At 38.7% G+C, this 72,089-nt stretch overlaps 1 protein-coding gene across 1 annotated transcript; it reads left to right on the top strand.

The window, feature by feature from the left end:
• The first annotated feature begins 25,472 nt into the window (after positions 1-25,472).
• Positions 25,473-38,898, top strand: LOC141723860 (F-box protein At5g07610-like). The gene is made up of 2 exons (XM_074525791.1): positions 25,473-27,051; positions 38,500-38,898. Exon 1 carries the CDS (start codon positions 25,750-25,752, stop codon positions 26,998-27,000), a length of 1,251 nt encoding a protein of 416 aa, XP_074381892.1. The 5' UTR covers positions 25,473-25,749; the 3' UTR covers positions 27,001-27,051; positions 38,500-38,898.
• Positions 38,899-72,089: the final 33,191 nt, after the last annotated feature.

The raw sequence follows: 72,089 nt of genomic DNA on the forward strand, positions 1-72,089 counted from the left end.
GATGTATGCCATATGGTACGAAAGACTGTGTAGCGCCCTCCAAACCTGGGTTAGAAGTTTGGGGTCCACACACACACACCTTATTAATAACCTGCTTATAATAATGATAAAGATAATAATAATATGCAGTGACCCTACTTAACAACTACCATGGACCGCAACAGGTTAAAGTATGCACACAAGCCAAACACACCTACTTATATTACAAACGTTCAAATCCCAACTATTCCAAACTCAGAACTGAGTATTAAACATTATTACAAACTTTTATAAACTCAAATTATCCCAAAAGAAGCCTACTATCTTAGCTCGATCAACCTGAACCCCTAGCTCTCGCGCTGGACTGGGGATCCTCGGTACCAACCGGTTCCTTTTTAACTGGAAAGAACATAAACAACATCGCACAAATGAGCTAACTAGCTCAGCAAGTCACAATGATAAAACTGAGAATAATGATCATCAGGTAAATATGGTTATGATATCAAGTGAACAATGGATTATGATTTAGAATTGGATATTATATTTTTATTTTAAAAACCAAGGTTAGGCTGCTGATCAGTCAAGCACTAACCCCGAGCAAAGCACACAAAACTGCTCTAACAACTGGATCCAAGGCACACATTGGCCTAACTTGACCATTATATGGTCTGACCACGAATCTAGTCCACAATTTTATAAAAATAATCCAATTCTACCAGAATAACAGAATAAGCAGTATTAAACAATAAATAGGATCATTAACAACATTGGACGTTCAATAATGAAAATGGTCTCAATCTGTATAAGGATCAATATGGCATTTCCAAAGCTTGGCTGTTAGGTAGTAAGAGAATTGGATAACAAAGGAATCAACATTTCAGGGTTCCAAGGATTTGGTCTTTCAAGCATAAGATACAATGGTTTGAATATGTAAGCAATTTGGTTCAGTGTTTAATATTTAGTTTGTATGTATTTATGGAGTAGTATCGTATATTTGAGGTTCATATTTGGGTATACAACAATCAATGGTCTAGAAAGAATCAGGTTTACGGCTCAAGATCAATAACTGGAATCAAGGTTTAGGGTTCAGTGCTTCAAAGTACTTGCAATATAAAATAGGAATATCAATTACTACAATATCTCAAGAAAGTTCAGAACACTTGCCTGGTACTAGTTTACTACACTGCACTTGCTCTCAATCACCACTGTCTTACTCCTTGACTATCTGTTTCCCTTTCCTACGCCTTGCCTCTTCTGCTCACATATCATAAACATCTATCAATATTTAACTCATACGATTCTATTCGACACATACTTCTATCTACCCTTCGTTTTACCCAAATCCGATTAACGGATTGAAATTTATGCAATAAACAAGTAAACAGCGAATATATAGACCGACAGTCAACCAACAGGTCACATATAACACATAGCACGTCATATAATCAATAATATATCATTTATAAATAAATCTCGGGTCATAAACAAGCTTTCTGGTATTTAAAATGATTTTTAAAACATTTTTCGGAATTAAAACGAGTCGTTGGATCAATTTTGAAGTAGTAAATAGGGTTCGGTTGGCCAATTCTGGCTTTAAAACAATTTCATAATAATTATCGAGCCTTGAAAACAATTTAAAATAATATTTTAAAGCTCAAAACTATTTTTCGAAATTTTTAAATCATTTTTAAATAATTAAATCTAATTAAATAATTAATTAAAATTAATTAATAATTAATTAAATTAATTAATCAATTAATTTTCGAATTAATTGACTAATTAATCAATTAAAAATTAACTGAAATTAATTAACTAATTAATTCAGATTTATTTTCGAATTAAAAATAATTTTTGGAATTAAAATAATAATTTTTGGAATTTTCAGAAATTAAAATCAAATTTTTATAATTAAAATAAATAGGAAATATGATTTTTGAATATTTTTAAAACAGGAATCCAAAATTTGCAAGTTCTGGAAACCTCAGGGACCTAACTGTTTCGTTTTCAAAACCTCAGGGACTGAAATGCAATTTTGCAAAGTTCACCGTCGAACTTCGCCGGAAAATACCCTGTCTCGCCGGAGGAGGCGATCCAGGTACAGTCACACCACCACAAGCTCCAGAATTAAATTACATATCACCAGGAATCTATACATGTAATCAAAATACATCAATAACCCCAGACTTGGCCGGAAATTGGCCAAGAACATTGTCGGTTTCCGGCGAACATCGCAAATCTTCAAAACACAACTCCCTTCGATTCAGACATCCTCTGTTAACGAGCTATATATCAATCGATTGCAAATTTCATAAGGAACATAATTTACTATAAATCAACAGCTAATAACCCCTAAATCAAAAACCCCCAAATTTCAATTGAAAACATTCATACGGGTTATAAACCGTAATTTCAAAATTCGAAAATCAAACTCAATTTTGAACATGTTATTGAACTCCAAATCAGTCATATAATATATCAAAATCATCAGGAAAACAAGCTCTACAATATGCAAGCATCAAATCATACAAACAATCATTCGAACAAAAATTCATATTTTTAATAAAATTAATTCAAAAATAAATAAAAATATAGAAAATAAACCTTGATTTCTGCAGGTGTATGGATCACAGAATCTGGTAGAGCTCTTCAAAACCTTCAGATTGGTTTCTCGAGCTTTCCAAACTGAATTCAATAACACCTCCAAAAGCTTGTTTGATTCTCGAAAGATTATATGAATATAAGGTTTTTCTCTGGAAAATTATATAATTATCTGTCTGCAAATGATTTTGATACGAAATAAAATACGGAAAAAGGCTATTTATAATTACGGAAAATTAGTATCCCGTTGGATCATTCCGGATATAAAACGGTACGCTTATTTATAAAGACTGATCCAAACGGTATAGGTTTTCGGGATAATTATCCAAATCAGTACAATTTGTACTGCGGTCTTGGTCTCAGCGCCTGGTTACACGTACTATGAGGTGATAATTGGGATAGTTTAATAAAAAGCTCCCGTTTATCGAAAATATGAGTTTTATTGATTTACCGAAATGAATATTGTATCAAAAATGTTGCGCCGGGACCCGCGCATGACAAACCATACACCGGATCGAAAAAGCCGAAATATGGAATATGCTCGGAATATTACAATTAGGTTAGGAAGGAGTTCTTGGAAGAGTTTCGGGTTCCAAAAACGTAACAACGGATGACGTCGGCTGGTTCCCGTTTTTATAAAATAGATTTTAAATACCAGAAAAAAGATTTTATAAATTTCATATGATCCGTATAAATTCATAAATCAACATAAAAATAATTAGGAAGATATGACAATTATCTATATTTTATTTTGGACATAAAAATTAAGATACTCAATTAATAATATTTTTAAACATCCAAACATATTTAACACTTAACAATTAATTCACAGAATAGATACTCAACACATATATTAATTATTTATTAGCAAAAATACTTACACGATATATCCCGGATATTACAGACTGGCCATCTTAAGTACCAATGTGGTTGTCTCATTCATATTCAAATCCTTATTTCTTTCTTTTGAACTTTAATTTTTGTTGAATTGTGAATCCTTCTAGTTGTTTCGTTGTACTGTCGATCTTTGCAAGAGTTTTTCAAACAAAAATCAATGTATTATGATTCAAGCGGGCAAACTTCCATCTACCTCTCACGCATGAAAAGAAAATAAGGGTATATGTCGAGAATTGCAAATCACTAGCCAAGTCAGGGATGCACTAGGAGTCGAGGGAATCTACTCCAATAAGGAATACGTCTCCAAGAACGAGAGTTTGCGAGTTGTCTGTAAAATATGTTATTCAGAATACGGACGTGATGATATGGATGAGTATGGTGAATACCTTATGCGTTAAAGTATTGAGAGATGTGGAAGCAACTTGATTTTTTATTTCCCCCAAGGAATTATTGATAAGATGATTTACCCCGTTGAATTGATAAGATTATGACTAAAGGACTAACAAATTTAAGAATGTGTATTTGTTAAATAAGTAAGTACCAATGGTGGAATTGAGATTTCTGGCAATAAGTTGTGAATAATTGATATCATTTATGATAAGAGGATTTGACATTATGCTAAGGAATGGATCAACTATTTCAGCGTGATGTCCAGATAGATCGTCGTGATGAAAAGATAATTCTGAGAACACCAAATGAGAAGGGGATGAGGTTCAGAAGATGAAAGAAGGTAAAGAATTTGTTAACGATGATTACGATGATCAAGATGTGAGCATTATGGTGATTATGAGATAAATAAAAGTCAGAAGCAAACAAAATTTGAAGATTTTATAGCAACTAAGGAGTTTCAAGATATGTTTCCAGATGAGTTATTAACATTTCCTCCAGATAGAGAAATGAAGCTTGCGAGTGACTTAGCACCTGAGACGAAGCCAGTGACCAAGGCCTTACACAAAACGGTACCAGTTAAAATGAGGAAGTTAGCAAAGCAGATGCAAGAGATGCTAGAAGAAGAAGCGATTAAACCCAGTGTCTCCCATGATGTGCACCGGTACTAATTGTTAATAAGAAAATGGAAGTATGAGATTATGCGTCGACTAAAGAAAGCTCAACAAGTTTACTATCAAGAGCAAGTATATGTTACCTCGAACCAATGATTTGTTTGATCAAACGAAAGAAGCAAAGTACTTTTATAAGATTGATTTAAGACTTGGTATTTCACCAATTGAAGATTAAACCTATGGACATATCAAAGATAATTTTCAGAACTAAGTATTGTGTTATAAAATTTTCGTATTGCCATTTGGATTAACCAATATACCAGTGATATGTGAACTTGATGGACAGAATCTTTAAGGAATATCTGGATAAGCTGTAGTTGTATTACTTAAATTCAACGGAGGACCATGCAAAGCATTTAATGACAATTGGGAAGTCGGAGAATAAAGAGGTTGTATGTAAAGTTTACAAGACGAAAGCTTTAATAGCAGGAAGCATAATTCTTAACATAATTAGTCAGTGAGGAAGAGGCAAAAGGAGATCTAACAGGAATTAAAGTTACTAAAAATGAAGGAAGACCAAAAACACCAACAAAAGTAAGAAGTGTTACCATGGGCTGGTTATTATCGAAAATCTATGCAAGATTTCTTGAAAGTCGCAATACCTTTGACGAAGCTAACCAGGAAAAGCAAGAAGTTATAGAAAATGGAGAAGGGTAAAGAAAGTTTTGCGAAGTTAAAGTAAAGAATGGTTACAGCACCTGCTTTATCACTTTGAAAGTATCAAAGAAATTTGGTAGTTATACTGATACTTCTCATAAGGGAACAGGATGTGTGTTGATGCAACACAATAAAATTATTCTATATGCATCCAAACAACCGAAACCTCATGAGCAGAAGTATCCTACTCATAATTTGGGACTAGTGGTAATAATATTCGCTTTGAAGGATTAGGGGAAACATCATATGTATGGAGAAAGGTGTAAGATCTATATGGACCATAAGTATTTAAAATATGTATCCACGAGGAAAAGCAAAGGTAGAGGAAAGCGATAAGCAAAAAGGAGAGAACGAACATAGAAACTATATCAGAAGAATTATCTCTGGAATTTCAGAAGTTGGAATTGAACGTCAGAGTTTATAATCCAAAAGGAGCAAGGATGGATAGTATGACCTTTCAGTCGAAGTTGTTAAGGGAAAGATAAGGAGATGTTAAGAGGAGATAGTGGATCACGATAATTAGCAAGAGGAAATTTATGCACTCGGAAGAACGATCATAATATTCTTCAGTTTTCTTCCAGCACTTGGATGCTACAAGTAAAAGGATCAAGAAATGAGATCCCACGGGGAATTTACAATATAAAGTATTTAATTTATTGAAGAAATGCCAAGATATACGGAATTTTAAAGAAAAATAGTGATTACTAGGTATAAGAAGGAAATTTCAAGATGGATTAGGAAGTGTGGACATATCAAAGGATTAAGGCGAAATATTGGAGGCCTACTCGATAAGGCAGACCCAAGAAGTGGTTTTACAAGAAGCGAATCGTGAAGTGTACAAGTGATGTTAAGGGAGAAAAAGGAATGAAAGTATAAGAGTATGCACTGATTATCGGGAGTTTAACAAAATAACGAATAAGAAGAAGTGAGACCCTATAAAGAATTGACTACTTACGAGACCTAATTCAAGAAATATGTTATATCTCGGGGATTAACTTAAGATTCGACCTGAGAACATATCAGAGATTATGATTAAAGTGAGTTAAAAGCATTGCAAGCTCTGGTGATATTATGTGAAATAACAAGTATATCAGGTGATTATAAGGAACTAAGGATCATGGTGTATAAGGAGTACTTAGATAAGAAAACTGTATTTATTGATAACATCCTCAGCTACTCAAGGAATAAGAAAGTCTGCGTGGAATGCCCAAGGTTTTTTTTTCTCCAAAGATCAGAAGGAAAGCAACTATACATTGAGTCTTCAAGAATGAAATTTTGACTAAGGTTAATAAAAGATTCTGAATTAATCCATTAACAACTACCAAAGCAAAGCCATATGGTAATAGATGCCTTATGTCGACAAAAAGGATTAGATGTAATTAAGACCACCGAGGAGTTAATAAATGAATTGGAAAGAGTGGAATCTGAAGTTCAAATACTTAAAAGTGATAATACGTGAATATATGAGATTTCTTTTCAGCTTCAACTGATGAAAAAGAGTAAGAGATGTTTAAATGTTTGGAAACCAAGTTGAAAACGAGCACCGCCTATCATCCTTAAATGAAGAGTCAAAGTACGGAAGTGATTCAGGAAATGTAAGATATGTTGAGAGGTTGAGTTTTAAGGACACACTGGAATGATCATTTATCATCGATGTCAGCTTTGGAATGCCACTTTACCAAGCTTCCTGTGAACACAAGTGTAGGTCCTTATTTTTATTGAGATAAATTGGGAGAAAGAAAGTTGTCAAATTCTAAGTTAAATCGGCACACCAAGAGCGTAGTGATATTGATTGAAGCAGCTCGGAGTAGACAAAGAAAGAAGGCGAAATTGTATCGAGAGAGAATGTGAGTATAGAAATAGGACCAATAGTGTTAGTACAAGTTTCATCTTGAAAGAGACTGGATAAGTCTAAGTAGAAGGGACAGGTTAAGTCCTAAAATTAGTGAACCATTCGAGGTAATTAATAAATATAGAAAAAGTTGTTCATGAGTTGATGTTATAGTCACAACAGTGTGTACATGTAATATGTTTGTCCTGTTATGGTTAAAGCAATAAGTATCTGATTTGAATTAAGTGATTGATTAGGAGCCAATGGGCTCTTGTCCAAGTTTGTTCTGCATATAGTGATCGATCCAAATTCTTAGTCGTTAAAGGCGAGTCCTTGGGAAATAAATGTATATCTATGGTGAATATATTTGAAAGCCTCGAGTAGAAGAGTCTACTTAGAAATTAGGTCAGATATGCTTGAAAAATATCATCACTCGTTTAGTTAGACCAAATTCTGAGGACAGATTCTTTTTAAGGGGGTAGGATATAACGACTCGTGTATTTTTGAATTATTTAAAAATGTGATTATGGAAATTATTAAATGAATAAAATATGAGTATTAGTTTTGACCGCTATGTGTTGTTTAATTAATGTGTGATTTATGGTGTACCGGGTTGTCCGCGTGACTAATTATGGAGTCGTACTGAATTATTTTCAATTTCAAAAGTGGATTTAGTGCAAATTTAATTGCATAAATATTTAGTTTAAAATTATTTTTATGGTTCGGTAATTACAATAGTTATTTTTGGGATTTTATAAAATTTAGAAATCAATATTTTATCAATTATTTATCTTTAAATGATTTTCTGATTGCTTTTATTTGTAAAATCCATATTTAATTCAAGAATTCTTCAAAAATTATGAAACTCATATTTATTGAAGTTTGGAATATTCCGAGAATTTTAAAATTATTTTGGGAATTTTTGGGATTAATTTTACCCGCGCGTTGATTCGTTTATTTGAGAAAAGCGGGTATAAATTACCTTTCGGAAATTATTTTAAAATTGTGAAATTTATGTTTTTACGAACTTCGGGATATTTACGATATTTTAAGACTATTTTGGTGATTTTCCGAGTTTGTTTTAACCGTGACTCAGTTCGTTTAATTACGAGTTTCGGGTCGGAATTAGAATTGCATGACACGTGTTTAACTCCTGTTATTCGATTGAAACGTGGCAGGAGTACAATTTTTACTCATTTCTTTTCTTTTCCTTTCTCATTTGAGGAGGCAGCATCTCTTTAGTCTCTCTATTCTCTGCTCCCTCTCGATTCAATCTCTCCAATCCCTCCCTTCTCTCTGTATCTCTCCCTCTCTCGTTTCTTTCTACTGTTCTTCCCTTTTCTTTTCCCCGGTGCTTTTTCTCCGGCTCCCTCTTCCTGTAACTATTCTGCCTGCTTTATTTAGGTTACCAATTCAATTCATTCTTTTTATTCTATATATATATATGTGATTGTATATATATGTGTGTGTGTGTGTTGAGTGTATCTATGTGTTGTGTGTGCAGTGTGTTGTATGTGTGCGTGTGTGCAAATCGGGTGTATGTGTTGGCGGCGCGTTTCGTGCGTGTGGCTTTATTGTTGGTGACGGTTATTGCTGTTGTGGTTCGTTATTGCTAGAAATTCATTTTACTATTTTATTATTTTAAAGGTTATAACTGATTAACATTCATGATATAAAAAAAATGAATTTCGTGCGGAAATTTTTAGTACTCGGTGGAGTTTTGTGTAATGGAAACCCGAAAATTAATCGGGAACCCGTAAAATTTTACCGCCGTTGACGATGAACTTCGGTGAGTCGACAGTGGACCGTGATGATTATGTTCTGAGTCCTAATTTAATAAATAAATGTAAAATGCGAATAATAATTGATAATAGTATTGAATTGGTGTTTGGAAAATTATGGATGTTGGTTGTTGAGATTGTGGATTGTTGTGGTGAATTGACGTCGATTGTATTCGACAGGTAGTCCGATAAACGAAGGAGACGCTGCCCAATTTTCGGGAAATTGAACTACGAAAATACGGGAACGTATCTGATGATTATCGGGACGACGAGTGACTATATATATACATGTGTGTTTTATACGAAATTTGATTGTATGATGTGGTGAACTGTTTTGCCAAAAGTAATAACCCTAATTTTATAAAATGACGAGTATATGCATTTTTCCGAAAATGAACACCGAACCGATTTTTGAGAACGTGAACCCTAATTGTTGTGTGTGTTGTTATAATGCGAATAATTACGAGTCGGGATTTGATATCATGTGGGTAGAGTGCTAGCGAGGATATGTCAAGCATACCTAGACGTCTAACGTAGGGTATTTCGACCCTGTAGGTTATAGTCGGGAACCTCAAAGTGAACGTGGACTAAAGATGACCTAGTAGTCAGTCGACGAGCTCAGTAGAGTTTCAACAGAAAAAATTGAGTATCAAAATTGAATCCAATGTGATCTAGTGGTTGGTTGTTAAAGCCTGAGCGGCAGAGTCGGCTCATAGTTGATCAGTAATAGTTGTAAAGCCGTGTAAGGCAAGTACTTCTAAACATTTTTCGAAATACAATGCAATTATTTTTAAATTCTCTCGTGACATATTGTTAAGTATTCAAAATAGTTCTGTTTTATATTAAAAGTACCTTAAATCATGCAACCTTGAACCCGAATCACATCATTTGATCTTTGAACCATAGGCCTTATTCTTTGTAAACCATCCTTGATTGATTTTCAAATACCAAACCACACAAATATGATACTACTTCCCAAATGTATAACTACCAAATACCAAACACTGGAACAAAATTGTTTGAAAACACAGAAAATTTTATACTCCAACCATTCTTTATAATATTAGAGAACTATACCTTGAAAAATCATTATTTATCTAATACCTGATCCTTTACAAACTGAAAACCGTTTCTTATACATACCCTGATATACCCTTGTGATATCCATGAGTTTCCTTATGTTTTTATTCAAGTGTTTAATCGTCTTTGATTATGACCTTGTTTTATTGAATTATATTGTTTATCATATTGAACTGCTTTAGAATAGGATAGTTTTTTTAGATATGGACCAGATTCATGGTCAGACCATATCAATGGTCAAGTTAGGCCAATGTGTGCCTTGGATCCAGTAATTAGAGCAGTGCTGTGTGCTTTGCTCGGGGTTAGTGCGTGACTGATCAGCAGCCTAACCTTGGTTTTAAAACTTAAAATGAATATCCAATTCTATTAATTGTTTAGCAATAAACTTGATTCCTCTGAATCATCTCGTTTGATCATTGATTAACCTCAATTATTGACATTGTGACTTGCTGAGCTAGGTAGCTCACTCTTGCGAATTTTTTTTATGTATTCTATAGTTAAGAAGGATACGGTTGATAGCGAGGTTTCCCAGTTCAATGTACGAGCTAGGATTCTAGATTGAGTTGGATCGAGCTAGCAGGAGCTTATTGCGGTAGTGAGATAGTAAGATTGTAAGAATAATTTTATTATCAGTTGTAAGTTAAATTAGTTGGGATTTGGTTAGTTGTAATAAAAGTTAAGGTTATGGCTTGTTTTCATACTTTAACCTGTTGCGATCCGTGGTTGTGTAAAGCAGGGTCATTGCAAATAGTATCTCATATATAGGTTTATATATTATGTATGTGTTATGGACCCCAAACTTCTGACCCGGGTTTGGAGGGTGCCACAGGTTGGTATCAGAGCTACAGGTTATAAGTCACTGAAACAAGCCTAGATTGTCGGGATTGGGTAGAGGGTTAGGAGTAGGAATAGGAAATAGAAAGATAAGTCGTCGTGAGGATGAGTGCGACTATATAGTAGGTCTCCGGCACAGTTCATGTTGCAATTTGCGACGTGATTTTCAGACAACGGCAATGGTAGATCTTGATTTCCCTGTATCATCTGATCGTTTGGAGCTTTCCGTTCGAGGGTCGTTATCTTCTCCCAGATTTGAATTGCACCTTGTTCTTCCGTCAGTATTAATGGTATTACCTTCTGTTATAACAGTTACACCTCTTCAAGCTATTCTATGCTATTCTACCACCTTTTGATACGAGATTACCTATTTAAGAACCTTCATCTGTTTATTCTTATTTTACTGGACATTCGGTTGTGAGTGTATCTCTTTAGGTTACCCTACATCCCGTTCTATACCCTCAGTTTAAAACTTGTCCTATAAAGCAATAGTACCAACGAGGATGGATTCGAGGGTTACTGTAAATGGTGAGTACTTGAGATATAAATAAAGGTGAGAAGAAGTTTAGAAAGAAGATTCAAGTGTTCCGGAGGATAGCTGTTATCAGGATAACAGAAGCCATTAGTAATTAGGCCACCCGTGGCTAGCTTGTGGAATGGATTAGATAAGTATTAAAAAGAGAGTTAGAGGAGATTATGGATCCGGAGATTTCTTAAAGTTAGATAATGGTATTATGATGATGTGATATATATTTTAACAAGGTGATGTGACATTAGCCGACTTGTTGACTATTGGATAGTCTGTTCCACTTAACGATTGTATAATTGATAACGGGAGTATCACCGGTATGGAAGCTTTGAAATGAAGCTGCGAATAAGATAATACACAACGACAACTGAAGTTTTCATCGATTAAGGAAGGTAATAGACCCAATAAAGGAGAGAAGGTAGATTGAAGTGAATGGACCTTTATGTGATCATTTCCTTAATTTGGTACCTTGTGATAGGTAGGAAGGGCAACAACCAACTCATATAGTAAGGACAACCAGATTTGTAATTTTCAAAATTTTTAAACAAGTTTTCGAAAAAGATTTTCCCTTATAAAATTTCTAAAAGCCTTTTTGAACAAAATAAGTTTTAAACATTGGTTGTCAAGTTACTACTTGAGTTTCTTGTTTGCTAAAAAGACCCGGATTACCTGGAAGGATACTTGTTTCAGACTTAGTATTGTTAATTCAGAGGACAAAGTAACCCGCGATTAGGAAGGAGTTGATTATTCTTAACAGTAAGGTGCAAATATTGTTTGACAAGATTAACAACAGAATCCGCATACGGAGTAATTATTCATCCAGTTGCAGAGACCATTAAAGTTTAAAGAATTCCTAGATTTAAAAGGAGTCGGGGCATGATCGAAGAAGATTGGGAAGATTTCCATACTTTTTTTCTAAAAGAAGAATATTATTAACAAAAGGATCGTTATGTTGAATGATTCGTGGTTATTCTAAATTGAAAAGAGGAAACTCGAGGTTATCTGGTAAAAACACCATTATGATCGAATTGTTAAAGTATTATACGTGTAGGTGCGATGTTAAAGACGCAATACTTAACAAGTAAGAATCTACCATAATGCTTAAATTGCAGAGGCATTTCAGCGTGCTTTTTAAAGTTATTATATGACACAATTGGGATATCATTGAACAAGCTTGAAAGATGAATACAAGTGAAATGTGGATGGTGACTAATGGTATCATTCTTGTCCTCCATACTACAGCGTAGATTCCTTTTTAATTCCTAAAAATGTATGAACTTCTTTTCTTAATAAACTCCTTATGATGATATCAAAAAGGAAGATATTGCATTCCTTTCAAATTCAATTGTTCCCTTCAAGTTTTGCTTTCTGATTGGGACAAACAATGTTATGGTGAGACACTTTGTCAGAATGACGAAGAGTCGGGTGGGACGCCACCTAATCATGTGTTGTATGCCATATGGTACGAAAGACTGGCCATCTTAAGTACCAATGTGGTTGTCTCATTCATATTCAAATCCTTATTTCTTTCTTTTCAACTTTAATTTTTCTTGAATTGTGAATCATTCTAGTTGTTTCGTTGTACTGTCGATCTTTGAAAGAGTTTTTCAAAAAAAAATCAATGTATTATGAATCAAGCGGGCAAACTTCCATCTACCTCTCACGCATGAAAAGAAAACAAGGGTATATGGCGAGAATTGCAAATCACTAGCCCAGTCAGGGATGCACTAGGAGTCGAGGGAATCTACTTCAATAAGGGGTACGTCTCCAAGAATGAGAGTTTGCGAGTTGTCTATAAAATATGTTATTCAGAATACGGACGTGATGATATGGATGAGTATGGTGAATACCTTATGCGTTAAAGTATTGAGAGATGTGAAAGCAACTTAATTGTTTATTTCCCCCATGGAATTATTGATAAGATGATTTACCCCGTTGAATTGATAAGATTATGACTAAAGGACTAGCAAATTTAAGAATGTATATTTGTTAAATAAGTAAGTACCAATGGTGGAATTGAGATTTCTGGCAATAAGTTGTGAATAGTCGATATCATTTAAGATAAGAGGATTTGACATTATTCTAAGGAATGGATCAACTATTTACGCGTGATTGCCAGATAGATCGTCGTGATGAAAAGATAATTCTGAGAACACCAAATGAGAAGGGGATGAGGTTCAGAAGATGAAAGAAGGTAAAGAATTTGTTAACGATGATTACGATGATCAAGATGTGAGCATTATGGTGATTATGAGATAAATAAAGTCAGAAGCAAACAAAATTTGAAGATTTTATAGCAATTAAGGAGTTTCAAGATATGTTTCCAGATGAGTTATTAACATTTCCTCCAGATAGAGAAATGAAGCTTGCGAGTGACTTAGCACCTGAGACGAAGCCAGTGACCAAGGCCTTTTACAAAATGGCACCAGTTAAAATGGGGAAGTTAGCAAAGCAGATGCAAGAGATGCTAGAAGAAGAAGCGATTAAACCCAGTGTCTCCCATGAGGTGCACCGGTACTAATTGTTAATAAGAAAATGGAAGTATGAGATTATGCGTCGACTAAAGAAAGCTCAACAAGTTTACTATCAAGAGCAAGTATCTGTTACCTCGAACCAATGACTTGTTTGATCAAACGAAAGAAGCAAAGTACTTTTATAAGATTGATTTAAGACTTGGTATTTCACCAATTGAAGAATAAACCTATGGACATATCAAAGATAATATTCAGAACTAAGTATTGTGTTATAAAATTTTCGTATTGCCATTTGGATTAACCAAAAACCAGTGATATTTGAACTTGATGGACAGAATCTTTAAGGAATATCTGGATAAGCTGTAGTTGTATTACTTAAATTCAACGGAGGACCATGTGAAGCATTTAATGACAATTGGGAAGTCGGAGAAGAAAGAGGTTGTATGTAAAGTTTACAAGACGAAAGCTTTAATAGAAGGAAGCATAATTCTTAGCATAAATAGTCAGTGAGGAAGAGGCAAAAGGAGATCTAACAGGAATTAAAGTTACTATAAATGAAGGAAGACCAAAAGCACCAATAAAAGTAAGAAGTGTTACCATGGGCTGGTTATTATCGAAAATATATGCAAGATTTCTTGAAAGTCGCAATACCTTTGACGAAGGTAACTAGGAAAAGCAAGAAGTTATATAAAATGGAGAAAGGTGAAGAAAGTTTTGCGGAGTTAAAGTAAAGAATGGTTACAACACCTGCTTTATCACTTTGAAAGTATCAAGGAAATTTGGTAGTTATAGTGATACTTCTCATAAGGGAATAGGATGTGTGTTGATGCAGCACAATAAAATTATTGTATATGCATCCAAACAACCGAAACCTCATGAGCAGAAGTATCCTACTCATAATTTGGGACTAGTAGTAATAATATTCGCTTTGAAAGATTAGGGGAAACATGATATGTATGGAGAAAGATGTAAGATTTATATGGACCATAAGTATTTGAAATATGTATCCACGAGGAAAAGCAAAGGTAGAGGCAAGCGATAAGCAAAAAGGAGAGAACGAACATAGGAACTATACCAGAAGAATTATCTATGGAATTTTAGAAGTTGTAATTGAAAGTCAGAGTTTATAATCCAAAAGGAGCAAGGATGGATAGTATGACCTTTCAATCGAAGTTGTTAAGGGAAAGATAAGGAGATGTTAAGAGGAGATAGTGGATCACGATAATTAGCAAGAGGAAATTTGTGCACTCGGAAGAACGATCATGTTATTCTCCAGTTTTCTTCCAGCACTTGGATGCTACAAGTAAAAGGATCAAGAAATGAGATCCCACGGGGAATTTACAGTATAAAGTATTTAATTTATTGAAGAAATGCCAAGATATACGGAAATTTAAAGAAAAATAGTGATAACCATGTATAAGAAGGAAATTTCAAGATGGATTAGGAAGTATGGACATATCAAAGGATTAAGGCGAAATATTTGAGGCCTAGTAGATAAGGCAGACCCAAGAAGTGGTTTTACAAGAAGCGAATCGTGAAGTGTACCAGTGATGTTAAGGGAGAAAAAGGAATGAGAGTATAAGAGTATGTACTGATTATTGGGAGTTTAACAAAACAACGAATAAGAAGAAGTGAGACCCTATAAAGAATTGACTGCTTACGAGACCTAATTCAAGAAATATGTTATATCTCGGGGATTAACTTAAGATCCGACCTGAGAACATATCAGAGATTACGATTAAAGTGAGTAAAGAGCATTGCAAGCTCTGGTGATATTATGTGAAATAACAAGTGTATCAGGTGATTATAAGGAATTAAGGATAATGGTGTATAAGGAGTAATTAGATAAGCAAACTGTATTTATTGATAACATCCTCAGCTACTCAAGGAATAAGAAAGTCTGCGTGGAATGCCCAAGGTTTTTTTTCTCCAAAGATCAGAAGGAAAGCAACTATACGTTGAGTCTTCAAGAATAAAATTTTGACTACGGTTAACAAAAGCTTCTGAATTAATCCATTAACAACTACCAAAGCAAAGCCATATGGTAACAGATGCCTTATGTCGACAGAAAGGATTGGATGTAATTAAGACCAACGAGGAGTTAATAAACGAATTGGAAAGAGTGGAATCTGAAGTTCAAATACTTAAACGAAGAGTCAAAGTACGGAAGTGATTCAGGAAATGTAAGATATGTTGAGAGGTTGAGTTTTAAGGACACACTGGAATGATCATTTATCATCGATGTCAGCTTTGGAATGCCACTTTACCAAGCTTCCTGTGAACGCAAGTGTAGGTCCCCATTTTTATTGAGATAAAGTGGGAGAAAGAAAGTTGTTAAATTCTAAGTTAAATCGGCACACCAAGAGCGTAGTGATATTGATTGAAGCAGCTCGGAGTAGACAAAGAAAGAAGGTGAAATTGTATCGAGAGAGAATATGAGTATAGAAATAGGACCAATAGTGTTAGTACAAGTTTCATCTTGAAAGAGACTGGATAAGTCTAAGTAGAAGGGACAGGTTAAGTCCTAAAATTAGTGAACCATTCGAGGTAATTGATAAATATATAAAAAGTTGTTCATGAGTTGATGTTACCGTCACAACAGTGTGTACATGTAATATGTTTGGCCTATTATGGTTGAAGCGATAAGTATCTGATTTGAATTAAGTGATTGATTAGGAGTCAATGAGCTCTTGTCCAAGTTTAATCTACATATAGTGTTCGATCCAAATTCTTGATCGTTAAAGGCGAGCCCTTGGGAAATAAATGTATATCTATGGTAAATATATTTGAAAGCCTCGAATAGAAGAGTCTACTTGGAAATTAGGGTCAGATATGCTTGACAAATATCCTCACTCGTTTATTTAGACCAGATTCTGAGGACATAATCTTTTTAAGGGGGGATGGATATAATGACTCGTGTATTTTTGAATAATTTAAAAATATGATTATGGAAATTATTAAATAATTAAAATATGTGTATTGGTTTTGACAGCTATGTGTTGTTTAATTATTGTGTGATTTATGGTGTACTGGGTTGTCCGCGTGACTAATAATGGATGCGTACTGAATTATTTTCAATTTCAAAAGTGGATTTAGTGCAAATTTAATTGCATAAATATTTGGAATATCTTTAAAATTATTTTTATGGTTCTGTAATTACAATAGTTATTTTTGGGATTTTATAAAATTTAGAAATTAATATTTTATTAATTATTTATCATTAAATGATTTTCTGATTGCTTTTATTTGTAAAATCCATATTTAATTCAAGAATTCTTCAAAAATTATGAAACTCATATTTTTATAAGTTTGGAATATTCCGAGAATTTTAAAATTATTTTGGGAATTTTTGGGATTAATTTTACCCGCGCGTTGATTCGTTTATTTGAGAAAAGCGGGTATAAATTACCTTTCGGAAATTATTTTAAAATTGCAAAATCTATGTTTTTAAGAACTTCGGGATATTTACGATATTTTAAGACTATTTTGGTGATTTTCTGAGTTTGTTTTAACCGCGACTCAGTTCGTTTAATTACGAGTTTCGGGTCAGAATTAGAATTGCATGACACGTGTTTAACTCCTGTTATTCGATTGAAACGTGGCAGGAGTACAATTTTTACTCATTTCTTTTCCTTTCTCATTTGAGGCGGTAGCATCTCTTTAGTCTATCTATTCTCTGCTCCCTCTTGATTCAATCTTTCTGATCCCTCCTTTCTCTCTGTATCTCTCCCTCTCTCATTTCTTTCTCATGTTCTTCCATTTTTTTTTCCGCGGTGCTTTTTCTCCGGCTCCCTGTTCCGGTAACTATTCCGGCTGCTTTATTTCGGTTACCAGTTCAATTCAGTCTTGTTGTTCTATATATATATATATATGTGTGTGTGATTATATATATACGTGTGTGTGTGTGTGTTGAGTGTATCTGTGTGTTGTGTATGCAGTGTGTTGTATGTGTGCGTGTGTGCAAATCGGGTGTATGTGTTGGCGGCGCGTTTCGCGCGTGTGGCTTTGTTGTTGGGGACTGTTATTGCTGCTGTGGTTCAGTTATTGCTAAAAATTCATTTTACTATTTTGTTATTTTACAGGTTATAACTGATTCACATTCATGATATAAAAAAAATGAATTTTGTGCGGAAATTTTTAGTAATCGGTGGAGTTTTGCGTTGGAAACCCGAAAATTAATCGGGAACCCGCAAAATTTTACCGTCGTTGACGATGAACTTCAGTGAGTCGACGGTGGATCGTGATGATTATATTCTGAGTCCTAATTTAATAAATAAATGTAAAATGCGAATAATAATTGATAATAGTATTGAATTGGTGTTTGGGAAATTATGGATGTTGGTTGTTGTGATTGTGGATTGTTGTGGTGAATTGATGTCGATTGTATTCGACGGGTAGTCCGATAAACGAAGGAGACGCTGCCCGATTTTCGGGAAATTGAACTACGAAAATACGGGAACGTATCCGATGATTATCGGGACGTCGAGTGACTACATATATATACATGTGTGTTTTATACGAAATTTGATTGTATGATGTGGTGAACTGTTTTGCCAAAAGTAATAACCCTAATTTTGTAAAATGACGAGTATATGCATTTTTCCGAAAATGAACACCGAACCAATTTTTGAGAACGTGAACCCTAATTGTTGCGTGTGTTATTGTAATGCGAATAATTACGAGTCGGGATTTGATATCATGTGGGTAGATTGCTAGAGAGGATATGTCAAGCATACATAGACGTCTAACGTAGGGTATTTCGATCCTATAGGTTATAGTCGGGAACCTGAAAGTGAACGATGGACTAAAGATGACCTAGTAGTCAGTCGACGAGCTCAGTAGAGTTTCAACAAAAAACTTGAGTATCAAAGTCGAATCCAATGTGATCTAGTGGTTGGACGTTAAAGCCTGAGCGGCAGAGTCGGCTCAGAGTTGATCAGTAGTAGTTGTAAAGCCCTGTAAAGCAAGTACTTCTAAACCTTTTTCGAAATACAATGCAAATATTTTTAAATTCTCTCGTGACATATTGTTAAGTATTCAAAATAGTTCTGTTTTATATTAAAAGTACCTTGAATCATGCAACCTTGAACCCGAATCACATCATTTGATCTTTGAACCATAGGCCTTATTCTTTATAAACCATCCTTGGTTGATTTTCAAATACCAAACCACACAAATATGATACTACTTCCCAAATGCATAACTACCAAATACCAAACACTGGAACAAAATTGTTTGAAAATACAAAAACTTTTATACTCCAACCATTATTTATAATATCAGAGAACTATACCTTGAAAAATCATTATTTGTCTAATACCTGATCCTTTACAAACTGAAAACCGTATCTTATACATACCCTGATATACCCTTGTGATATCCATGAGTTTCCTTACGTTTTTATTCAAGTGTTTAATCGTCATTGATTATGACCTTGTTTTATTGAATTATATTGTTTATCATATTGAACTGCTTTAGAATTGGATAGTTTTTTTTAAATATGGACCAGATTCGTGGTCAGACCATATCAATGGTCAAGTTAGGCCAATGTGTGCCTTGGATCCAGTAATTAGAGCAGTGTTATGTGCTTTGCTCGGGGTTAGTGCGTGACTGATCAGCAGCCTAACCTTGGTTTTAAAACTTAAAATGAATATCCAATTCTATTGATTGTTTAGCAATAAACTTGATTCCTCTGAATCATCTCATTTGATCATTGATTAACCTCAATTATTGACATTGTGACTTGCTGAGCTAGTTAGCTCACTCTTGCGAATTTTTTTATGTATTCTACAGTTAAGAAGAATACGGTTAATAGCGAGGTTTCCCAGTTCAATGTACGAGCTAGGATTCCAGATTGAGTTGGATCGAGCTAGCAGGAGCTTATTGCGGTAGTGAGATAGTAAGATTGTAAGAATAATTTTATTATCAGTTGTAAGTTAAATTAGTTGGGATTTGGTACGTTGTAATAAAAGTTAAGGTTGTGGCTTGTTTTCATACTTTAACCTGTTGCGATCCGTGGTTGTGTAAAGCAGGGTCATTGTAAATAGTATCTCATAAACAGGTTTATATATTATGTATGTATTGTGGACCCCACACTTTTGACCCGGGTTTGGAGGGTGCCACAAAACTTCAAGCTGTGAAGACTACAACTGAGATTTCTGAAAAACCACCTGTGATTACTGAAACTCAGGATCAGCAAATACAAAATGAACCTCCACAGAAAAGAAAATTCAGATACAAACTACATTCCAAAAGGAAATTGGACTTCAGTGATGAGGAAATGGAAGACTACATTCCCAAACAGTCTATAACTTCAACTCAAACATCCAAGCCCTCAGTGGTACATGAGGAATTCAAGGTATATCCATCAAAGGATTTTCATGGTGAACCTATAATTCCTAAGGATGACCCAATATACTGGAAAAGTTTTCCAGTTCCTGAGTTTAATTTACCTATCTTCAACAAGCCAAAGAAAACAAAGATAAGAGCAACCAAGAAGGTCAAGCCCATGACTCTCAGAACCAAGACCCTAACCAAATTTTTACCTACAGTTAACAATGGAGATCTTTTATATCTGTGACATCAAGGAGTTTTCAGATATAAACCTCTATTTGAATGAATTGGAAGAAGTAAGAGTGATTGATGCTTATAGACATCTTCCTGAAAGACTGGTGTTTAAGTACAAGGGAGGGAAAGAAATCACATGGCCACTTTATAGGATTCTTCAAGAAAGCCAATATGTACTGATAAAGGTCTTCTCATCCTTCAAGAAAAACTTTAATTTCAATGTAATCGCAAGAAAATTGGTCCTAAAGAAGGTAGAAGATCTAAGGAGTGATAAAGCCAAAAATGTACTTCCAAGAACTCTAACAATTCCCTTCACGGGAAGAAGAGTGCATTTGAGGCCTTATTGGCTGATGGAATTTATGGACAACAAGGGTGTTATAAGATTCTTCAGACTAGATGATCAATTGAGTATCTCTAGCAATGAGACTCTTTTGGAAATGAAAGAAAAACTGGATCTATCTGAAGCTGATGAACTTGAATTTCACAGACAACTTCAAAATCAAATAGAAGAGAATGACAGGAAGCTTGGGAAGAAATCTAGACAATCAAGGAAGTAGAAATCATCTGCTCAGACTAGAGGAGCACCTTGATAATGGTTGTGAGAACTCTTTGTACACTTTGCTTTGTTCACTTTTCAATAAAATTATAGCACTTGTCAGTTTTATCTACTATCTTGTAATCAGTATATTTAGGGTGTTTTGTTATCATCAAGTTTCTCTTAATTAATGGCTAAAATTTCAGTAGACATAAATTGGGGGAGATTTTTAGAAATATGTTGTGAACTTGATGATAAGTTAAACAAAACACCTTAGTAGATTTGATTTAGTGAATTTGTAGCTCTCGACGGATGATCTAATATAGTCCTGACAGATAAACTTTATAGTCCCGACGGATGACAATTTGGCATCCATCGAGAAATGTAGTTATGTAACAAATAATTAATGTAGCACATTTCTGCAAACAACATGTTTTAGTCTAGTAGATTGTGTAGGGTTCTCTAAGTCATGTTGACTACTAGATTGATATGCAGAATAGATTGACTAATTGTAAATATGAGATGTCTTGTAATTCTGTATAAGCGAAATAGAGTTAAGTGACAGATAGATTCCCGACGGATGATCTACAAGGCTCCCGACAAATGCTCAACTTACTCCCGACGGATGATCATATTCAAAATAGTTGTTGAAAGTGACAACACAGTCACATGCGTCGGGTATTTGCAAAAGGAATGTGGCAGTCTGTTAAGCAGGATTTTGAGAACAAAAGAAGCATTACCATTTTCATACTAATGTGAAGATATTCAAAGATGCTGGAATAGAGTAATGAAGAAGCATGGAGTTAGACTAGATATAGTTTTGTTTTATTATCTTGTCTTACTGTCATGTAACTTGGTGATATATAAATCAAGTGTAGCAAGTAGAACATTTAACTAAGCAAACTTATTTTTCAAAGAAAATATCAAGCTGTATTCTGTAATAATTTCTCTGTAGTTTTGTTTGTTCAACTTGTAAAGCAGCTGTGAGCTATTCAAAGTTTTACAGAGTTCTCAATCTGATATATATATATATATATATACATATCTGGTGGATACTTTCAAATCTACCGGGAAGTTTTAAAGTCTGTGTTTTATTACTTAGTGTTTTAATTTCTATTACTCTTTCATTCCACACTATTGCAAATCAAACAATGTTATATATATTAAGTTAGAACAATTTTTAAATCTCAAAAACTAGTCAGAATTACATTCAACCCCCCTTCTGTAATTCTTGTTGTATTGTTAGGGAATAACAAATATTTTATGTATAAATTGAAAATAGTTGAGGAAGGTAGTAGATATTATCATTTTTTAAAAATTTTAAAATGTAACAAATTTGAAGGAACATCCCCAAAAAAAGTGTAAAGGAATAGTTAGGACGAATGTTTAGAGTTAATGGTTTCATATTTAACATTTTTTAAGTCTATTTTAAATGTAAATTATAAATTTTAATATGTTGTTCATAGAAAATTAGAAATTGATTATGAATTTTTAGTACTATTTTAATTTTAATTATTAAATTTAATTTTTTTAACTCATATGTTATTTGTTGTAGTCAAACTTCAAATCGTTGGTTTTAAGTTTAAATGTATTAGATTTACAAGTTTTCGTCAATTTAATTTAAAAGATATAGCGAACGTGATTGAAAATGATAACCAAAAATTAATGTTTACCAAATTGCATTATATCCGCTTTTTAAAATTTACTATTTTATTTTTTACATGCAACTGATAACTTTTAGTGCATGTTTGGGAATTTGTTAGTAACTTGCATGCATGGGCTTTAACGCCCTTTCTCAATTTTGTTAGACTGTTTGGCAAAAGAAATTCAACTGCCATTTTACATGAAATATGGTGAAATGGTGACAGCTGGGCAGCTGGTACATTCCAAATTCCATTCTGTTAATTTTTGTTATACAATAATTTACTCTTTTTCCTTTAACAGTTAACAACTATAACTATGATAACTTCCTCTCTTTTACATTTTTATATTCTTTTTTATACGTCTGCATTATTTCCAATTGATTTTTGAAAATATATTATTTCGATTAATTTTGATTATCCAATTAATTTTTAATTAGTTTCGGTTCTCGAATTCCACAATCATGATTAAAATATATAAATCCGATATTAAAATAAATTAAAAAAATACTTTTTTTAAGTTATGATAAACACTCTCCAACTTATAAGTAATTACGATTCATTCCTAAACTATTATTTTAGAAAATTTATAACATACAATATTTAATTCATATAATTTGTAATTTACATTTTAATTAGTTTTTTCAAAGATAATATAACTTATAAGCTATGATTTACCAATACATTATCAACTTATAAGTAATTTATACGTAAAATAATCCAAACACCTAAATAATTTATAAGTTACTAGATTCATATCACTTATATAACACTTTTCAACTTTAAATTATAAGTTACATTTTTAAGAAATTCCAAACGGGCCCTTGGTATTTTTAATTTTTTATCATTTATATTTTGACATAAAATTATTCATTTTAAAGAACACATATTGTAGAAAATATGTTTCACTAGAATAAAATATAATAATATAGCTTGATAAAGTTCGAATCCTTTTCTTTTATTTGTAAATCCAAAACTAATAATATTAATATTAAAATAATACGTGTTTGATGAGAATCGAATCTTTTTTTTGTATTTTTAAAATTAAAAATTATAATATTTAATTGTGCTATATTTTTGAATGTTTTAGTACAAGCAAACAACTATTCATCTATTTATTCTTTCAAAAAATATTCATCTATTTATCTTATAATCTAAGGTTGATAACTAAATCTACAAATTACAAATGATTAATGCTAGAATAAATTTAGTGCAGATAAACATTAAACTACATCTGTAACAAAAAAAACTATGAAGTTTATTAAACTAAACATGTAACAAAAAATCAAGGGGCTTCCACTGGTTTTTTCTCTCCTCTCCTCTTCTCCTAGGGTTTGTTTATTTTCAAGTAAATCAAGGGGCTTCCACTGGTTTTTTCCGGTGGAAAGCCCCAACCCTTCATTCTCTTTTATCCTTATTAATTTTCCTTCAATAAAACCCATTTTTTTGGGTGTTTGCGTGTCTCTCCTTTTGGAGTGTGTGTTTTGTCTCTCCTTTTGGAGTGTTTTGTTATGTTTTTGTTTAATTATGATTGGGTTTATTTCGTGTTGAATCGGTTGAGAACGAGTTTATTGATATTCTTGGTGGTCTGCAAAGCCTGCGTCGAATCTGGAGCGGTGTTAATTATTGCAAGAGCTCACCTTTCACAACCAAAGATTGTTCATCTTTCACGTGTTTACACTTTCGGCATGTCTATAGCTGGTATCCGGCATGTAGATAGCTGGGGTGTTTTCGGCATGTCTATAGCCGGTGTCCGGCAAGTAGATAGCTGTGGTGTCGTTTTTCCAATCTCAGTGATTGGTGTTTTTGAACATTGGGCTAACAATGGTTTTTATGTGATATGGTCAATTGCGATGTTGCTATTTTCAGAGATGTTGGCACAATTTGGATTGCTCGGGATGTCTTTTATTTCGTTTTTAATTTCAAGAATTTTTAAATTCTATGTGTTAAACGATCAGGAAACAAATCATCTAATTATTTTTAGTATGATATTTGTTTTACCACCTGGTTGTATCGACAGTTGGGGGTTTGTCCCGACTGTATTATATTGAAGTTAATGAAAGTTTTCTGCATTTGTCAAAAAAAAAAAAAAAACATGTAACAAAAAATTTTGAGAGTCTGACTCCCATATCTAAAATTCTAACCTTTGCTTTTATTGTTTTAAGTTATTCATCTTCCTTCCCTATCCGTATCCGGTACTCTCTTATATTTAACAGTTTTTATAAAATTGAGCTTTAATTTTTTTTGTACAAGATTTTATTTAATATCTTGTTATCAAGTTGGTTAGTCATAAAATTTGTATCGAATCTGAAAAGGCATAAAATATCGCAAAAACTCATATTTATAATAAAAAATTATTAATAGTTTTGAGCAATGGTCTAGAGATGAAATTTATGTGAAGATTAATTGTGATGCAATTAGTTTCACAACATATGTAGATTTGATTGCTCGAGATGTCATTATAAAATTGTTTAGTTTAAATTTTTTAGATAATATTATATATGTTAAATAATCTGAAAATAAAAAAGATTTTTGTTTAACATTTTTTTTGTTTCACAATAGAATTGTAGTTGACTGTTTGAAGATTTGTTCCTGATTTTCATCTTGCACGTAACAAACACTTAATACATATAAAAGATGAGTTTTGTTCTTTTAATTACATAAAATCGCTAAAATCAAATTTATTATATCTATAGTTTTATGAAATTGCTGAATATTCATTAATCTAACACGTAATTGGAATATGATTATAATTACAAATTTATAAATGATTAATATCAAGTATATTTTCTGTCAAAAAAAAAATATCAAGTATATTTTGGGCCCATAATTAGTTTGAATTAATGTTGGACAAGAAACAGTGTTGGACTTGGACCCATAAATTCGGTTCTGGGCTTATAGTCATAGAGACTGTAGGTATCCGATTCCGACTACATATTTGATTTGAATACTGTCATACTTATACAGCAGTGTCCTATAAAATTAAACCAAATCCCCTTTTCTTAATTGACTCCCATCTCTCCTTCCCTCTCTCTAATTTTGGTGTTTTCAAGGAGTCAAGCGTACTTTTCGAAGATGAGAAATTGTTAAATTATTTAGGGGATTGAGCTGTTCTATTTTGAAACTCAATCAAACTGGATCTATCCTTCTTAATTTGAGGAGGTATCTGCAAACTTCGTATTACTCTATTTTAGATTTTGATTAATATATTTTTATTACGATTGGATAGGGGTTAAGTTATCCTGGGTTCGATACTGAAATTGTAAGGCTATAGTCGAAAAACAGTATGGATATGACGTGGCTTAGAAGATGTGCATCTAGGACTGAACTTAGATTCTCCTCTCAAGAAATTGTTCTAGACCAGGAACATCTATTAACATTAATCCTGTTACGGCTACCTTACATACAACTCGCTTCCTTGAAGTCTGTTTCGAAAAAATGGCATTCTCTCGTCACCACTCCTCACTTCGCTAGCCTCGTCCGTAATTCAGTCCCTCCTCTTCGTGCCTCTGGTCTCTTCCTACAACGTCCCGTTTGTCTTAGGTCTCCTCGTGATGAAGTCTATTTCATTTCTCTAGACAATCCAAACACCCCCTCCCCGTTCACAACCCTCACTTTTGCTCATGACCCTTTTGATCCTCAAAAAATCCGTATTTTACAATCCTGCAATGGCCTTTTATTGTGTTCTACTGCCCTCTATAGACCTAAGGAATTGCGTAAGTATTATGTATATAACCCCTCTATCAATCATCTAGACACCCTTCCTGAGCATCCTCCTGGCAGTGGGCATTGGGTTCGTTATGTCGGCTTATGTTTTGATCCTTCCCAGTCAAGTCACTACAAGATTATTGCTTTTGATACTACATATAGCTCTCCATCACATTATGTTGGTAACTTTTATATTTACTCCTCTAAAACCGGGACTTGGAAGGCCTCTTTACAGTGTTTTACTCCACCACCTCCAGGAGCAAACATCAGTGGCGGAGTGTATTTGAATGGATGTATTCATTGGTTAAGTAAATTGAACTACAAATCAGAACCACATTCTACTGTTTCTGATTGTTTATGCTTTAATGTGGACGACGAAAGGTTAGAAACATTTCCAAGGCCTCCTACTAGTGTGAGGTCAGCTTCAAGGAGGAGTTTATATTTCGGGGAATCTGAAGGCCATTTGCATTTTATCGAGGCTTGTCCATATGCCACTTCACTTATCTTCTATGAGATGAAGAGTGATTACTCGGGGTGGTTTGTCAAGTACCAAATTGATCTTGATCCAATCTCCAAAGTTTTCCCTGAGATGACCAAACAAAAGTTTATATTTCATGATAGAAACGATTATGCAGTTGCTGTGCTTTCACTTATTAGAAGAGAGAATTTCCGGGAGGATCCATTCTTGACACTGGAAGTACCTGGTAAGGTTATACGTTACAATCTCGTGACCAGGAGCGTCAAAATGATATGGGACTTTAGTCTGGAAAATGTTGATGAGTGGTCCTTTGGAAATTTGCAAGTGTGGCAATACATTGAATCTGTGTAGTTTCAACGTAGCTGTTGGTCAAGGTGCTAGAATTGCAGCATGATTGATTTGGTAATGTTCTATTTATAGATGCAAGTAGTAACTTTCACTGTTTCACTATTTGTGCAGAATTTATTTATTTTAAAATTTTTCTGGTCTGTGTTTTTGCCTATCTCTACCAACCTAGTGGCATGCAAGTTAATTTGTTTTCTCATATTGTTGATGTTATAAAATTTCCTTCATTTGGTTTCACTATCTCTTTTTTGTTAGTATGACTTCAAATGTTCATTGAGCTATAATAATTTTCTTATAATATGTTATTGTTTGTTAATTTATTATGTTTTACATAATTTACATGTGTAAGGTGTATATATTTTAGAATAGGATTACACATGGTGCCCTTTTGACGGCGCCTTCGCTTTTGCTCCGATCTTTTTTGATTTCTTGTATGTTTAGTCAAGAATACAAGTCAGTATAAAAAATTAGAAATTAGTTGCAAGTCAATGGAAAAGGATGAAATAAAGATAATGGTGGATTATATCTTCTTGTAAAAACAATAGAAGAACATATTAAGTAGCGTGAGAAAATATGCAACGAAGTTGTTTGTTGAAGTGTCTTTGGTGATGCAAGCTTTTGTTGTTGTGGGTTACCCTCGCATTTCACTATTACATGGCATTTTGGGACAATGTTGGACCAGTTTGGGATGAGTAAAGCTAGCAATGGCAGGTTGTAGTTGAACTAGATCAGATCACTAGAATAAGAGAAAAGTGTACATACATATATGAATACCGACAAAAGGCAATCCCGTTTAAAATTGTACCTTTAGCTAAACCAAATTTGGAATATCGTTAACATCTCTAATATGTTAATTTTAATATTTATAATGTTTAGTTGAATATTACGCGTGTGTGTGATGAGCGCGCTTGCGTGTGAAAAAACCCAAGTGTAAGATGTATAAAAATGGAACCTTTGACAATGGCTTGCTTGAACCTACAAACTAATGATTATTTGTCTTTCTGTTCTGAATCATTGTTAGAGTATCTCCATAAGCCTTCATATCTTGGCTCTTAATTTGAAATTTGAGGAGGGAGTCAATTTTCTTTGCTTTAAGAGACTCTAGCTCTTATATTCACTAAAAGTCCCATCTCTCTCAATTTTAAGAGCTACTACCAACTCCTAAGCAGTGTTATCGAAAGCATTAAGCGCACCGAGGCGCAAAACTCTCTGGAGCCTAGGCGCAAAGCGCAAAAACGAGGCGCGCGCTTCTTTGAAGCTAGGCGCATGTTTTACAAATTTTTTTATTTATTATTTAGGATATATGTATATAGGTTTATAACATAATTTATACTTCAAAATATATTAAATCACACTTTAAGCCAAAAATAACTTAATTTATCCTTTATAATATATTAAATAATACTTTTAGAGGGAAAATTAAAATTCAAAATGATGCAAATTCTGACAGATTCGGAAAAGTTTATTCAAGAAGGAATAAGGGGAATTCAGAAAAATATATATATTTTTTCTAATCTGTTAAAGATTTTGGAAAAAGATTAGATTACCTTATAATAATTGGGAAATATCATACATATCCCATAAATTATGCAAACCAAATATTTTCCTTGTTTTAGTTCCTACAAGTTAGGGGCTTTTTTCTTGGAGGCTACTCCAGATGCCTATATATTAATATTCTAGCATTGTAATTGGGAGGAGGGGATTAATATTAAAAATACTATTCTATGCTTGAGTGTGAGACTTAAGTTTTCTGGGTGTGATGCCTGGAACCTAGGTGTGAGGCCTAGTTATCCTTTTCATTCTTTCTTATTTATTAATTAAGAATTATGTTCATCCCTATTTTGCTATCTACTATAACACTTTACTAAGATCCTGCATCAGAAGTGGCATCAGAGCCTGGTAGCGCTATGACTACTCGCACAGGAAAAACTTTTCGAGGTAGACTTAATTATTTTGAACGTGATGAATTGTTGTTGCAAATGATGGAACATCTTACTACTTTAAGTGCACGATTAGAGGATGTTGAAGCAAAAATCAGCACTGCTACAGATCCGCCTATTTACCATGAATTGGATGGGGAGACATCAGGAAACAAGGATTCAGAAGGCAAAGAAGCTGTTACCGGAGAAACTGAAACGCAAGGAGGCTTCAATAATGAGAAAGAACCAAGAAAAGAAGAGGGCAAAACAAAGCAACAATCACTTGCTTTTAATTGGCCCAAAAATTTCACAAATAGGAGTCATTACGAACCTCGCGACACAGCTGGAGACATTACAAAGAAAGTAAAAATTGATGTTCCAGATTTCGACGGACGATTTGATGCAACAAATTTTGTTGATTGGGTTTCTGCAATTGAAGAGTATTTTGATTGTCAAATGAACGAAGAGTTAGACTTAAAGATGAAGTTAGTCAATCTTGCGAAGGTGTGGTGGAATGGCGTTGAAGCAGATTTTAGAAGGATGAAGCAGACTCCTATAACAACTTGGCAAGAGATGAAGGCAAAACTTCGTGAAAAGTATATGCCATCCAACTATCAGGACCGACTATGCGAACAACTTGTTAGTTTAAGGCAAGGCACAATGACAATAGCAGAGTACATGCAGAAATTTGATGAACTTAAGACTCGATGTCAAATTCTGGAAGATGCTCGTCACAGTTTGGCACGGTTCAAGTCTGTTCTTAGATTTGAAATAAGAAAAGAGATGCTAAGGTATGCTCCTTATAGTGTAGAAAATGCGTTTCAAATTGCATTGGATCTGGAAGAATATTTGAATTTATCAAATAGTAAGAAAGTCGGTATTCAGGTGAAGGATACCACAAGAAAATTTCTCAACAACCCGCCAACAACTAAAACTTTTCCGAACCAGAATCGAGGAGGAGTGAAAGCAAAGAATGTTGATAACAGTGATCGTTGCTTTCGTTGCGAGGGAAAGGGGCATAAAGCATATCAGTGTCCTTCTAGAAATAATCTCCATATTGCGGTGGAACCTGAAGAACAAGGTGATGATGATGATGTCAAATATTCTCAACAGTTTATTGCTGATGACTTGGTCGATTCAGAGGAAGATACTTCTCTGTCCATGGTTGTTTGACGTATTCTTGCAGCACCGAGAGTGAAAGAACCTGATTGGAGAAGAACCACAATCTTCCAAACTCTCGTAAACTGTGGAAGGGACCTACTGAAGCTGGTTATTGATGGTGGCAGCTACATGAATGTAATTTCTTCTTCCGCAGTGGAACGACTCAAGCTTCCATTGGAGCCTCACCCCCAGCCGTATCATGTTGCTTGGATTGACAATACCTCTATACCGGTAACTAATCGTTGTTTAGTCCCCATTAGTTACGGCAATTATAAAGATTGTATTCATTGTGATGTTGTCCCTATGAATGTCACTCACATCTTATTTGGTCGACCTTGGTTATTTGATTGTGATGTTTATCATTGTGGGAAAGAAAACACGTATCACTTTGTGGAAGGGTAGGGATATTACACTTCAACCTAAAAGTCATGATGAGTTGAAGAAGATGAAGGTCAGCAACTTAAATGTTGGACAGAAACATATGGACAAGAAGGCTGCCAACCCTAAACTTAAATCACAAAAGTCTGATCAGCAGCCAAAAGATGAGAGGAAAGTACTCCAATTGCTTACAAAGAAAAGGTTTTTGCATGAAAGTATGGAATGTGGGGCTATTTATGCGGTGGTGGCAAGAAAAGTGGACCAAGATATAAAAAACGCATCTAAAACTGTGCCAAAAGAACTCAAAGAACTGTTGGAAGATTTTTCAGATATTTCTCCCGATGATCTTCCTAGTATTTTACCTCCAATGCGGACTTAGCAACATGCCATTGACCTTGTACCGGGAGCTCAACTTCCTAACTTGCCTGCTTACAGGTTGAATCCTAAAGAGCATGATGAATTAAACAGACAAGTGAATGATCTTTTGGCAAAAGGATTCATAAGAGAAAGTTTAAGCCCCTGTGTTGTTCCGGCTCTTCTAACACCAAAGAAAGATGGAAGTTGGCGTATGTGTGTAGATAGTCGAGCAATCAACAAAATAACAGTCAAGTACCGTTTCCCGATTCCTCGCCTTGACGATTTGCTAGACATGATGGCTGGTGCTACCATATTTTCAAAGGTTGATATAAAAAGTGGTTACCATCAAATTCGAGTTCGGCCTGGGGATGAGTGGAAGACCGCATTCAAAACTAAGGATGGGCTCTATGAGTGGTTGGTTATGCCTTTTGGTTTGTGCAACGCACCTAGCACATTTATGAGGGCAATGACGCAAACTTTACAACCTTTTATTGGTAATTTTTTGGTAGTATATTTTGATGATATATTGATATATAGCAAGAACAAAGATCATCTTTCTCATCCAAGGCAAGTGCTAAGAGTTCTGCGAGAAGAGAAGCTTTACATCAACAAGAAAAAATGTTCACCTCTAGTGTTATATTTTTGGGTTTTGTGGTATCTGCCCAAGGTGTTAAAGCTGACCCGGAGAAGATTGCAGCAATTCTGAACTGGCCAGCTCCTCAAACATTACACGAGGTTCGTAGTTTTCATGGTCTGGCTACTTTTTATCGACGTTTTATTAAGAGTTTCAGCACTATAATGGCCCCCATAACAGATTGCATGAAGAAGGGACAATTTAATTGGACACCGGCAGCTTCTATGGCTTTTAAAAATATTAAGAAGTGCATGACTCAAGCTCCCGTATTGCGACTACCAGATTTCTCCAAGGTGTTGGAGATTGCTTGCGATGCCTCACATGTGGGAATTGGAGGGGTTTTAAGCCGAGAAGGCCACCCAATAGCATTTTTCAGTCGGAAGCTTAATGATGCAAAGTTAAAGTACACTACCTATGAGAAAGAATTTTATGCAGTGGTACAAGCACTTCGGCATTGGCGTCATTATCTCATTCATAAAGAGTTTGTTCTTTACTATGACCACGAAGCCCTGAAGCACATTAATAGTCAGAAGAAAGTGAACCATAAGCATGGAAAATGGGTTGAGTTTCCACAAGAGTATGCTTTTGTCATTAAACACAAGACAGGGGTGGAGAATAAGGCCGCTGATGCGCTTAGCCGAGTAATATATGTGTTGAACACAATATCAATGCAGGTAGTGGGTTTTGAAAAGTTGAAAGATGAATACTTGACATGCAAAGACTTTCGGGATGTTTATAATGATATGACAATGGGACGACATCAGGTACATACTAGTTTTTCTGTACATGATGGGTATTTGTTTAAGGGGAATCGTCTTTGCATACCTAGTACTTCTATTCGTGATCAGATCATCTGGGAGTTACATGGCCGCGGGCATTTCGGAAGGGACAAGACTATCTCCATGGTTGAGAGATTTTATTGGCCAGGTCTTAAGCACGATGTAGCCATTGTAGTTGCGCAATGTCGAACATGTCAGATGGCTAAAGGAACAAGGAAGAATACAGGATTGTATATGCCTCTTCCCATTCCCAATGGACCGTGGCAAGACTTAAGTATGGATTTTGTACTTGGTTTGCCTAAAACAGTACGAGGGCATAACTCGGTCTTTGTAGTTGTAGACCGTTTCTCAAAAATGGCGCACTTCATTCCTTGTTCAAAAACATTAGATGCGGTCCATGATGCAAGATTATTCTTCAAAGAAATCGTTCGACTCCATGGATTGCCTAAAACAATAGTGTCTGATCGGGATGTCAAATTCACCAGCTATTTCTGGCGGACTTTGTGGCGAATGATGAGCACTCGGTTAAAATTTTCTTCAGCATACCATCCACAAACTGATGGACAAACCAAAGTCATCAATAGAAGCCTTGGCAATCTCTTACGCTGTATAGTTGGAGATAAATTGACAACTTGGGACCAAATATTGCCAACGGCCGAGTTTGAGTAAAATAGCTCAGTTAATCGAACTACTGGTCGCAGTCCTTTTGAGATTGTGTTAGGCATGCAGCCTAATAAGCCAGTTGGTTTGGTTCCGCTGCCGATATCAAGTCGTCCTAGTGCAGATGCGGAGGCCTTTGCTGAACATATTCAGCAGATTTATGCTGATGTGCGTCAAAAGATTGCAACGAGTAACAGTAATTATAAAATTCAAGTAGATTTGCATCGCAGACATACTGAATTTGAAGTGGGAGATCAAGTTATGGTGCGTAATACGCCTGAGCGTTTTCTAAATAGCAAATATAAGAAGTTTCAGTACACGTGTGTCGGGCCATATAAAATCATTCAAAAGATTAATGCAAATGCCTATGTTGTGGATCTGCCAAGTGATATGGGAATTAGCAAGACCTTTGATGTTGAAGATCTTAGTCTTTATCATGGAGGCATCATCAATTTAGCAGTTGATTCAGTTTCTCCCGCTCGTTTACCACCAACTTCAACTGGTCAAGACAAAATTGAAGATGTTGTAGACACTACCATTGTTAAAACTCGTGATGGTCGCTATCAAAAATATCTCGTCAAATGGAAGGATAAACCATGGTCTGATTGTACATGGATTGTTGATGAAGACTTTCAGCGCTTGGATCATAACCTTTATGAACAGTACCATGCATTTAACTCGTCGGAGTCGAGTTTTTCCAAGCCAGGAAGAAATGATGCAAATTCTGACAGATTCAGAAAAGTTTATTCAAGAAGAAATAAGGGGAATTTAGAAAAATAAATATCTTTTTTTAATCTGTTAAAGATTTTGGAAAAAGATTAGATTACCTTATAATAATTGGGAAATATCATACATATCCCATAAATTATGCAAACCAAATATTTTCCTTGTTTTAGTTCCTACAAGTTAGGGGCTTTTTTCTTGGAGGCTACTCTAGATGCCTATATGTTAATATTCTAGCATTGTAATTGGGAGGAGGGGATTAATATTAAAAATACTATTCTATGCTCGAGTGTGAGACTTAAGTTTTCTGGGTGTGATGCCTGGAACTTAGGTGTGAGGCCTAGTTATCCTTTTCATTCTTTCTAATTTATAATTAAGAATTCTGTTCATCCCTATTTTGCTATCTACTATAACATTTTACTAAGATCCTGCATCACAAAATTTATGTTTTATAGGTTCCAGGCTTCCAGCTCCCAACAGGTAGATATTTTATCAATCATCTTCACCAAAGTCATCTTCATCGAAGTCTTCATCTTCAAAATCCTGATATGACTCTTCTTCATGTATTAAAGTGTTCTCTTCAAATTCAAACTCCTGTTCTTCTTCTTCGTCCTCGTCTATTAAACGTCGAGGCCTCTTACCTCTGCTTTTTTTTGAACTTGAAGGATTGGGGTTATTTTGAACCCTATTAGACTTTGAGGCTGATTTTGATTGGGACCTGGAGTTATATGCAGGCTCTCTAGAACCTGAAGCCTTTTCAACTGTTGACCAATTTAGTCCATCATCATCGGAGAAGACCTGCTCATCATCTTCATCTGATTCCTCGTTCAGGTTTCCAACCAACCACTCATTGCTTTCATCAACATCAAGGAGTGATATAGGGTCAATTTTATCTCTTAATTCAAAGTGTCGTCTCAATGCTTTGTTGTATTTGACATATACTAAATCGTTTAGTTTTTGTTGTTGGAGTCTGTTCCTCTTTTTACTATGAAGCTGCAAAATGAAATATAAATGAAAACTAGTAAGCACATAAACATCTGTTAAGCTAAGAGCCTAAGAAACATTTAAAATATGTAATAACTTAGTAATTATCTACTTACGTATGAAAACTGGTAAGCGCATAAACATCTGCTGCCTCTTTTGAATATTTGCTTTGGTTCCACACTTCAGAGACGAACATACTTTTCAAATTCTTTTTTTGCTTGTGAATTCTTTTCAAAGTGATAAAAGCAGTTGCAAAACGAGTCTTGGCAGGTCTCAATAACTCTCTCTGTTTGGTGAATGTCCTTAGCATGTTAACGATTGCAGAATGGTTATAAATGTAAGAATTCATTGCAATTGCTTTCTCTAATGTTTTCTTGATTCTTCCAATTTTGCAAATGTCTTCTAATATCAAATCCATGCAGTGTGCAGTGCACTGCGTCCAAAACAGATGTTAATACTTTGCTTCCAGCATTTGTCCAGCAAACTTATTGTTAGAAGCACTATCTGTCACAATTTGCAAAACATTTGACGGCCTAACCATTTCAACATACTGAGAAAGCAGCTCATAAACCTTTTGTCCTGTTTTTGAATATGATGATGCATCAATAGACTCGATGAAGAAGCTTCCTTTAAGAAAGTTAACTAGAATGTTAATCAATGTCCTCTGGTTTTTGTCTGTCCAACCATCAGACATGATCGAGCAACCATTAGCTTCCCATTCCTTCTTGTGTTCAGCCATAATCTTTCTTGTTGTATCCACTTCTTTCTTCAGTAATGGCACTCTGACCTCGTGGTAAGTTGGTGGCTTCATTCCTGAACCATATTGTTCGATAGCCTCTATTGCCGTATCAAAACTATTGTTGTTCACTGCATTGAATGGAATACAGCGTCATAGATCCATCTTGCAAAAGCTGTACAAGCCCTGACCCTTAATTCTTTCTTAACAGCGTCGTTTTCATCCAACCTTGTCTGCTCCATACGCTTTTGAACCATTTTTTCAGGATGAGGTCTCAACAATAAATCAAGTGGCCCCTTCATTTATAGGTTTGAAGTTGAGGTACCAGATGTCTTTTTTAGGCTCTTCTGCAGAATTTCAATCTCCTCTAAATCTTCTTCTGAATCTGATCCCAGATTTTCAAATGGTATTTTCTCATCCTCTTTAGCATGCTTTTTTCCAGCCATGTACTCTTCAATCTCTTTTTTCACCTCTGATGGAACTTTTGGACAGCTCTTTGCATTTCTTCGACCTCCAATTAAATATTCTTTTGCTCTAAAAACTCCTCCTGTTGTTTCTTTCCCACAGAAATTGCACGTGAACTTGTACAGACATGTGGGGTTTCGAGTGCGTATTTATGAGCGGGATCAATAGCTTTGCTAGTCATCTTTAATTAACAATCTGAAAGAAAACGTATAAGTAAACTTTAAGTTTATATAATAAACTTTAAGTACGTGCATGTGAATATGTATGGGTTATATATTATATATGGGGACAAGGAGCAGAAGACAAGGAAGATAATATATACATATATATATATGTATATATAAACATGTAGACACCCTGACCCTTAATTCTTTCTTAACAGCGTCGTTTTCATCCAACCTTGTCTGCCCCATACGCTTTTGAACCATTTTTTCAGGATGAGGTCTCAACAATAAATCAAGTGGCCCCTTCATTTATAGGTTTGAAGTTGAGGTACCAGATGTCTTTTTTAGGCTCTTCTGCAGAATTTCAATCTCCTCTAAATCTTCTTCTGAATCTGATCCCAGATTTTCAAATGGTATTTTCTCATCCTCTTTAGCATGCTTTTTTCTAGCCATGTACTCTTCAATCTCTTTTTTCACCTCTGATGGAACTTTTGGACAGCTCTTTGCATTTCTTCGACAAATATTCTTTTGCTCTAAAAACTCCTCCTGTTGTTTCTTTCCCACCGAAATTGCACGTGAACTTGTACAAACATGTGGGGTTTCGAGTGGCATATTTATGAGCGGGATCAATAGCTTTGCTAGTCATCTTTAATTAACAATCTGAAAGAAAAAGTATAAGTAAACTTTAAGTTTATATAATAAACTTTAAGTATGTGTATGTGAATATGTATGGGTTATATTTATATATGGGGACAAGGAGCAGAAGATAAGGAAGATAATATATACATATATATGTATGTATATATAAACATGTAGACACAGAAAGTAAGTGAGAAGATACTTACTTTATTTATTATTAGGGTTTGTGCACACTGCTGAATGGTGCTCTTCATCTTGAGAGGAGAGAACGGCTAGGGTTTTCCCCTTTTAAAGTCGTTGAAAGCTGAGAGCCTGATATAGCCTTTTTATTTGGGCCTAAAATTCTTTTTTTTTTATTATGGGTTGGTACTTTTGGGCTTTAAAAGTGACCCAATTTTTTTTTGTTATGAGTTAGTACTTTTGGGCCTTAAAAATGGCCCAATAATATTAAATATCTTATTAAGCGCGCTTTTCTACCGCTTCGTGCTTAAGCGCGCTTTGTGCTTCAAGGCTAAAAGCGTGCGCTTGATTGAAGCTGCTTCGCCTCGACATATATGAGGCGCTAAGGGTGCGCTTTGCTTTGCGCCTAGGTGCGCTTTTCACAACATTGCTCTTAAGTAATATCATATTATAAATTAATAAGAAAAACGCACTACCTGTTATCTTTTGTAATTTTATGACTGCAATTATGCAACTAAGTGCATCTCCAAGAGACTCTTAATTGATTCTTAAAAATAATATAAATAATCTGGCTCTTAGCAAGTGTTGTTATTTGATACAAGAGGGAGAGATATATTATTTGGTAGAAACTTATAATTTTATTCATCACAATGCTCTTTATATAGAGTTCGGACAAATTTCCTTGATTAGTGCCAAATAAATAGCCTAATCAATTACAAATATTTCTACAATCAATCAACATTAAAACAAGATTATCTAATCAATATTTCAGTTACAGTTTTGAATCATTAAATCCAACAGCAAGTTATCACATTAATTAGCAATTTTAACAATCTCCTTCCATTCTCTCTATAAATAATATAAATAAATGACCTCTTATTTAACAATCTAGGAGGTAAAATCAACATTTTCTCCAAAAATTCTCCTTAAACTCACTCCTGATTCTTTACTTTTATTAATTAATTATATATAAATATAACTAAAGTCCTTCATGTTGAATGCTTTGGAAAGAGGGAAATACTATAATAACAACTTATGAGGGAGTATTCACTCCTCAACAAAGGATGCATTTGAAGCTCCCAAAGTTATAGAAAGTTATTAGGAACTTGTTGGAAGCAAATTTTGTCTCTATTTCTTCGTAATTTGACTAAAGAGCCTATGTAAGGATTTAGTTGGGGTTGCTCTAAATGTGTCAAATTTCTATAATGCTCTTCATATTAGCTCTTTATTTAGAATTTATTGATAAATCACCTCCATTATGACAAAATGTTGTGCAAGAATTGGTGGACATGAATATTTTATTAATAAAACATTAGTTAAGAGCTAATAGTGGATCCTAAATGAGGAGATAGATACTCTTAAATCTTAAAGTTCTAAAGAGTGAGAGTCCCTTCGAGCTTCAGTTTTAAGTAATGCTTTTTATTTTTTGATTTAAGAGTGTGTATAAAGAGCCCATTGGAGATGCTCTTACTTTCAATTAAATAAAATCATACAAGGAGTGAATATAAAGAATATTGTTGGAGATGAATACATATTAAATTGCTTAGAGTCAATAATTTGTATTATATTTAGGAGTGATTTTAAAAACTTTGGAGATGCTCCTAGGCGTGAAAACAATAATTTTTCATATATCACTTTCAAAGTCGGAATAATGGTTTTTTTGGATTACTTTCTACCTACCTTGTGTACCTACTTTACACACTCCCGGTTGTAAATTGTTGTGCAGGTGCGAGTGCGCAACTGCAAGAGCATAAGCCAAGAGATGGTGGGCAAATGGAGGATGAGAACTACATGAAAGAGCACATTGAAATGTGATGAAGGCTACGTAGAGTGCTCGATTAGATTGTTTTACAGCGGGAATACTAGTGTTGAGCGTGAGCATTGTGTAATGTGTTGAGGGTGACATTGATGGGTACTCATTCTCTTTAAATTTTCCATCAAGAGATTTATAAAATTAAACTTATTCACATGAAAATTATGTAGAATTTCCCTATATCATACTTGTACAAAATGTAGTAATTAAAATAGGACAGGAGAATGATTGTTATGGAAACCTGTTTTTATGTGAACAGTAAACAAGAGGGCCTTATTTACATTTTTCTTTTATGATGATATTCGAGTCTACTGTACTATATAACTAGCTTGCACACAGCATTCACCTTTAATCTTGTATGTCTGAATGTGTGTTAAGGTATGAGATGTAGACTTGGATTTTCTTTTACCAGACACGAAACTCTATATGTAGGATAAATGAAGCTCTATATGTAAGATAAATCTGTGCATAGTGACAACCAAGTATGCACATGCACTTGTCTCTATGCTTGTACTACAATAGAAGTATATAATCGGATTATTAGGACTAATTATTTGCAGCAGGATACAATGATGCAAAAGCTTGCCTTTATGGCACCTCCGCCCACATTTGTGAATCCTTGAATTTGATGCAGGAAACTTCTGCCACATCGAATACCTGCACAAATATTTTTTTAGTTTTTCTTTATAAAAAACTGTCCCGCAACGAAGAAAAGTAGAAGTTTACTGTCCCGAATACGATTCAAAAAAGTTCAACCCAAGCCCGGACCGGCCCGCACAGCCCGGCACGGTCCACGGTTTAGGATCTTTTTTCTACATCCTTTGCAGCCTAGTCATATTTGTAGCCTGCATTTTTTAGTTTCTAGAAGCATTTAATACATGAGCAGAATAAATAAATTAGAGAGGACGGTAGGTAGAATATATATTTATTATTTGCGGGCCAACACCATATAAATCTCACTTCTGCTTCTTTTTAATTATTGTGCAATTCCTGAATCGCCGAACTTTGAAACGCAAACCCGCCCAGGCTCGCGGGCTCACGAGCTCAGTGACGACTCGCGAGTCGAATCCGGTTCTACTTTTCACGGTTCAAACCCGGCCCGAACCCGATTCGTTACCTGACAGTACCGGTTCAGTGTCTGGGATCAGTGAATCGAACCCGCCGGCGACCCGGCCCGAACCGCACGGACCGCCCAACTGGCCACCACTAGTTCTTACAATCTATGGATACAAGGCGGAGAAGATGCACAACAAACTCACAAGTTGTTTGCATGAAGCATAGAAAATGGACAGCTAGCTCTCAAGTTGTGTTCTAAAGGATGAAGATCTCTTGATTAATCATGTTACGTGTACCTTATATAGAACTCGTTTCCTAGAAGTCTGTTTCGGAAAAATGGCATCTTCTGATCACCACTCCCCACTTCACTAGTCTTCTCCGTTATCCAGTCCCTCCTCTTCGTGCTTCTGGTCTCTTCGTACAACGTCCTGTTTATCTCAGGTCTCCTGATGAAGTTTATTTCGTTTCTCTAGACAATCCAAACACCCCCTCCCTATCAGAACCCTCACTTTTGCTCACGACCCTTTTGATCCTGAAAAAATCTGCATTCTACAATCGTGCAATGACCTCTTATTGTGTTCTACTGCCCTTTATAGACCTAAGGATTTGTATAAGTAAAGTATTATGTATATAACCCCTCTACCAATCATCTAGACACCCTTCCTCAGCATCTTCCTGGCCCATTGGGTTCGTTATGTTGGCTTATCTTTTGATCCTTCCAAGTCAATTCACTACAAGATTATTGTTTTTAATACTACATTTAGCTCTCATCACATTATGTTGGTAACTTCTATAGTTACTCCTTTGAAACCGGGACTTGGAAGGCGTCTTTACAGTGTTTTACTCCACTCTCAAGAGTAAATTTCATTGGCAGTTTGTATTGGAATGGATGTATTCATTGATTAAGTAGATTGAACTACAAATCAGAATTAGATTCGACTTTTTCTGATTGTTTGTGCTTTAGTGTGGACGATGAAAGGTTAGAACTTAGAAGCATTTCCAAGGCCTCCTACCGGTGTGAGTTCAGATCTAAGGGGTTTGTATTTTGGGGAATCTGAAGGCCATTTGTATTTTACCGAGACTTGTCAGTATGCCACTTCACTTACCGAGATGATGAGTGATTACTTGGGATGGTTTGTCAGGTTCCAAATTGATCTTGATCCAATCTCCAAAGTGTTCCCTGAGATGACCAAACATAATAAGGCTATAATTCATGATAAAAACGATCATACAATTGATGTGCTTTTACTTATTAGAAGAGGGAATTTCCGGGAGGATCCATTCTTGGTACCGGAAATACCTGGTAAGGTTATACGTTACAATATCGTGACTAGGAGTGTCAAAATGATAATTTGGGACTTCAGTGTAGACTTCAGTCTGGAAAATGTTGATGATTGGTCCTTCGGAATTTTTATACATTGTATCTGATAGGGTATAAGCAACCTGGCTAGGATCCAACCTGGACCTAAAGGGTATCAGGCTCAATCGATGGACCAAGACCCCCTTCTCCCAGAATAATCAAGTGGAGAGACCGGGCCCGGGGCCAACCCATGACCTGGATCATCTCCCAACCCGGATTCAACCCGGTACCTGGATCACCTGCCTACCAGGATCCAGCCCATGTCCTGGATCACCTGCTCACCAGGATCCAGCCCATGACCTGGATCACCTGCTCACCAGGATCCAGCCCATGACCTGAAGCACCTGCTTACCTGGATCCGGACCAGGACCAAGATCAGCATGAGGGGGGTCCCATCTAACACATGTACACTCCACAACCCGCCAATGAAGGGTACATGGGCACGTGACGGTGACAACTATCAACAACCAACATATCAGACAAACACGGCGCGTGTCAGAAGGCCGTTAGGACACCCTGGAGGTGGTCGTCCCTGGACACGTGTAGGCAATCCACCCAAGCCAGGCGTTCTCCACCCCCAAAAACCAACGACCTTGATCTAGAGGTAACAACCCCTAAACCCTACCTTTGGGCTATATATACCCCCAAAGATGAATAGTTTAGGGGTTAGAAAAACATTCACACTCTTGCACACTCACTCTCTCACATCCATATATACACACAACAACCTTTCTATTATATACATACATCTTCGTCTTCTCCAAAACCCTATTCTTATTCTTATACCGGAGGCGCCGTGGGAGCCAAACCCCCCTTCCGGTGTTGTTTTGCAGATACCCAACCAGCAGTCACACCTCATTTATACCCAGATGGTCCAAGAACGTCGTCGGACGGAGCCGCACGCTAACCAGAGTTATCATTTGGCGCTAGAAGGAGGGGGCTCCATCATTGGGTCTCGGTGCCCCTGGATTCACCTTCATCAGTAAACTCTTAAGAGAGTCCACATCTTAAACCTGTAAGAACAAAAGCAACCATACCCTCTCTTGAATAAGAATGTTCATTTTAGTTACGTTTGTGTGAGCTCATTACTTTAGGCCACGTTTGTGTGAGCCCGCTCTCGTTTGTTAATCTTGATTGTTTGGAGTTTGATAATCTTGATAGTCTTGAAGCCTGGGGTTTGATAGTTTTGATAGTTTTAAAACCCAGATCTGCTTTAGTTTGCATATTGTCTTTGTGTTCTAGAGCCTGCTGTTCTTGTTCAGTAGTATTGTTAGCAAAGCCTAGAAAGTTTGTTTGGTGTTATTCTGGAGTTTTTTTGTAATCTTCAAAAAAGCAACCTTAGATCCATATTTTTAGCCTCAAATCTTGGTCAGTTGTTTGTACAATTGTGATAATGGAAAGAGCAGGGAAAAGTACGGTTGGTAGGCCATCCGCCAGTACCCAGGTCCAGGATCAGGACCACTCTCAGGCTCATGAACCTGGGGGAGACCGAGAGACCCTCCAGGAGCAACCATTGACGCAGCATACCCCAGTCTTGGAAAGGCTACTAACACCCCGGGATGCCAGAAATGTCATAGAGCTCAATCAGTACAAGTACACCAATGTTCCAGTCGCAGAGGAGCATATGGCCAACTTAACAAGCCATGAACTGGCCGAAGCAATAAGACTCTACAGGGATGAACAAGCCCGGGCTCAGATAGAATATGAACAAGATGATGAGCAAGAAGAGTCCGGGGATTCTCAGCAATCCAGGAGATCTGTCTTTGACCGAATCAGAACTAAGGCAAAAAAGAATAAAAAAGAACCTAGTAAGAAGGAGACAGAAGCAACCAGAAAGAAAAAGTTGGAAGAAATGAGGGAACAGATAAGAAGGGAAGAAGAGGCAAAGCTTGAGCAAAAAATTCAGAAAAGGATGCAGTTGGAAGAGGAGAGTCTCTTGGCTAAAACAAAAGGAAAAAGAACTCAGAGGGACCCTACCCCCGACCTCATTTCTGACGACGAAGAGGAGGGGCAGAAGGACCTAAAAGACATGATTTATGAGCTCCAGAGAAAAATGGAAAAAGATTCCGGATTGGAAGTTGGGGAGACCCTCACACCCTTCAGTCACTCCCTAAAAGCCATCCCTCGACAGAAAAATCTCAAGCATTACAATTTTGACTCGTTCGATGGATTGGGGGATCAGGAAGAGCACATCAATTATTTCGAACAGATAGCTCAGATATATTACTACAACGTCCTAACCAAATCCAGATTCTTCGCCTCGACTCTCAAAGGGGGGGCTCAAAGATGGTTCAGCAGGACCCCATCAATAAGCATTCACTCCTGGAAAGAGTTCAGGGGATCTTTCCTTAGAAGATTCAGAGCCAATAAGACACATGAAATGCACATGTGCCACCTGGAAACAATCCACCAATATGATAACGACGCACTTTCAACTTATATGCGGAGATTCCAGGAAGCCATCAACAAAGTCTCGAATCTTGATGAGAGGGAGGCTCTAAGCATATTCCGGAGGAACCTGGATCCAGAACACAATGAGAGGTATATTGTAGAGTTGATAAACAAAGAGCCACAAAGCCTAGCCCCTGCCTACTCTATGGCTGCCCGGTTCATAAAGGAAACAGACGTTCTCCAGGCGATGAGAATGACTCGGAATGGAGGGTCCAGGAACAAAACTTCTGATGACCGACCGAAAGGGGGTTACCATCAGGAGAAGAAATTCAAACAAAGCAACCAAACACAGCAGACCAATGTTGTGCAAAACACTCCAATATTTCAAAGACTGGGTCCTAAGAAGGAATCTAAAATCGATCCTGGTCCACCTAGGCAAGCCAGAGAGCCTAGGCAAGAGCCAGACTGGACACCACTGAACAGGACCCGGGAAAAAATACTGAAGGAGATGAAGGGAAAGCCATTTTATTACCCACCAAAGCCCATGCAGACTCCCCCAGAGAGCAGGCCTTACAACAGGCAATGCGACTATCATGAAACCCATGGGCACAAAACTGAAAATTGTCTCTCCCTCAAATACTTCATTGAAGACCAAGTTAAGAAGGGCAACTTAAATCAGTACATCTCCCGGGAGGCAAATCAGAAAGAAGAAAGGCAAAGGAAAGGAAAGAATATAGTAAATGTGGTCCTAGGAGGGTCACACACTCCCCCTAGGAGCCCAGGCTCAGGAGATGAAGTACTCTCCATCCAATCCTACCCGGAGATGCTGATCTCATTCAGCAGCAAAGATTATGAAGGGGTCAACCCAAACCACAATGAAGCTTTGGTAGTGACACTTGACATCTTTGATAATGAAGTAAAAAGGATGCTGATAGACAATGGATCTTCAGTAAATCAAGGGAGACTATGAGATCGCGGAAAGATGTTATAGCCAAGCTCTGGTAATGGCGGAAACTCATCAAGATAACAAGGAGAAGGCCGCAGTACTTTAAAAACAGCAAAGTATTAAGAAACATCGCCCCCACTCAAGGGATGATGCGAGAAAAGAAGTCCAGATAATAGAATCCCTCCAAGATCCAAAAGCAACCAAACCAAGCTCAAAAGAGCAAAAAAGCAGCCAAGTCACAGCAGAGATTGAATTAAGCCTAGGCCTTGGCCAGGCCAATCCTACTGTGCAAGCAACCTACCCTGAAATAAGTGAAGTAGGGGAAAGCAACCAAAAAGAGATGACAGCCCAGGGTCAGATCTATATGAAGAAGAATGCAGACGCCCGGATCCAGCAATTGGTATCAAATATGGATCACTCCAAGATAGAGGCCGCTGTAGAAACGGAAACAATTCTGATCAATGCAAGCGAACCTTCTAAGAAGGTAAAGATAGGATCTGGGCTCGAATCTAACTTCAGAAAAGACATGGTATCATTACTCCAAGGGTACTCTGATATATTTGCTTGGACCCCAAGAGACATGCCCGGATTGGATGAATCCTTAGCAATGCACAACTTGGACGTCAACCCCGAGAGGAAACCAGTCAAGAGAGAAGAAATTTTGCCCCAGAAAGGCAGAAAGCAATAGAAGAAGAAATTGAGAAACTACTCAAAGCTGGGATAATATGCGAAGTCAAGTACCCGGAATGGTTGGCAAATGTTGTGATGGTAAAAAAGGCAAACGGGAAATGGAGAATGTGTATCGACTATACCGACTTGAACAGTGCATGCCCCAAAGACCCCTACCCCTTGCCAAATATTGATCAATTGATCGACGCAACATCCGGGCACGTAATGCTGAGTTTCATGGACGCCTACTCGTGGTACAACCAAATAAAGATGAATCCAAAGGATATCCTAAAGACAACCTTCATCACCCACAAGGCGGTCATGCCTATGTGATGCTGCCTTTTGGATTGACTAACGCGGGAACAACCTACCAAAGGGCAATGAATAAAATCTTCAAAGACCAGATTGGAAGGAACCTGGAATCCTACGTTGACGACATGATTGCAAAGTCCACAAGCATCCCCGGTCACATAGGAGACCTAAGGGAATGCTTTGACAACTTGAGAAAATACTCACTCAGGCTCAATCCAGAAAATTGCACATTTGGAGTAGGGGCATGAAAATTTCTTGGATTCATGATAAGCAACCGGGAAATTGAAGCCAACCCAGAAAAGATAAAGGCAATCCAGGAGATGAAACCTCCCAGAACACAAAAAGATGTGCAGAAGCTAGCAGGGTCACTGGCAGCACTCAGAAGATTTATCTCAAAGCTAGCCGAGAGATGCCTACCGTTCTTTGACCTTTTAAAAGGAGCAACCAACAAGAAAGAAGTTAAGTGGAGCCCGGAATGCCAAAACGCATTTGAAGAAATTAAAAGGTACCTCTCTCAACCCCCTGTGTTAACCAAAGCCCAACCCGGGGAGCCCCTATCCCTTTACCTATCAGCAGGGGCCCTGGCAGTTGGAGCAGCCCTGATCAGGGAAGAAAATGGCAAACAGCAACCAGTTTATTATGTGAGCCAAGTGCTAAAAGATGCAGAGACCCGATATCCAAGACTGGAAAAGTTTGCTTTTGCCTTGGTCACAGCATCAAGGAAGCTCAGGCACTACTTCCAGGGAAGGGAGATACGGGTAGTAACTAAACAACCCCCAAGGAAGATAATACACAAGCCAGATATCTCAGAAAGATTGGTAAATTGGGCGGTCGAGCTAAGTCAATTCAATTTGAGTTTCACCCCAAGAACAGCAATCAAAGCCCAGGCTCTAGCTGACTTCATCATAGAATGCAACTTCCCGGAAGAAGAGCCTATGCCCATAAGCATTGCCACTAATCAAGACACAGGAGCCTGGGCTCTCAAAGTCGATGGTTCATCAACAAATGAGAGATCAGGAGCTGGACTCATCATAAAAAACCCAGAAACAGTCCAAACAACAATCTCCTTTGGCTTTTCAGCAACAAACAACCAAGTGGAATATGAAGCCCTGATAGCAGGATTGAAGCTAGCAAAAACCCTCAGGATCCAGGATCTTAAAATCTATAGCAACTCGCAGTTCGTAGTAAAGCAAACAAACGGCGAGTAGATAGCCAAGGAACCAGTTCTAGCCAAGTACCAGGCTCTGGTCCAAAGCTACCTCGCCTTCATACCAAAAACACAAGTAATTCAAATCTGCAGAGAGGAGAATTCAGAGGCTGATACACTATCTAAACTTGTCCAAAACTCGTCAGATCTGGATTACTCCGTCTACTTCAAAGAATTACAGAGACCAAACATAGAATCTAAAGAGGTCATGGAAATAGACAACAACCCGAATTGGATGACTCCATTCATCAACTACTTGGAGAAGGGAGAGCTCCCGAAAGACAAAGGGAAGGCTCAAAGGTTAAAAGCCAAGGCAGCAAAATTCTTCATTGAAGAGGGCATACTCTATCGTTGGACCTTCTCATCCTCAATTCTACGGTGCATTGGCCCAGGGGAGGCACAATACTGTCTGATGGAAGTTCACGAAGGAATATGCGGGGATCATATGTCCGCAAAGGCCCTAGCTCACAAGATCATAAGACAAGGGTACTACTGGCCAACTATTCACCAGGATGCAATAGATTTTGTAAAAAAATGCAAAGAATGCCAAATCTTCAGCAATGTCACCCGGATGAGCCCAGTCCTACCATCTTCTGTCTTGTCACCAATCCCATTTGCTGTATGGGGCATTGATATCATGGGACCCTTCCCCAGGGCCAAATGAGACCTCAGGTACTTGCTAGTCTCAATTGATTACATGACAAAATGGGTAGAAGCAAAGGCCATGAGAACAATAAACCAGCAAGATTGCATCAAATTCATGGACAACATCCTGATGAGGTTCGGAATCCCGAGAGTACTGATCTCAGATAATGGGCCACAGTTCGTTGGATCGGAATTTGAATCCTACCTTCAAGAGCGGGGTATCCGGCACAAGAAATCATCTGTAGCCTACCCTCAAGGGAATGGCCAAGTTGAAGTAACCAATCAAATACTTCTATGGGGGATCGAGAAGAGGCTCAGGGAAAGTAAAACCAAATGGCCAGAAGAGCTGCCTAATATACTCTGGGCATACAGAATAAGCCCCCGAGCAAGCACAGGAGAAACCCCCTTCAAGCTGGCTTATGGAACTGAAGCTATGCTACCAATCGAAGTAGGATCCCTCTCCCATCGAGCAATCAATTTTGATGAAATAGAAAATGAGGAGGGGCTCAGAACAAATATTGAGCTAATTGATGAAATCTGAGACCAGGCGGTGGCAAGGATGGAGAAGTATAAGGAAAAAACTAAAGAGCACTTCAGCAAAAAGTCCCGGGTCAAAAACTTCCAAGTTGGAGACCTGGTTCTTCGAGACACGGAAGCCTCAGACCCTACCAAAACTGGGAAGTTAATGCCAAGGTGGGAAGGCCCATACAAAGTCAAGGAAGTTCTAAGGCCAGACACATATAAGCTCATGAATATGGATGAATCCGAGATCCCAAACACTTGGCATGGACTCGGGCTCAGAAAATTTTACCTGTAGAAGAAGCAACCAAAAGCAACCAAAACTTGTAGCCTATGGCAAGCAACCAATTTATGATCCTATATTTTGTATGAAGAAAATTTCAAGTCAATGAAAAGAATTTTCCTTTCTTAGAAAGTTATTACTTTTAAAATTACTAGTAAAGAAAGCAAAAAATAATCCAGATATAGTCTTATAACCAGGTTCGAAGCAAAAAACAAAAGTAACAACTATTTGCTTAGAAAATTTCTAAGTAAATAGAGCAATCATCAATCCGGATATGGCACATACCCGGATCAAAAGCAAATTCAAAAGCAAAAAATCAACCCGAGTAAGCATTTGAATCCGGGTTGAAAACAACCATTATGTACTCGGATTATTTTCTAAGTACATAAAGCAAATAAGCAAACATCAATTCGGGTTGGTATCATACCCGGATTGAAAGCAAATTTAAAAGCATTCGAATCTGGGTTGAAAATAAAAGCAAAAATCAACCCGGAAAGCATTGGAATACGGATTGATATACCATAACAAAAGCAAAAATCAACCCGGAAAGCATTAGAATCCAGATTGATATACCATAAGAGAAGCAAAGTCAACCTGGATAAGGCTTCATTCCCGGAACAACCCGGATATAAACCCAATCCGGGTTGGGGGCCATAGCCACAGCCCGGATCAGGATCACTTGTGCAATAGAGCCAGGATCCGGATTGCTCATAAAAGCAAAAACTACCGGATGAAGTGTCCTACCCGGACTGGAAGACAAGCAAATATTTTCTACAAAGGAAGGAAAGTACAAGGCAACAGAAGTAAAATTTAAAGCAGAATTCGGATTGCCATCAATCCGGAACAAATCCAAATATTACAAATAGTTCAAATCAAAGTACGAGAATTGGAAATCCTAGAAAAAGAAATTACAGGGGCTGGGCCCGAGAAGCTTAGCAAAGCTGATCCGGATCTAGAGGAAACTGGGGCTAGGGCCGTCATAGGGTTCTGGTTCACCCTGGCCCTGCTCGACAGCTGACTTCGCTACAGGGAACTCCCGGATGAAGCAGTCCCAGTTCGCCAAGGGATCGGTTTTGATGTGCAGTTCAGCAACGATCCAGGATCTGCGAACCTCGGGCACCCCGGCTTGGGCAACCTCAAAGTCATAAACATCACTGGCCTTAAACTCAGCAATTATGGCCTCCTTATTCAAATCTTCCTTGGCAGCAAGTTCGGCCTTCATCTTCTCCACCTCCTTAGCAAGACCATCAGCCCGATCCTGCTCTTCCTTCAACTTCTCCTTCAATCCGGATTCAACAACCTGGAAGCTCTCCCGGGCCTCCTCCAGCTCACCCTTTAAACCTTCAACCCGTAACTTCTCAGCACTAGTCCGGTTGTTGGCCTCCCGGATCTCTGTAAAAGCGACGTCCGAGCAGATGGATATGGCGCTCCCAAGCTGGAAAAAGGCAAGGAAGAAACTAAGTACAGAAACAAAATTGGGGGACACAATCCGGAACTAAAAACTCGGAAATTCAATAATTACCTACCCCCATTGCCCGGTTACCCTCTTCAAGGCAGCAGTCATGCTGTATCCCTCGACCTCCTCCCAGTCATCTTCAGAAGGGATACTGGACATGAACCCGGCTAGTCGACCAAAGATTTGGTTCCTATCTTCACGGCCTCTCCATCCGGGCCTTTCCCTTCCGAGTCACAGATGACCCGGTTGGAGACCACAGCTTTGCCCCGGGGGGGCTTGGTTGGGACGAACTTCCTTTTCTTCCTTGGAGGATCGTCACGGCCCGGGATCTCCTGGACCTCAGGCTCATACTCATGGCCCGGATTCGGGATGTTCTGGGGAACAGAAGATTTGGCTCCCCCCTCAATATCTGCAGAACCAGATCCGGGGCCTGGGGACCCCTTGCTTATCTTAAAGGCCAAGCCGAGGGTATTGAATGCCGCAATATAAGCAGAGGAAGACATGATTATGAGGAAGTTACAGTTGAAGTGAGGCAAACCTGAAAAAAGTATAACAAAAGGTCAAATCCCAGAACAAGGGGCCCGGACCGAAAGGCAAACATATTATGTAAACAGAATATAAGAAAGCGAACAGGACCTTGATCCGGATCAACAAGAAGCAAGAGACCCGGATCAAGAGCGAATATCTTATATAAACAGCATAAAAGAAAGAAAATAGGACCATGATCCGGATCATCAAGCGAAGCAATAGACCCGGATCAAAGGAAAATATATTATATAAACAGAAGAGTAAAAAAGCCAGAAGGACTTTGATCCGGATCATCAAGCGAAGCAAGAGACCCGGATCGAAAGCCAACATCCTATCCAAACGGGTTACGAGTAAAAAGCAAAAAGAGCCTTGATCCGGATCAACAAGCGGAGCGAGGGATCCGGATCGAGGGACATCATAGATTAAAGAAAAATTTACAGCCAAGGTTAAAAAGCAACTTATGGTTCATAAACGTGTCCCGGTTCGGCTGGAACTCAAGGGAATCGCAGAAGCACCTAATCTGGGACAGAGCCCGGCCTTCAAGCACAGTCGGGCTGAACTTAGTCTGGACGCCCTCAATTGTAAAATAAGAGAGATAAGCCAAGTCATATCCCTTCAGCAGGATAATCTCCCCATTCCAGTACTTCAAAGAGGACTGGTGCATGATTGGCTTGGCCCTACCCGGGCCATAACCACACTCAGCGGCCCGGAACCTAATCTCGTAAAAAGGCTTCTGACTGGATTTAGAGAGGTTAAAGATCTGGTGGAAGAGCTTCAAGGTCGGCAGGAATCCGGATTTGTTGCAGCAAGTGATAAACCAGGTCATCGACTTTATCCCATTCGGAGTGATCTGCATCGGGAATATCTTGTATACATGCTTGTAGAGATGTTTGATGAACATGTGGCACCGGGGGTTCCACCCGGATCGAAGGTGTTCCATTCAGACCGGAACAAAGCCGTCTTCCGGCTGGTGGTAGATCCTTTCATGTGGTTCCGGCCATCTCCACTCGATGTCGGGAGTCAACTGGAAAGCAGCCCAGACTACCTCATTCATCTCACCCGGATCCGCTTCCGAGAATGAATCTTTCAGCTGGTAATGATCCCGGCTTATAGGGAACTCGGAAAACATCATCTCGAGAGCTTCCTGGTTATACACCCCGGGGTGACCGTTAGGCTGTCTATCATACCTAACCCTGCTATAATATACTTCGTTTTCAATCTCCATGGGCTTCTCGACAAAATGGTACTTTACATCTATCCAATACCCCTCAGGGGTGAAGGGAACTGAGCCCCCTGGAATCTTCTTATACCGGAACTTCGAAATTATCTCGGTGGAAGGGGAGGCTTTCTTAACCATCTCGACCCGAGTCTGTTCCCTACCAAAGGAATCCGGATCACTCTCGCCTGCAGAAAAGGTTGGGTAGCAGTTAAAGACTCTCCTAGCCCGCTCCTTGGTCCGGACCATATACCTAATAAAATGAAGGTCAGTTAGCCTGGGCCCTACAGATTTTATTTGTTTTGCTAAGCGGTCTGGATCAAGTACGTTATGTTAGTTTTACCATAACCTATTGATCCGGACCACCAATGCAAGTCCAACCCGGAAAAACATCAACGATCCGGATCATATTTACTACAAGCAAAAAAACTTAACAGCCATGGACCCAGATCCTAATGGCAAATACCCAGATCTGGATCCAAAGCTTCCAAATACAAAGTGAAAACCCCTATCCATATAATCCTACCCAAATAGCTACCATGGATCCGGGTCCTATACCCCCCTACCCGGATCAAATATAAAACCCCAACACACAAACATTTACATCAAGAATCAAAAACCAAAAAATGAAATTTTTGACTATATATACATATATTTTAACCAAGAACACCAAGAACAAGCCCAAAACCCCAGAAAAATCGAACCCGAAAACACGATTTCTTTTGCAAAAACATAGCCAAAAACAAGCAAAAATACACAGATCTACGCACAAACAGTCATACCCACCACGAAAAAGACTAAAACATTAATTTGTACCATGGATTCGAAGATAAAGACACAAAATTGAAGCATGCAAAATTGACAAAATTGAGAACAACTCGAAGATAAAGCACAAGGAATCGAAGAAGAAAAGAACAAACTTACAAATTGAAAGCAAACAAGGAGAGACGGCGGCGCAGCGACGGAAATCTCTAACCACTGATGCAGCGCTTCGAGAAATCTTGAGAAAAAGAAAAAGAGAGAGAAACTGTTGGAGTTCTTTGATGTGAATAAAAAAAATGGACAAAGAGCCGGCTTTTATAGAAGGTGGAGAGGAGAACCACCCCTGCCACGTGGCAGGGTCTTACTGGGTCTAGCAGCAGTTACAATATATATATATAAATATATGTGTGTTTACACAAATATAAATGCACATTTAAACCCCATCATCATTAGGGGCCGATTTTCAAGGAAATAACTGTCGAAATTTCAAATTCATGGGAGGGAAAAGGCCGAAAAATGTTACAAATTCCTCTAGCTATCCGGATCAAAGGCTCCTACCCAGATCAGTGTAAACAAGGCTCGGGTTTGGGAGTAGAAATTTCTCAAAGTTAATCCGAATTGGTCTTTACTACACCAGATCCGGATTGGGGGGCAACCAGGGAGCGAAAATTTTTCTAAGCAACCAATTTCACCTACCTTAATCCGGATTGGTCTTCTATATACCAGTTCCGGATTGGGGGGGCAACCAGGGAGCAAAAATTTTTTCTAATACAGCCAAAATTCTTCTACCTTAATCCGGATTGACATCCACTACACCAGATCCGGATTGTGGGGCAACCAGGGAGCGGAAATTTTCTAAAGCAACAAAATCCTTCTACAATAATCTAGATTGGCATCTACTACACCAGATCCGGATTGGGGGGGCAGCAGAGAAGCAGAATTTTTCTCCAAAAGCAACGGCTTTGTGAAAACACTCTACTCCCTCATCCAGAAAATCTGTATAAGGGAATGGAGGGCAAATGATAGGGTATAAGCAACCTAGCTAGGATCCAACCTGGACCTAAAGGGTATCAGGCTCAATCGATGGACCAAGACCCCTCTTCTCCCAGAATAATCAAGTGGAGAGACCAGGCCCGGGGCCGACCTATGACCCGGATCATCTCACAACCCGGATCCAACCCAGGACCTGGATCACCTGCCTACCAGGATCCAGCCCATGACCTGGATTACCTGCTCACCAAGATCCAGCCCATGACCTGGATCACCTGCTCACCAGGATCCATCCCATGGCCTGGAGCACCTGCTTACCTGGATCCGGACCAGGACCAAGATCCCCATGAGGGGGGTCCCAGCTAACACATGCACACTCCATAACCCGCCAAGGAAGGGTACGTGGGCACGTGACAGTGACAACTATCAACAACCAACATATCAGACAAACACGGCGCGTGTCAGAAGGCCGTTAGGACACCCAGGAGGTGGTCCTCCCCTGGACACGTGTAGGCAATCCACCCAAGCCATGCGTCCTCCACCCCCAAGAACCAACGGCCCTGATCTAGAGGTAACAACCCCTAAACCCTACCTTTGGGCTATATATACCCCCAAAGATGAAGGGTTTAGGGGTTAGAAAAACATTTACACTCTTGCACACTCACTCTTTCATATCCATATACACACACAACAACCTTTCTATTACATACATACATCTTCGTCTTCTCCAAAATCCTATTCTCATTCTTACACCGGAGGCGCCGTGGGAGCCAAACCCCCCTTCCGGTGTTGTTTTGCAGATACCCAACCAGTAGCCACACTTCATTTATACCCAGAAGGTCCAGGAACGGCGTCGGACGGAGCCTCCCGCTCACCGGAGTTATCAGTATCCGTGTAGTTTTAACGTAGCTGTTGGTCGAGGTGCTAGAACTTCAGCATGGTTGATTCGTCTTGACTTTTGATCCTTTGAAAGCAATTCAATACAAAGTTATTACTTTTGTTACTACACCTCGATTTAAATCGGATTGCATTGGTGGCTTTCACATTCACTCCTCTAGAAATGGAGACATGGAGAGTCTCCATACAGTCATTTCCAGCATTGGGGAATGTGACTTAGCAAATGATGTCCACTGGAATGGGCGTTGCAATGGTAAGTAAATTGTACTCCGAGTCAGGACCAGATTCGTCTGTTTCTGATTGTTTATACTTTCTGAAAGCTTAAACCTTCCAGTAAAACTGAACTTTAATAGATAATCTTAAGATGGTGATAATACAAAGCCAATAAAAGTTTATGCTTTTCACAAAAAGTTGGTAACGACAGTAGCAACTACACATATTGAAAAAGCTTTAGCTGCAATTATGAAAGAAGGGCAAAGATAAAGACCAAAACTTAATTCAAATTAAACAATGAAACACCTAGCATAGAGGTTACCATTTTTTTTCTTAGAATACTTAAATAGCAAAAAAAATCTGGATCGCGAGGGTGGACACTAGCAAATCCCAGTCACTTCGAGCTGGGCTCCCAACAACTTTAGTTTTGTCATCATCCGCATCAATATCATCTGTCTTGCTAGTGAGTGACATTTCCAACTGACTATTTTCTGACTATTTGTTGGGAAAAAACAATAGTACAACGACTAAATTAACACAATGAGGCAGTTATATAACGAATAACAAGAACAAGGTAAATTACCAATAATGAAAACAAGCCACGAAGGTTGAAAACATAAAATAATCAGAAACTGTTAAATAAAACAAGACGAGAAAGAAAACTTATCATAATGAAGTTTTCAACACAGTTGAGACAATAACCCTCCCAGGATAAAACAGCAACAGAACACCGATCTCACAGCAACACGATGTTCAACGACGATCGGACCTCAGTCACCCAGAAAACCTATGTTTGTATGCATATTTTTCAGAGAGAGAGAGAAGGGAGATGAGGAGGTTGCTAGGGTTTTCCAGATGTCTATCCCTCTTTTCATCAAAAACATTTTTCTTATTTTTAATCCCAAAAAAAAATGTAATTCATCAGTTATAATTAACATAAATATTTTACTTAAACCATATTTCAATATGAATATTTTTAAGAATATAACAGTTAGACATGCCCAATTTACCAAGCCCAAACCCATAAATTCTAGGCCCACTAACAAATTCTAACACATAATATTTATATTAAAATATTATATTAAGTCACTATTTATTTAATTATAATAATAGTAAAATCCCTCGCCCAGGTCACCTCGCCTACACGAGACACCGAGACATTCGCCCAAATCGCCCTTCGATCCGACTCCACCCGAGTCGTGTCATGTCATGGTGAGGCGAGGCGAGGCAGTGGCGGCGCACCTGTGTGTGCGTGTGAGGCCCACACAACACCCATGCATACCCACATGCCTTAGTAGTTGTGCACTACACTTGCATGTTATACAATATAAAGCCACCAACTCTCTTTTACCATATCAATGTGGTAATTATGTTTTTACAACTTAATCAACCACAAACCCATTTCAAGCTAGCCTTTACAACTCCATTTATTTATGGATTCCACTAAGAAAATGTCTTAAATCCAAACATGAAAGTTTGAGTCCTCTTAGAAAGGAACAAACTTCCAACTATAAGTCATTGTTAAAAAAAACCTACCAAGAATTCATGGGAATGAATTTATATGCATGCCCATGAATATTTGTTGTATCCCAGAAAAAATTCATGGCCATGAATTTTTATTCATGCCCATGAATCTCTGCTGTAACTCAAATTGGTTCCATTTTCTAACAATCCCCCACAAATACATACAGAAATACATATCTAATTTTATCATGACTTGTTTTTCAGAGTCGGTACCCTTATGGGTTTGAACCCTCCTAAGTCCTCTACTTCGATGGCTACCGGATATAGATGAAATATTTCACCTTGAATCTTTATTCGTGTATTGTAACCACACTCCATAGACGACGACAAGTCAAAGGCTATGGTCAGATCTACGGCTTTGAGACGTTATGGTCGTGTCTCTATCCTGTTCGTCGAATGCTTCGAGGAATAACCCTTTCCTCTAATTGCGACCTCACAATAACATTCGGTTAGCTGGGCATCTCCAAAGATGTAATGTTACATCTCGTCTTACAACTTGACCCCATTCAGAGTTCTAAAAACTCTTGCTATACGAGCAGTTTCAGTACCTTTTGAGGTTTCCAGGGATAGACTCAGATACATAAGTATCAATTTATAAATAGTAAAGGTACTACCGATTCATCCTTACAACTTGTTATTACCTTATTGAATACTCTTCGACGAATCTACTCTCAGGTGTATTGGGTTCCCGCTGTAGATGAACCATGATGGGTTATCAGTCTCATCCCCAACCTCGACTTAAGGACCACAGCATGCTCAAGCCCCTTAGTCAAAGGATCAGCTATATTATCCTGAGTTCATATGAACTCTATAGCAATAATCCTATCAGACACAAGAGCCCTTATAGACTTAAGTCTAACTTGGATGTGTCTCTTTGTTTTAGCATTATACTTAACACTTCTGACTTTGTCGATAGTTGTACGACTATCACAATGAACAGAAATGGCAGGAAGTGGCTTGCTTACTAAATGTAACATACTGATGAGTCCATGTAACCATTCAGCCTCCGTCCCCGTGGCATCAAGTGCACACAACTCAGCCTCAAAAGTAGACCGAGTAATCAAAGTCTGTCTAGAAGACTTCCAGGACACTGCTCCACCCGCAAGGGTAAACACATATCCAGTCACTCCATTGGAACCAGAATTCTTAGCTATCCAACTTGCATCACTGTACCCCTCGAGTACCTCCGAAAATCTCCGATAATGCAAGCCAAGAGAAATTGTTCCCTTGAGATATCTTAGAACTCTATCCAGTGCCTCCCAATGAGTCTTGTTCGGACAGTTTTTATATCTAGCTAACTTAGACACGGAATAAGAAATATCTTGTCTAGTCACATTAGAAAGATATTGCAAACTCTCAATAATCTGAGAATACCTTAACTAAGACAAAGGAACACTTGAACTATTCTTGATAAGGATAACTTTATGATCGAATGGAGTACTAGTGATTCTACAATTTGAATAACCATACTTCTCAAGTATAGATTTCTCTATATAATGAGACTGTGACAAGGTTATTCCATCAGTTGACCGAGTCAACTTGATCCCAAGAATCACACTAGCTTCACCCATATCCTTCGTCTCAAAGTGCCTTTTCAAGAAACTCTTTGTCTCGTTAATAATCTCAATATTGGTTTCAAACAACAAAATATCATCCACATATAAGCACACTATCACACATTCATTTCCTCTAACCTTATAGTAGACGCACTTATCACTTTCATTAACTAAAAACTCAAAGTTTAAAACAGTTTCATCAAACTTCTTATGCCAGTCTATAAGAGCTTGTTTTAGGCCATAAATGGATTTGACTAACTTACATACTTTCCTCATGTTACCAGAAGCAACAAATCCCTCAGGCTGATCCATATAAATCTCTTCTTCAAGGTCACCATGAAGAAAAGTTATCTTTACATCCATCTGATGGATGATAAGACCATGTACAGAAGCCAATGCAATAAGCAATCTGATTGTTGTCATTCTAGCAACAGGAGAGTATGTATCAAAATAGTCAATTCCTTCTCTTTGCCTAAAGCCCTTAGCAAGTAGCCTAGCCTTGTACTTATCTATTGAACCATCAGGGTTTAACTTCCTCTTGAAAATCCACTTGCATCCTATAGTAGAATACCCAGGAGGGAGATTGACTAACTCCCATGTTCCATTAGAAATAATGGAGTCCATCTCACTCTTCACAGCGCCTTTCCAATGCCTTGACTCTGAAGAATCCTTGGCCTGATGGAAAGTTAAAGGTTCATCCTCAATATTGTAAGTGATATAATCACTTCTAAAGTCCTTGACTACCCTTACACACTTACCCCTTCTAGGTTCCTCTACTTCGTTAGGAGTAGAGCTACCACCAGGATCCGCCCCCATATTCGACATCCTTTCCACATGATCGGGAATGGAACTCGATGTGCGAGTGGGATCATCATCAGAATTACCTTGTGGTATACCAGTCTTCATAGGGAACACATCCTCAAAGAATGTTGCATCACAAAACTCAACTATCGTATTCGCCACAATACCATCTATGTCAGATTTTAAAACCAAAAATCTCGTAGCAATTGTGGTTTTAAGATATCCCAAAAAGACACAATCGATAGTTTTCGGTCCTAGTTTCTTTCTCTTGTGTTCAGGGACAAGCACCTTGGAAAGGCACCCCCACACACGAAGGTAATTCAAACTAGTTTTACGCTTTCTCCATAATTCATAAGTAGTCATATCCATGTATTTTAGAGGGACTCTGTTCAGAATATGGCAAGCCGTATCCAGAGTCTCTCCCTACATGTACTTAGGCAACCAGAATTAATCAGCATACTGTTAATCATATCTTTAAAAGTTATGTTCTTTCGCTCTGCCACCCCATTAGACTCAGGTGTGTATGGAGGAGTCACCTCATGAACTATACCATTGCTTGCGCAAAATTTATTAAACGAGGTACTCGTAAACTCACCACCTCTATCCGACCTCAACCTTTTAAGTAGTTTTCCAGTTTGTGTTTTAGCTTCATTTTTAAATATAATGAATTTATCTAGTACTTCATCTTTATGTTTAAGAAAATAAACATAACAATATCTACTATAATCAACTATAAAGGTAATGAAATATCTACAATGATCTTTAGTCAACACACCACCAAATTCACATATGTCTGTGTGTACTAAATCTAACAAATCAGAATCCCTAACAACATTATGAAATGGTTTCCTTGTTAATTTAGCAGTCACACATACTTGACATTTAGTTTTCTTATCAATGGCATGCTTTGGAATCAACTCTAAATTCATCATATTCTTTAGAGCACCAAAATTTAAATGACCAAGTCGTAAGTGCCACAAATCAGATGATTCTACATAATTAACAGAAGGTGCAACACTATCATTAATAAAACTGCCCAAAACAGGCTCCGCATTTATTAAAAATAAACCGTCAGACAAGTGACCCTTGCCATAAAAAGTACCAGTATGTGTAATAACTACTTTATTACATTTCAGAGAAAGTTCAAAGCCATTCTTAACTAAACTGCTTCCACTAATAATGTTTCTACGAATAGAGGGAACATGATGCATTCTAGTGAGAGATAGAATCCGCCCAAAAGCAAACTTCAGGTCCACGTTTCCTATTCCAAGCACTTGAGCAACACTAGGTGGTTACAAGTCCAAGCACAATGTTTGCTTGAGCTACCACTCCATCTTTCTTTGCTTTCTTCACAAGACAGTCTTTACTCCAATGACCAGCCTGTCCACAGGACCAACAAGGTTTGTTTGCCTTTGCTTTCTTAGCCTTGTTCTTGTCATTTTTTGGTTTAGTGTTATCCTTCTTACTGACAGATTTCCTTTTCTGCCCAACAGTCACTACGTTCACCTTCGAACTACTCCCATGTTCAACAGGCATCACACGTCCTTGTTTGGACTTGTGTTGTTCCTGCACAGAGATGTCCAGCATAAGGTTTGTCAATGTGATATCTCCTTTCTGTCTTTTCAGGGAGAGAGAAAACTCCTCCCAAGACTTTGGGAGTTTTTCAATCACAGCCATCACCTAAAACATCTCAGGTAAGTCCATTCCAGACTCATCCAAAGTATGTACCGACATCTCAAACTCATGTACTTGCTCAGTCATGGATTTGGTATCCATCAGCTTGTAATCAAGAAACCTCGCCACATAATACTTCTCAAGACCTTGAGAATTAGTATTATGGGTTTGGTCCAGCTTCTCCCACAACTGCTTAGCACTATAAGCATCCGATGAATAAACATCAAACAGAGTGTTCGCTAAAGCATCCAGAATGGCAGCCCTATCCACCCCATCATTCTCAACCCATAGCGCATAAACAGTCATAGTCTCCGGCTTTTCTTGATCCACAACAGGAGGATCATACTGTACCACCGGCCATAGACCCTTAACAGTTAACCAGAGCTTCATCTTTTTTTGCCAGCGAGAAAAAGAAGCCCCCCCACTAAATTTATCAAGCAAGCCCGATAAATCAATAGGTTGTGGAAATCTGTACGTGGTCCAATTTATGGTGGATGCAGTAACTCGAGAACCAGAACCAACAACAACAAGAGTCTCACCAACAGGAGTATCAATTTCGTTAACCATCTCGTTAAATAGCTATATAACAAATAAACTCTTCAAGATTATTGGGAAAAAATAATAGTACAACGACTAAATTAACACAATGAGGCAGTTATATAACGAATAACAAGAACAAGGCAAATCACCAATAACGAAAACAAGCCACGAAGGTTGAAAACATAAAATAATCAGAAACTATTAAATAAATCAAGACGATGAAGAAAGCTTATCGTAATGAAGCTTTCAACACAGTTGAGTCACCAATCCCTCAAGAGGAAAAGGTTGTTCTTGAAGAGTTTATTGCCCTCACTTACTGTGTCCAGAGCCTGCAATAACCCTCCCAGGATAAAACAGCAACAGAACACCGATCTCACAGCAGCACGATGATCAACGCCCGGAAAACCTATGTCTGAATGTATATTTTTCATAGAGAGAGAAGGGAGATGAGGAGGCTGTTAGGGTTTTCCAGATGTCTATCCCTCTATTCATCAAAAATGTTTTTATTCTTTTTAATCCCAAAAAAAACGTAACTGATCAGTTTTAATTAATATAAATATTTTACTTAAACCATATTTCAATATAAATATTTTTTAGAATGTAACAGTTAGACAAACCCAATTTACCAAGCCCAGACTCATAAATTCTAGGCCCACTAACAAATTCTAACACATAATATATATATATATATATATATATATATATTAAAATATTATATTAAGTCACTATTTATTTAATTAAAACAATAGTAAAATCCCTCGCCCAGGTCGCCTTGCGTACGCGAGACATTCGCCCAAATCGCCCTTCGACCCGACTCCACCCGAGTCGTTTCATGTCATGGCGAGGCGAGGCGGCAGCGTGCGCGTGTGCGCGAGGCCCACACAATACCCATGCATACCCACATGCCTTAGTAGTTGTGCACTACACTTACATGTTATACAATATAAAGCCACCAACTCTCTTTTACCATATCAATGTGGTACTTAAGTTTTTACAACTTAATCAACCACAAACCCATTTCAAGCTAGCCATTACAACTCCATTTATTTATGGATTCCACTAAAAAAATGTTTTGGATCCAAACATAAAAGTTTGAGTCCTCTTAGAAGGGAACAAACTTTCAACTATAAGTCATTGTTAAAAAAAACCCAGCAAGAATTTATGGTCATGAATTTATATTCATGCCCATGAATCTCTGTTGTAACTCAAGTTGGTTCCATTTTCCAACACTATTAGACTCCAACGAAGAACCTGAAAAAGATTTCTGGAATCTGGGAAGCCATGGCTGCAGTTTCGGAACAGTGGAAAATGCACATGTCTGGTAAAAAAAGATGCAACACATAATCACAATCAAGGGCATTTACCTTTAATGAGTTTTGCATCCAAGACAAGACATTTGCAAACGATTCTATTTCCTTGGTGTCATTCTTACTTGTTGCTTTGTGTCTGATTGCTTTTCCAACAAGGTCATCAACATTGGCGTGGATTAAATGTGTGTCATGATGTATGTCTGCAACTTATAATTAAGGATCAGGATCCCGATCCTATAATTAGAACCATACAACTTATGGATTGGATTAGGTATTAGTGCCCTTCGTCAATTTAGCTCATGCCTTCTCGAATGTTTTGTTTTAGTTATGTAAACGTTCTTTATATTCATTGAAATGGAGAGGCAGTTTACATAACCAATCTCTTTGAAATATTGCGGAAGAAGTAAATTAGAGTATGGAGGGCTAATATAAAAACAATGTCTTTGAAAGTTTGTGTAACATGTGAATTAGTATGGAGGCCAGGCCATGTCTTGCGCGCTCTTGTTAATACTAGTTGCTGCATTCTCAATAAGTTAAAAAGTGTGCAACAAAATGGTAAACGCACAATCACATAAATGAATAGTAATTGATTAGATTGTGTATTGTTACGCCCAAAAATTGGTATAAACAATATTCATATTGAGATTGATAAAATAGGCAAAATCGAAGGAGAAACGCCTAAAATCTAGGAAAAGATAAGATTGACTTTCCATAAAAAAAGAAGGCGTGCCCTAAGAATGCGCCCCATTGATTGAATAGCTGATTGACAGTTGTGGTTATCATGCCTTAAAGGCGCGCCCTCAAACATAATGGGGAGGCGCGTCCAATTATTGAAAAGGGGGTGAGAAATTCCTTGATTGGATTATGTTCCATGGTGAGCCTTAGGGCGCGCCCTGAGTGAGGAAGGCTCCTTGGACAGATTACTCGGACATGATTACTTTAACAGACTCATGCCTTGGATTTACTGGACAGAGTTGGGGCAAGCCCTAATGGTGAGTAATTTAAGGCACGCCCTATGATGTAGAATGACAAAGGAAGAGATCAAAGGATGATGACACAGGGCGGCGCCAACATGCAGGAATGTTTGGGCGCGCCCTTAACTTCTACTTGGCACACAAATGCATCTTTGACATGTTACTTAGACGAACTCTTTGGAAGATTCAAGGAAGATGGAGAATATTATTACTAACCTATTTGATGCAGGTACTCTATTGAAGAACTCCTCCCTGTAGCACATCTACATGAAAGGTGGTGTCCGTGGTCAGAGACCTCCAGGGGTATGCCTGGACTGAAGGCCTCCTCCTGTAGTCAATGGGTGTCCTCATTGGGGATGTGAGGTGAAATTTGGTGTGTGCTTTGGGAGCTCTGTCTCTGTAGTCAACGGGTGTCCTTGTTGGGAGACTTCAAAGTATCCTGCACTTTGCACCCAAAAGCTTGGGATCACTTGTCTTGTAATCTGGTAGGGGCTCCTTATCAGGGGACAAGGATGCGTCCAATATTTGGGGTAAACCACGGCTATACCTGCGTCCGTGGACTAGAGAAACAGCTGGTAGCGGAGGGTTATCCTTGGCTAGGGAGATGCCTCATCTGTGAAGTCTTGAAGCTGCGGACGAGCCTTGGGCCTTTGTGGTTGGGCCTCATCGGTGAACATTCCTAAAGCTAGTAGAAGACAGTTTCCAGTGGGTTTTGTACTGGGCCTCGGGATAAGAAATCTAAGTCCATTAGATTTCTTGTTCCCCAAGAACTACGTGGGCTTGATCCCTATAAATAGGGGTACGTAGGCAAATTGTAAGGGGTCAGAAGCGAGAGCGCAAAGGAGCCACAACTAACCCTAAGCAATCTCAGCCCCCAATAATTATCACCACCAAACACTGTTCATCTTTTCCGATGAATACTGTTCATCGGATCCACCGACTACTGTTCACGTTTCCGACGAAGAACTCCCATCACAGATCTTGTTTCCGGCTACTAACCTCAAGTTTTGTTGTTCCCAAATTCCTCTGTCAACAAATTGGCACTAGAAGGAGGGGCTAATCAAGATCTGCATCTGGGAGGAAGGATGTCTCAATATCGTGATGGAAGTTTTTATGATGGAAGTTCTGAAGAATATTCTGATCATGGCTATGAATATGAACCCTACGTTCCGCCAATGACTGATCGTCCCATGCCGGATGTTGGGGGACAGCCACATGTGCCCATCACCAACGCCGACTTGTTGGAACAACTGTATCGCATGGGCGATGCTTTAAATGGTTTCGATTCAAGGTTGAGCACTGTGGAGCGACGCAAGGCCAGAAGGGGTCTTCGCCGCGGCCGTGCACTCATGCACCTGGAAAAGCACCCATGACTGATAGGGATGCCTCAGCCGACCATGGCTGCACCGAAGGAGGGCGTGTGCCGATAACCCCGCGGCGCCTGGACTATTCCAATGACACATCCCCAATCATCGAGCTAGTGGAAGAAGATGCTGATGGTCGGGAAATTTTGCGGGCGGATAATCGGGGAGCCACCTATCCACACCGGTCTGGACGTAGTCTCGAGGAACGCCGACAGGCGGAGTCGATGCCGGAAAATCAGCAACGGGGCTTCGCAGCTTTGAAAGATCGCTTGGGGATCCGCTTGGGCGATGATGATTTAAGAATGTTGTTACTTGAATGGCAGAAAGAAGCTGATCGTGGAGATGTGACGCCCCATGATACAACGCGTGTGCCTTTGAATTCCCAGGAAAATCGGGAGCGGCACCGCGACCCAACGCGTGTGCCCCTGAATTCCCAGGAAAATCGGGAGCGGCACCGCGATCATGAGAGAGCTCCTCTCCGCAGATCGCTAGATCGATATGGACGTGGGTATGGCAATGATCATTGGAGGAGGCCTCAATGGAGGGGAAGAGGTGGAGGTCGAGGAAGATACTTAGAGGGATACCGTCGTGATAATTACCGCGGTCACCTTGATTCCCGCTGGAATAACCGAGCAGACAGCTATAACTATGCGGAACATGATGATCACATAGACGTAGAAAATTATGATCGCGGTACGGCTCGAGGCCGCAGCCAGGGTTAGGAAGAAAATCAAGGGAGAAATCAAGGACGAAAACCCGAGGTAATTGTGATACCCGAAGACGCCCAGAACACGAACCAGCAGCAAGCCCCTCCAGGGGGAAATCAAGTGGAAATACCTTCATTACAGCCTCAAGGCCCGCAGCCTCAAATGCAGACCATTCCAGGCGTGTGAAATTTCAACGTGGGAGATCTTAAAAGGCTACTTAACCACCTGGAAGGCAGAGTGACGGCCACAGCTGAAATCCCTTCCCCATTCTCGGTGGCGGTAAGAGAGGCGCAATTGTCAGCCGGGTATCGCAACACTACTAGCGATCTCTGTTTCCACGGAAACTCAAATCCGGCGGAATTCCTGGGTCATTTTAATATAGAGATTGATGTGTACCAAGTCCCGGACTTGGCTCGATGCCATCTCTTGGCGACAACCTTCAGAGAAAGTGCTCAGCAGTGGTTTCAAAAGCTCGGGTCAGGAGTGATCACCTCATGGGACCAAATGAAAACTCTGTTCTTAACCAAGTTCCAAGTCGCGGTGAGATATGCGCCCTCTGTCATAACTCTTGCCAATGTTAGGCAAAGGGAAAATGAAAGCTTGACATCGTACTTCAAAAGGTTCAATGCTGAATCTACCAGCGTGAGGGGAGCATCAGACGAAGCCCTGAAAAGCTTCTTGATCGTAGGATTAAGGGTTGGCTCGGATTTTTGGAAGCACTTACAAGGGAAAGACTTGGCTACTCTAGAAGATGTCTTTGCTTTAGCAGAATCGTTTAAAGCTATAGAACTGGCAGAGGTGCAACCGACTTTACAGTCAAGTCAGAGAAGCAAAGCAAGGAAGAGAGATAGGTCTCCAAGCCCAAGGTACAGAAGGAGCAGTCGGAGCCCAGACCGGGTGAATACCGCGAACACTAGGAGGGGATGGAGTCCTCCCTCGAACTATGACTACAGAACAAGCCGGTACACACCCTTGGTCACATCTATCGAGCATATCTTTGAATTAAACAAAAATAGAGGGCTATTTAGAAAACCTGAAGCTTTATCATCATGGCAAAGCAAAGACAAGAAAAAGTATTGCGAATACCATGAATCATCTGGACATAACACGCATGAGTGCAAACATTTAAAAGATGGAATCGAAGCGCTTATCAAGGAAGGATACCTGGGTGAATGGTAGTCAAGGAAGTATGGAAGCACAAGGATGACAGAGCAAAGGAAGAAGAAAGGCGAGCCCCGCGCGGGTCGAACAATGAAACCTAGGAGGAAAATAAATTTATCAGGGATGGCAGTATCCGAACAATCTACGGGGGAGATCCCGGGATGGAATGCAGTAACCGAGCCTTGGCAAGATACGCTAGGGAAGCCCGGTTCAGGCCTCTCACAGAAATTCATAAGGTGGAAACCCGACCGCCCAAAGTATTTAAGGGCGAGTCCATGGATATCACCTTCAGAGAAGCAGATGCCCGATGGGTACATCATCCCCACAATGATGCGCTGGTCATTTCCATCCAGATCGGAACCAAAAATATCCATAGAGCCTTCGTGGATAATGGAAGCTCGGCAAATATCCTCTACTACAGCACCTTCAAGAAGATGGGACTACCTGATCGGGATATGTCGGGGGAAGACTCGTGGGTCTATGGATTTTCCGGTACAGGAGTTAGAGTCATGGGATCGATTCGGCTGCCACGTATGTTGGGGGAAAGCCCGTTGTCGGTAACAAAGATGCTCGAGTTTAAGGTCCTGAATCAGGAATCGTCCCACAACGTGTTGCTGGGACGACCCTTTCTGCGAGAAATGAGGGTTATTACTTCAATCCTTCACTTAACCATCAAATTTTCAATGCCAAATGGGGTGGGGAGTATAAAGGGTTCCCAGTATGATTCTCGGGAGTGCTACAGGCAAGCTATGAAAGGCTTTAGAAAGGACTCCCATGCCGAAGATATATCGGACGACGATCAAGTTAAGAGCATTGAGCAACCAATCGAGGAAATCCGAGTCCACTATTATGTCGAGCAAGAGGATGAATATCCCTTCGGGCTGCCCCCAACAACATTGTTCTTGGAAGACACAATCAGAATTGAGATGATAGAAGAAGAGGAGGCATCGAGCACCGTAGTCCAACAAGATTTCAATGGGGAACGGTGAGAAGGAAGGTTCGATGTCTTGCAAAGCCTCGAACGGGAAGGAAGTGAGATAGATGCCCTCCTTCCGGAAGGAGCGCCCTTACCCGCAAAACATACCAAGGAAGTTGATGCCCCTGCTATGTAGGGCGCGCCTTCTAAAGAAGTCGACGAACCTCCTAAAGGGGATGCGCCTTCTCTACAAGACAATGAAATCCATTATTCGCCTGACCTAGATCCCCAGATACCGATGTCAACGGAGAAGATGGGGCCAGCAGAAGATACAATTGAAATCTCTATCGATGAAAAAGATCCGAGTAAAGTTTTGAGAATAGGATCCCAGTTGGCACCAAAGTTGAAGGAAGGTCTTTCAATATTTCTCTTGGCGAACCTTGATGTATTTGCATGGAGCCATTCTGATATGGTAGGAATCGATCCATAGATAATGTGCCACCAATTGAATATCGACCCCAAGCATAAAGGGGTTCGACAAAAGCGCAGGGCCGTAAGCGGAGAGAGAGCTATAGCCCTAGCAGAAGAAGTAGCGAGACTCCTGGACGTCGGACTAATTTGAGAATCCTTCTACCCGGAGTGGCTAGCAAACCCGGTTTTGGTAAAAAAGCCCAACGGCAAATGGAGAACATGCGTGGATTTCACCGATCTGAATAAGGCGTGCCCGAAAGATAGTTTTCCCCTACCGAGAATTGATCAGTTGGTCGACGCCATAGCAGGGCATGCCTTGCTCAGCTTCATGGACGCATACTCCGGGTATAACCAAATCCTTATGTATGAGCCTGACCAGGAGCACACCTCTTTTATCACTGATAGAGGGCTCTATTGCTATATCAGAATGACATTTGGTCTGATCAACGCCGGTGCCACTTATCAAAGATTGGTAAACAAAATGTTCAAGAAGCAGATTGAGAAGACGATGGAAGTATATATGGATGATATGCTCGTAAAGTCTAAAAGGGCAGAAGACCACATCGCCGACTTAGCCGAAATGTTCCATATCCTGAGAAAATATAAGATGAAGCTAAACCCGCAGAAGTGTGTGTTCGGTGTGGAGTTAGGGAAATTCTTGGGATTCATGGTCAACCATCGGGGGATTGAGGCTAACCCGGCAAAAATCAAAGCTCTGCTAGATATGAAATCTCCCACCAGCGTCAAACAAGTACAGAGCCTGACAGGAAGGATTGCGGCCCTAAATCGATTTGTCTCAAAGTCATCAGATAGGTGCAAATAATTCTTCAAGGCAATCAAAGGAAGGGGAAAGGATTTTCTGTGGACCCCCGAGTGTGAAGGAGCTTTTCTGAAAATCAAAGAGCAGTTGGGAAATCCTCCGATGTTGGCCAAGCCAGAAGACGGAGAAACGTTGATTCTTTACTTAGCGGTATCTGAATACTCCATCAGCGCGGTGTTGGTAAAGGAAGAAGCAAGCCACCAGTGGCCCGTATACTATGTGAGCAAAAGGTTGTTGGATGCGGAAACCAGGTATACCAACATGGAAAAACTAGTGTACGCTCTTATCTTGCGGCACGAAAGCTAAGACCATACTTTCAGGCTCACCGAATAGAAGTTCGCACCGCTTATCCGCTTCGGCATATTCTACATAAACCCGAATCGTCAGGGAGAATGTTAAAATGGGCAGTGGAGCTAGGACAATTCGATTTGGAATATTGTCCTCGCACGGCAATCAAGGGACAAGCGCTGGCTGATTTCATACTTGAGTTCGATGCAGAAGTTGATGACAAGACCATAGTATTGGCGGAACCGACCTCGCAAGGAAGTTCTCAGGATGAGAAGAGGCAGGAACTCCCACACCCTTGGTGGATATTACATGTTGACGGGGCCGTGAACAATAATGGATCAGGTGTCGGGATTGACTTGATCACTCCGGAGGGGCACCGTTTGATGAGTGCTATCCATTTCAAGTTTTATGCTACTAACAATGATGCTGAGTATGAAGCCTTGATCAACGGTCTGAAATTAGCTCTGGAGGTAGGGCCGTGAATCTGATAGTTCGAAGCGATTCCGAATTAGTTGTGAACCAGGTCAATGGAGGTTTCCAAGCCCGGGGACCGCGAACGGAGTTATATATGAGATGTGTGCAACGCATACTGAAAAAAATTTCAAATGCCAGGCTAGAAAGCGTTCCGCGAGAAGAAAATAGTAATGCAGATGCTTTGGCCAAGATGGGTTCACAGATGGACAGCGTTCAACTTGGATAAATCCCTTTGCGAATCCAGGAAATCCCAAGTATTCCAGAGGTAGAGGTGCTTCAGACGCAAGAAGTCCCGCGAGAAAGCTGGATGACCCCCATTCATAACTATATTCAGACAGGAGATGTACCAGAAGACAAATTACAGGCTCGACGCCTTCGGTACCAGGCTGCAAAGTATGTGGAATATGACGGGATATTATACAAGAGAGGATTTAATCAGCCACTATTACGTTGCGTGGATATGGAAGAAGGAAACTATATTCTCAGAGAGGTGCACGAAGGAATTTGTGGCAATCACTCGGGGGGTGGTTCGTTGGCATTAAAAGTACTCAGATAAGGATACTACTGGCCAACTATGAGAGAAGATGCCTTCAATTTTGTTCGGGCTTGTGATCGTTGCCAGCGATTCGCCAACTATTCCAACGCCCCGGCATCCACAATTACCTCATTGGCGAGTCCCTGGCCTTTTTCCATGTGGGGAATTGATCTCATTGGAGAGTTGCCCAAAACAAAGGGGGGTGTGAAATACGCCGTGGTGGCTGTGGACTACTTTACCAAATGGGTAGAGGCTATGCCACTAGCCACGATCACGGCAAAGAAGATAAGGGATTTTGTGTTCAATTCCATAGTATGCAGGTTCGGTATCCCCTACAAACTCATCTCAGACAATGGGAAACAGTTTGATGGTAAATAGTTAAGGAAGCTTTGTGAGGACTTGAAAATTAAAAAGGACTTCGCCGCGGTTTATCATCCGCAGAGTAATGGTCAGACAGAAGCCATAAACAAAATCATAAAACATACCTTGAAGGCAAAGTTAGAAGAGAAAAAAGGAGATTGGCCAGAGGAGATGTACATGGTCCTTTGGTCTTACAATACGACCCCTAGATCGACCACAGGAGAAACCCCCTTTCTGCTGACTTATGGGTATGAGGCCATGGTTCCCGTGGAGGTAGGAGCTGGATCCCTCCGGAGAGACGTGTTTGTTGAGGAAGATGCAGAAGTTAACCAGAGGCTTCACTTGGATCTGTTAGACGAAGCCCGAACGAACTCTCAATTAAAGCTTGCTGCGTATCAGCAGAGAATCGCAAGGTATTTCAATAAAAAGGTAAAATATGTACCATTCAAGGTTGGAGATCTTGTGTTGCGAAAGGTTATGCCTAACACTAAGATAGCTCAGCACGGGGTGCTTGGAGCTAATTGGGAAGGACCGTACAAGGTTAAAGCTATACTCTGGAAGGGAATCTATCGCTTAGAAGATCTAGATGGTAAACTTATTCCTCGAGCGTGGAATGCGGAACATTTATGGAAGTATTATCTGTAGGGTGTGGTTGTGTCCCCCTTATTTTCTTATTTGATTCTTATGTAATAGGCTAGTAGAAAATAAATTCCTCCTAGCCTAGGGGGTAGTACATGTGACTGCGAACCTTGGAACTAGCAGAAGGAAGAAAAATTTTCAAATAATTTCCCCATAGAGCATAGTAGCCATGGGACTGGTGTAATTTATACACTAGAGCGCATTATCAATAAAAGGGAAAAGTTACTTCAAATTGCTTTATTTGCTTGACATGAAATTTTTCATTTGAAAAACATCAGAGGCGCGCCCTATGTTGAGGCGCGCCCTATCTAATAACTTCTGCTTCATAATCAAGATAAACATAGTATACAAGGATGAAAGGAATAAATGTACATGGCCAACAAAATAAGCTAAGGCAAAAGCTCCCCAGATTAAGGCGCGCCCTTGGACTGATACTTAAGTAAAATATCGCAAAGGTACTACTGATAAGAAAAAGTACGTGTTATTTGCAACTTCGAGAAATATGGCGCGCCCTCATATCTAAATGCTACGATAAAAGGGACGTTAGATCTTAATGATACGATAACAACTTCGAGATCACGTAAAAAGAAAAACACCCACAAATGTGCTAAATAAATAAATTCTGATATCAAAGGGCGCGCCCTGTAGCAACATAAGTCATAATGAACTGACAAGATTTATGGTGATATGAGGGCGCGCCATCATGAAAATATGAGTCATGTTTTTATAAGTAACCAAGAGAAGGTCAGAGTGCCTTAACAAATTTTTATGCATACTGAGAAAAATAAAATCATATTAAGTCATACGAAATGTCATGATGCAAAGTAAAAGAGTAGCAGAAAAATAAGTCGTACAACTTTGCACAACATCAAAAGAGGGCTGGCTCCTCAAAAGTATTTGAAACTTAAGTACAAATAAAGGAAAGACAAAAATCAAGGCGCGCCTTGAGACTGGTCTGTTGGAGGAATGGTTTGAAGAGGAACAGTGGGATCAGCTTCAGGCGCGTCCTTGGGGATTTCCTCTTGCGGCGCGCCCTCACCTTCTTCCTCCTCCAACCCAAGTTCTATCCTCCTTGCCTTGATTTCAGCAGCATGCTCCTTCTTAAATTCCACCATCTCAGCAACGATCTCTTCCCCAAACTTCTCAAAAGTATAATCAGAGTCATTGGCCATAAAACCAACCTTGTAGAAGTGGAAACCATTATCAAATGCTTCATCAGTCATTTCCCTCTTCTCATCAGGCCAGCTCAGTTTCTGCTGCTCCTCCAGACACTCAATCTTCAAGTTGGCTGCACCAAGCTCAGTGTGGAGAGAGATAGCCTTTTTGTTGGCAATCTCTAGCTGAGAAGTGAGATTGGCCACATCATCCTTGAGAAAGAAGATTTCAGAGTCCTTGGCCTTGATATCCTTAGCATGTAAAAAGTCCTTGTCCTTGAGGGTGTTTCTCAGAATGTTGTTATCACCCTGCAGCCTCTCTAGACGCGCCCCCTCTTCAAGTAGCTTGTCCACCACTCGGGTTGAGTGGATGAACAATTGGCAAGATGCCTTTATAGAAGCACGAGCAGCATCTCCCAAATCCATGGCTTGCCACTATTTCACTTCTTTCATCTGAAATGTGAAGGAAACCCATGGGGCCAAGAGCGTTCAAGGCAGCAGAAGAGCCAGAAGGCGCGCCCTCTGCTCTATGCCTCTTAGGCGCGCCTTGTTTATCTGTAAGATCGATCACGGGCCTTTTCAAGACAGGAGTTGTTTGAGGAATAGGAATTGGATTGGGGACGGATGTCTGTGCTGCAGGAGCATCTTTCTTCGGCTTAGGCTTGGATTTGTCACCAGGGCGCGCCCCAAAAGTCTTGGGAATTCTTGGAGGAGCCATTTCTGTATAAAACATAGAACATGTTAATTGAACGTGACATTTAAGTGTGTTGAACAGAGCAATAAAT

This window comes from Apium graveolens, chromosome 5 (genome assembly GCF_009905375.1).
Source record: "Apium graveolens cultivar Ventura chromosome 5, ASM990537v1, whole genome shotgun sequence".
Taxonomy (NCBI): Eukaryota; Viridiplantae; Streptophyta; class Magnoliopsida; order Apiales; family Apiaceae; genus Apium; species Apium graveolens.

Excerpts from the sequence above, each read along its gene's own strand:
- LOC141723860 (XM_074525791.1), top strand. The coding sequence starts at position 25,750 with ATGGATATGACGTGGCTTAGAAGATGTGCATCTAGGACTGAACTTAGA.